The sequence below is a fragment of the Mytilus galloprovincialis genome, chromosome 11 (genome assembly GCF_965363235.1).
Source record: "Mytilus galloprovincialis chromosome 11, xbMytGall1.hap1.1, whole genome shotgun sequence".
In the NCBI taxonomy this organism is placed as follows: domain Eukaryota; kingdom Metazoa; phylum Mollusca; class Bivalvia; order Mytilida; family Mytilidae; genus Mytilus; species Mytilus galloprovincialis.
In genome coordinates, this window is record NC_134848.1 from 69,353,811 (window position 1) to 69,410,215 (window position 56,405).

At 32.8% G+C, this 56,405-nt stretch overlaps 4 protein-coding genes across 4 annotated transcripts; 2 read left to right on the forward strand and 2 right to left on the reverse strand.

Moving 5' to 3' along the window:
• Positions 1-2,615: 2,615 nt before the first annotated feature.
• Positions 2,616-11,351, reverse strand: LOC143052705 (microfibril-associated glycoprotein 4-like). Its single transcript, XM_076225791.1, has 8 exons — positions 11,200-11,351; positions 10,335-10,426; positions 9,068-9,139; positions 8,460-8,589; positions 7,073-7,209; positions 6,165-6,261; positions 4,251-4,415; positions 2,616-2,902 (listed from the first exon to the last, which is right to left on the reverse strand). The coding sequence occupies exons 1-8, from the start codon at positions 11,270-11,272 to the stop codon at positions 2,649-2,651; spliced, it is 1,020 nt and encodes a 339-aa protein (XP_076081906.1). The 5' UTR covers positions 11,273-11,351; the 3' UTR covers positions 2,616-2,648.
• A 1,969-nt stretch (positions 11,352-13,320) lies between these two features.
• Positions 13,321-15,610, forward strand: LOC143050878 (uncharacterized). The gene is made up of 4 exons (XM_076223983.1): positions 13,321-13,693; positions 13,970-14,176; positions 14,772-14,903; positions 15,294-15,610. The coding sequence occupies exons 1-4, from the start codon at positions 13,462-13,464 to the stop codon at positions 15,608-15,610; spliced, it is 888 nt and encodes a 295-aa protein (XP_076080098.1). The 5' UTR covers positions 13,321-13,461.
• Positions 15,611-17,011: 1,401 nt separating this feature from the next.
• On the reverse strand, positions 17,012-18,697 carry LOC143050879 (uncharacterized). The gene has a single exon (XM_076223984.1). The coding sequence runs from the start codon at positions 18,695-18,697 to the stop codon at positions 17,012-17,014; it is 1,686 nt and encodes a 561-aa protein (XP_076080099.1).
• A 6,185-nt stretch (positions 18,698-24,882) lies between these two features.
• Positions 24,883-42,836, forward strand: LOC143050880 (E3 ubiquitin-protein ligase HECTD3-like; the record flags this gene model as incomplete). Its single annotated transcript, XM_076223985.1, is given in 9 exon segments — positions 24,883-25,055; positions 25,783-25,951; positions 28,062-28,184; positions 29,169-29,258; positions 29,638-29,841; positions 34,243-34,372; positions 38,143-38,296; positions 40,079-40,147; positions 42,698-42,836. Coding segments are annotated over 9 exon segments (1,215 nt in total), but the record flags the coding sequence as incomplete, so codon positions are not given.
• Between the last annotated feature and the right edge of the window lie 13,569 nt (positions 42,837-56,405).

Sequence of the window (56,405 nt, forward strand, 5' to 3'; positions counted from 1 at the left end):
AAAATTCACTGGTAGAAATGAATAGGCTGTTTGGTCTTTAACTCACAAACTGAATAAAAGTACTAAGAACTTTTATGTTAAGTTTGTGAGTAAATATTCTGTAGTTTATTTGGTTAAACTCGAACGGAAGCCGGTTTGAAAAGTTAATAACACCGGTTTAGGTATTTTTTTTAATGTGATATTACATATATGTTTAATCTCAAAAGTATTCTTGACAAAGGCAAATAACTCTTATCAATAGAAACAGGTTGAAACTTCAACTATATACTTATATCAGCCAGGTTAAACAAAAATTATCGGGATATTTATTAAATATCGTATCTTTTTTATAATGAATGATTGAGATGGTTTATATTATAAGTTACGTGGTGTGTTAGTGACCTAATACGATATATATGGGGTCAGTCAATTCCGTATGGGGTGAGAGCGAATATTATCTTACCACCTACAGATTTAGATTTTAGAGATATGATAGGACTACACGTAATGTCTATGTATATTTGATATAGAGTGTCCTAAAAATATAGGGTTAGTTACCATACATGGTTAGTTACCATATGGGGTTAGTAAGGAGTTACTTTCCTTTCAAAACAAAAATGATGCCTCAACCCTTTATAAAAACAACAGGGTGTTGAGGAAAAATCTGAAAGGATTCAACAGACGAAGAAATTGATGATGAAAGGTTGAAATAAGTTCATTAAACATAAAGTTAACAAGTTGCTATTGTTGTTATTGTTGGAATAACGCAGTTACTTCCCTTTCGAAAAAAAGAAAAAAGATATCTGAACGGATTCAACAAACAAAGAAATTGTAATGTAATGAACGATTGAAAAACAATAATAAAACTTAAAAGTTGTTATTGTTGGCATTTGTTTTTTTTATATAGACAAATAGAAGTAGAATCTTAATACAAAGTATTTTAAAGATTTGATCAATTTGATAGGCCGCTAGTCAAAATACCATATTTGAAGTTAGTCGGTAAGATAAATTCATTTCACGTACTTTTATGGTATGCTACTGACCTAATACTTTATATATGGGGTCAGTAACACACCATATAACTAATTATATAATACATATACATGTATTATACTTTCCCAGTTTCTAGAAATTTCATATTTGTAGGGAATTTTTATTCAAATCTCAAAGAATATTTTACTAAATTTATGCAAATGTAACTGGTGACTGCTAAATGTATCGTGAATATGATGTAAATCAATTAGAATAATGTTAAGATCTGAGTAAATAGTGTTATATGATATTACGTGGATTAAAGGTAAAATAAGGATATCTCGATATCCGATATTAGAAATGATAAGCCTTGATACATATTTTACTAGTGACATATTACTCACGATTTATATTTTAAGAAACCACTCATTTGAATGACAGTCGCTAAAAATCCTTAATATTTACAACGATGAATTATAAAACAAATAGACATATATATGTATAAGAGACAGAAAAAGGGGATACAGCAGTCAACATTGTGTTATCTTAATCATTTTAAAAATAAACAAATATGTCAACATAGCACTCTTGCTCAAAGAAACGGGTTCTGAACCTAAGAAAAGGTCGACAAAAAAAGGTATTTATGAATGAGTTACACCGGTTGGTCTTTCACTAGGGTCAACCGATGGAGGTCGGGTAAACTGTCGATTCCTACTATTACCTAATAATATAATCATTGGGACATAGGAAATTTACTAAAAAGTGAATTAACTCTTAAGTCGTCTCTATATAATAGGAACACATCAAGCGGATGGAAAGCAATTGCCACATCAATGAGGACAACATAAGATGTAAAATTGCAATTTTCATCAGTTTGAGGATCCGTTGGTGATTGTTTTTCATGTTAACAACTTCCAATTGTAAATGTGTTAGTACTAACAAATCTCAAAACGCATTGAAATTGGCCAACAAATATATATCCAGTCAAAATAGGCTTATGATACCAAATGGACATTCACACTCATAAGTCGAAAATAAACCTACAACAACATTGCAAATGAGGAAGAAGACAAAAGGACAAACAACCGTACATAAGATACAACATAGAAAACTAAAGACTTTATATGTTCCATTGATATGATTTCTTAGTTTAACATGATTGATTTATGCTTCTTTTTTTTTTTTAGCATAAACTGATTGATTCATGCTTTTCCTTAGATAGTTGGTTTGGTACATCCTAAAAATGCATGGTATGATTTGACCTGATTTATCGTAGTAGAAATGTTTTCCCAAATCGCGTACAATTATGATTCTATTGAAAGTATGACGTATACGAGGTCCATTCAAACTCGTCCTCGAAAGTAAAATAGAAAAAACAATTATTTTATAGCGATATTGAAAACTTCAATATATGTTCACATTCTCTTCGTGTGGTTTTTGATGGACAGATGCCTTTTTTGCAGTCATACTAAATATTCTTACTGTTTAATTCAATATATTTTTTATCCAGGAAGGTGTAAAAAAAGTAAAATAACAAAAATACCGAACTCTGAGGACAATCCTTAACAAAAAGTTTCTAAGCAATGGCAAAATCAAAAGCCCAAACACATCAATCGAATGTATAACAACTGTCATTGTCTTGACTTGGTACATACAATAACTAATTTTCATGGTTTATTTTTATTTATGAATGGATCTCAAATCCTTCGTATCATCATCGTTGTTGATTTGAGACAATAGTAATAGCTGCTGTGAAATGTGTACCAAATAATGCCTGTACCATATGGACAGTCAGATGTAAGGGAATACTTCCCGTTTAGGTTTGAGTCATGACATGCCTCATACCACCAAGCTCCATGGTAATGCGTGGCACAATTCCATCCCCCATAAGGGTCATTATCTCTGTCATCTGTTGTGAATTTTTGTCCGTTATGTCTGGTTAGAGAATCACCTGCAATAGGTAATCAATATCATTCTATTCTTTTAACCAGTAAGGTCATGATTATTGTCACTTTATTGTGTTAATCTCTGGCTGAATATCTGGGGGATTAATTTCAATTTTTGAACAAACCATATGTTATCTGTTTCAATGTGTAAGTTTTGAACCATTGAAAGTTAATCTACAAAAGTGTACCGAACGAACCAGCAGCTGTTGCTTAATGCCACTTTAAACACTATTTGTTATATTCGGTGTTTTTTTTTTTATTGTAGGAGGGACCCCAGAGTGCCAGCAGAGAGAACCACTGACCATCTGCTGGAAAACTTAAAATCACAGCCAAAACGGTAGTAGTCGAATGCATATGTTACGTGCGGGATTTAAACCCAACCGTACCGTTACAGAATAATGATACAGTAGATGAAGTACTTAGACAACTTATCTTGGGCACGTTGACCCATTTTGACAATATTACAAAGATGTGCCCTGCATGAACGTATACCTAATGTACATCATTTAGTCGTGATATATACTAAACTTGCATCTAACATGTTTAACCCCGCCACATTATTTTTGTATGTGCCTGTCCCAAGTCAGGAGCCTGTAATTCAGTGGTTGTCTTTTGTATTTGTGTTACATATTTGTTTTTCTTTCATTTTTTTATTTAAATAAGGCCGTTTGTTTTCTCGTTTGAATTGTTTTACATTGTCATATCGGGGCCTTTTGTAGCTGACTATGCGGTATGGGCTTTGCTCATTGTTGAAGGCTGTACGGGAACCTATAGTTGTTGTTGTCTGTGTCATTTTGGTCTCTTGTAGACAGTTGTCTCATTGGCAATCATACCACATCTTCTTTTTTATATTGCAATTAGATAAAAAAAAAAGTGTACTATCATCGACAATTCCAGCATTTCAATATTTTAAACAAGATGAATATTTGTAAACACAACAGTTGTGACATGCAATACCTTCTACAATTTAGACGCTTTATAAATGACCTTTCGTCATTTTCAACTTATATTTCTATGAAAGCATATAAAAACACTGAAAGGGAATATACGCCCATAACACATGTGCAATCCCGAACTACATATGAACTGCACCGTATAGAGATCGACCAATTGAATAGCAATACATTCAACGTATTTATAAAAAAAATACGAAAAGTCTCTACCTGTATGAAAATGTAGCTTATATTGGAAACTTCACAAAACAGACCAATCTTCATCTTTTATTTCGAATTTGAATGTTCTAAACCAATCAAAGTCAATGTTTTTATGTATGCGTGCACTTGCATACTGTCGATTTCTATCCGACGTATCTCATATCATATCTTAAAATCAAATATCAGATGTCTAAGGTACCTGCATCTCCACTGTAACCTCCTAGAGAAAGTTGATAGCCATTTGTCTCATTCGACACACTGAACCTGTCATAGTTTGCATGTTTCGTAACGCTTGAAAAATCTGTCATGATAATCTGTAGTTTGTGGTTCCCATTTGATGTTATCTGATGTATTATATCATTTCCTAAAAAAAACCAATTCTTTTAAAGCATTTATATAACCCACATTGCTTGTGTTAAAATAGTTTACAAGAATAAAGCATGAAATTCAATAGCCTTTTTTTTTTTTTTTAAATAAACGATATTATTAAAAAAAAGCAGATAGTTACCACTGCTCTTAAGAATGCACAATTTAATTAAACGTAGGTCTAAACAAATGTTGAAAAAACACGTATTTTTCTAAATATTCTTGAGACCAAGCTGCTCCAATTTGAAATTTCATTCGATTCCTGCTGGTTATTTTTTTTATTGCTGATAATTAGATGTATGGTGGTCAATGACGATGCATGTAAACGTACTAATAACGCGTACAAAAGGTATAGTCCTTTCATGCATTCTTTCTTTAAAAAGGGACGAAAGATACCAAAGGGAGAGTCAAACTCATAAAATGACGATAAACTGACAAAGCCATGGCTAAAAATGAAAAAAAAACAGACAAACAGACAAAAATTGGTACAGAAGACACAACATAGAAAACTAAAGACTTAGCAACACGAGCCCCATCAAAAACTTAAGGTGATCTCAGGTTCGTCGGAAGGGTAAGCAGATCCTGCACCACATTTGGCACCCGTCGTGTTGCTTATGTTATTACAAATACGGTAAATAGTCTAATTCGGTAAGTCATATTCGTGAAGAGGGAAGAGTATTGTATTTACGACATAAGGAACATATCCGATATCATCTATGAAACGATTATTCCATAACGATCAACCGACTCGTGATGGTGTCCGTAAAATTTACGAAGGGATGATTCCAACTTCACCATTTGGAACTCTTTGTTTAATACCTTCCTTGTGAGTAGCAATCCTCTATCAAGGAAATCATGATAGGAAATACAAGCCCGGGAATATCGTAGCAATTTGGAGATTTATACTCCGTATGCAGGCGCTGCTGAAATATTGCTACATAGAAATGGAAAGTTCACAATTGGAAAGCTGAAATCATCTCTTTTGTTGTAAAGTTTTGTTTAAAAGTTAGTCCATTGAAACTGTGTAAAACGAATTATCACAATCAAATAGAAAGTATACAACTTGTTATCTAACAAAACTAATAATTTTCGTATGTGCCTTTTAACAATTAAAGGTTGTACTCCGCCTCTCATTGAATATTTGTCAATGAAACGTTATATAAAGAGTTTTTACAATGAAAATAAGAATGAAAATAAAGAATGAGTCAAAGAGACAACGACCAGACCAAAAAGCGGAAAACTGTCGAAGACCACCTATGGGTCTTCAATACAGCGAGAAAAAACCGCACCCGGCGGTGTGCATCAGCTGGCTCCTTAACAGAAATATTTACTATTTCAGTGATAATGAACGTCACATTAAACTCCGAAATATATATATAAAAAAGTCAAGAGGCTTATGACTCAACACTCCCCATACCTCTAGCCAACGTAGAAATAAAGCAAACACAAACCAATACGCACAGTAAAACTCAGTTTAAAAGAAGTCCGAGGCCGATGTCAGAATAGGTACAAACAGAAACTATTAAACAAAATGACAATGATACATAATCAACAAAGGTTTACTAGCAGATATTGACATGCCAACGCCAGACCTTAACAAACTGATTAAAAGATTATATCTTTATCGTAAGAATACAACACAACTTAAACACCGAGATAAGTGGAAATATGTCAGTTACGTAAATTTTATTTTAATGCTTGTTCTGATAAATATTGGTTCTTATGTAGAGCTTTCGGAAATACAAACCAATCCAATATTCGCCTTGTGCTATACCAAAACCATTTTTGTAGTCAGTCCAGTTTCTAAAGAAATCAACAGTACCATTGATTCTCCTCTGTATATCCTTGTAATGGACGGTTATATTAACATTACACATATATACACTGTATTATAAAGTAATAGAAACAATATACATGCAATGACTATAATGGTAGACTGTCAGCGTTTATTGCATTGACCAAAGAGTTGAATTATAGTAATGACTAACTCGCCATTGCTATTCAGATATAGAACATCAAAAAATAATTTTGTGCATACGAAAGCGATATTTTGAATTTTCAAGAATACTGACACATTTGAAAATAAAAGGATGAATATATACCTAAAACCGTGAGGAGCTATAAAACCAAAAGTAAAGCATAATCATTTACTGTAAACTTTGTGTTTTGAGATATAAGTTTCTGAATTATTTCTGAATTCAGCGATTGCCATAACATGCAGAAGGTATACAAATGTGTTTAAAAAAATCGATAAAAATTCCATGCGCACGAAGCGCTGTTCTTGATTGACCTTCATTAGGAAAATAAAACAATACCAACAGTTACTGTAAAAAAATCTTATAGGCAATAAAACGTACAATATTGCAAGGAGTTTTGCAAAAAATGATAACGTTGAAATACATGCAAAAATATTAAGTTTCGCATGGCGGCAAAATCTTTTAAATGTTGAAAAAAACTAAATTAAAAACAATGGTTTATTTTTCAAGTAAAATTGCATGTATTCAAATTTGGAACGAAAAATAACACTGTTTTTAACAAATATCAGATTATTTTGGTAGCACACAATCTCAAAATCTTGTAATTTTATACTAGTAATACAGTATTATAAGTATTAGCTATTTTAAAGTATTCTTGTGAATATAATATACAACTCACCGTCCAAACATTTCCATTCCCATCTACTTCACAGAAGACAGATATTAATGGGGTTGATTTTCCAAATGGATAAATTGTATACACGCCACTTTTTAAGATACCTTTTATGTCCGAGCATTCTCTTGGAAATGATGAATCTAAATACAAATAAAAGAAATTAAACTATGATCATACAAGTTATTTTTCAAACTGATCGACAAACAGATACAACGTACAACGTAAATGAAGACAACAGTGGTATTCCGTTGTTCAAAAGTCATAAATCGATTGAGGAAAAACAAATCCGGGTTACAAACAAAAACAAGGTAAACACACAAACTGTAAGGGGAAAACGAAAACACAACAACAAACGCCATCTTACATAGAAACGAAACTATTTGATAATAACTGCCATATTCCTGACTTGGTACAGCAAATTTTAAGAGATAACGGTTGAACCTGGTTTTATGGCTAGCCATACCTCCAACTTACATGGTAATGTTAACAGATATTGATAAAATGACAACACTACGTGACAGAGATACAGCACAAACAAACGCAAGAACAGTATTTACAAAGAGACGCACAACTAAATAGTATACCGGTACTAGTAAAAGTCGTTACAACATATATATATATAAACCGCTGAATAACAGAAGCTAATTAGACAGACCTCAAGATGTATCAGCAACGAAACATTACGTTTGATCATTGCAATTCATAAATAAACTGTGTTGTATATAATGTTTCGATGACCAATCTTATCATTATTTGATAAAATATCAAATGGAAATGGGGAATGTGTCAAAGAGACATCAACCCGACCAAAGAACAAACATGGATGAACTTTTTGTTTTGAAACTCAAGTGATATGTTTACAGATACGTCATATGATTGCCAGTGAGACAACTGTCCGCCAATGCTCAAACGACCTCTATAAGACCACACATAGGTGACCTTATAGACGTCAACATTAAGAACATGTTCCAATATTCTTTGTTCTTCGATGATAAGAGACTCTATAATAGATATAGGAAGATGTGGTGTGAGTGCCAATGAGACAACTCTCCATCCAAATAACAATTAATAAAAGTAAACCATTATAGGTCAATGTACGGCCTTCAACACAGAGCCTTGGCTCACACCGAACAACAAGCTATAAAGGGTCCCAAAATTACTAGTGTAAAACCATTTAAACGGGAAAACCAACGATCTAAGCTATATAAAAAACGAGAAACGAGAAACACGTATAAACTACATAAACAAATGACAACTACTGTACATCAGATTCCTGACTTAGGACAGGTGCAAACATTTGCAGCGGGATGATAAGAGACTCTATAAGCACGATAATATAATTGATTTATATAAGTTAGAAAGCATTAGGGCATTATCAAAATAAACGTACTTTGAGAACCATTCTGATTACATGTAAGATTACGGTTACATGAGATTGTGTCATTACAACATACGACACATTTTACGTGATGGCCTTCTGATCGTTTTCCAAAGATAGGACCAATGCCTTGTAGACAGGTCTGAAAAGGCAAAAACAAGTTAGACTACATTCTTGTACAAATATGCAGTGTTCACAATAAATCAGACAGATTGCAAGAATAGTACTGAAATAAGTTTTAAGTTTTAAATAATTATGTTGGTAAAAACAAATGAGGATGAAATCTGATCTTGTATTAAATGTTTCGACATTTCAGTTGTCTTTGTAGAATTAAAAGCATTACTTTGAAAATATCCTCTGTTGTATCAATGCGAGAAAGTACAAGGCAGGAAACGATAAAAATGTGTCAGGAGTAAACTAGTATTTTGAGACGACAATCACCCCTTTTAATGAAAGGTGCAGTACAATATATAAAAAGAATATGTCAAGCGTAAATATTTAATCCGAAATAAATCATTAATTCTGACTTTGTAATCTACAGCATTATCATCAAATTAATTGTAAAGCAATCTTTTTTTTGAAATGACGCTTGCAATTTTAAAGTACATATAATATAATACCTGTGGAACAGCACATCCATAATCAAACAGGGACTTTCCCGATTCTGTGACGTAATAATGCATGGAGCACACCTTTTATAAATGTAAGCTTATCTTGAACATTGTTATCTTATATATTTTCCTGATAATCAATAATGAGGATTGTAATTGGGGTACCTTGATGACAAAAAATCTTGTGAAATGACGGTGACCTATAGTTGTTAATTTCTGTGTCATTTTGGTCTCTTGTGGAGAGTTGATTCATTGGCAATCATACCACGTCTTCTTTTTTTCTATATTAACGGTAATTTTTGGTGCAAGACGATAAAATGTAAACTCTTTCTTTCAAATAATCGGAAAATGTTAACGAATTACGCTAATAAATACGTTGAAGCGGAAAATGACTGTAGGTCTGACGATAAAGGGCATTCCTACCCTAATATATATGTGTGTGTCAATTAGAATGATTGTTATATCGTCTGTGTGCATGACAGTAACAGTCAAATATATGCTCGCATATGTGAAAAGCATATTATGTTAAATAAAATATATAAATAATTACAGACATGGTTTAAAGTTCGCATAATTATATGATTTGTTAAGTGACTTTACTTGATTAAGGTGAGCATGGTTAAACGATGCATTTTTAAACATATCTAAGAAACAATAAATTAGTAATAACCTCATTGTGATTACATCTAGTAGTGTGTTCACATTCATTAAAGCTTATCTTAAACATTGTTACCTTTTTTATTTTCTTGATTATCAATAAATGACGGTCGTAATGGGGGTATCTTGATGACGCAAAAAGATAAAAAAAATCTTGTTAAATGACGTTAATGGTAATTGTGGGTGCATGACGACAAATGTACACTTTCTTTAAAACGATATAAAAAAATCGTGTAAATTTAACGAATCACGCTAATTTTGTTCTCCAAAAACAACAGCAGCGAAGATATGTGAGACCGCTGATAAAAACGATAAAGATATTTTGACGAGTCATAATAAAACTTTGACCAATATGACGCTAACGGTAGCCGAAAATGACCGTTTGACTGCTGACGATAAAGGGCATTCCTACCATCATATATATATAACTAGATTGATTGTTATCATATCGTCTTTGTGCATGACAACTACCGTCAAATATATGCTCGCATATATAAAAAGCATATTACGTTACATGGTTTTTAAAGTTCGAATGAATAACATGTTAAACTACTTTATTTGTTTAAGGTGAAACGAGTCATTCATAAAAATATCTAAGACACAATAAATTGGAACTAACCTCATTGTGGTCACATCTAGTATTGTGTTCACATTCATTAGAGGTTTCTACTCCTGAACATGAAGCACATGTCTGTCCATACCTTTCATCATCTGAATAAATAAACCAATGTAAACTATACTTAATAACCGGGATTAGAGTAAAATGAAGTGCAAACCAATTCTCTAGGAAAGCGTCATATGGAGTTTACATTTTGACAAAAGAAGTGTTTAGAACTGAAAGTTGGTAACAATATAATGACCTCCACATGCCCATTAACACTTTACGTCGTTTAGTTGTTGTCTCATTGGTGCATAAATATAACCATGCCTCAATTTGTCTGATTTATAGATGTCAGAAGAAACTTGTCTACTTATTCTAGCATTCAAAAAGATTGTACTCCTGTGACATGTGTGAGTACACGGTAACAAATGAAAGTGTCATTTCTATTAATGCACTCTTCTCACAATACAAAAACGCTTGTGGCTTTGTTTGAAATTATAATATATCGAGAATACACAAACACCAATTCCCACATTTACATTCTCACCATACACAGAAGGACACACGCACATGAATTTTTAGCTTATGTTTAGATTTCTATGAATATTATAATGTACTTTAATAAATTTCGTTATGCTTCAATTTCTAATGTTCTTCTTATAAAGATACAAGAAAATGTGGTATGAGTGTCAATGAGACAACTCTTTATCCTAGTCATTTGTAAAAGTAAACCATTATAGAACAAACTTATGTTGCTTTTATTAATGATTATATTTTAAACATACCTGTTTGAAATAATCATACAACAAAAACACACCAGTGCCAACGCATATTGACTCTCAAACTGATATTGTTTCATTACAAATCAACCCAGTAAGCTTACCCATAAAGATCGGTTCTGCCAAAAAGCCTTTGATGACAATAAAAACTGTAATACAAATAATCAGGCGATTCATTTTTTTCTCGATTGGTCTGTGTTGTAGAAATTCTCTGTTTTATCTTATCTAGTGAACTTTCTCGTTACGCAATATGTCAGAGATAAAAGATTAATCTCAGCAGATTCAAACATACGTGAATGTTCTGCCTTATATTACAATTATATTATAAAAGTACATACTTTAAAGTTATGCCAATGGGAAAAATAATAAACTCATCATATATACAAATATTAAAAATATGTCTACACCATACGCGCATTTCATTTACAAAAGATTAAGCATTGAGAAAACAAATGGTGCCTTGATTTAAATAAAATTACTTGTTTTTTTACTTCTTAAGATATCGTTTCGAAGATATAACAAGTATTTAAAACAATAAGTGGTTTAAGTTTTAAACTTTCTAAGAGTAGCTAAGGGCCCTTTGGGGTAAAAGGTTAATACATAATGATAAATCAAAAGATTTAATAACTGCAGGAACATCTGACAAAAATCCCTAAATCCGTATATTGTTCTATACGCCATTATATTTTGAGCTGATTATGTGAGACTACCATCATGTTTGTGTCGACTTGTGTTATTGAAATTTCAGATTTTCGTAAGCGAGACGTAGCGATCAAACTTCATCGAACTTAATGAAACTTTGAAGTTATTTTTTCATGCTTAAATAAATAATGTCTGGTGCAAAATTTTGAAAATAGATTTTTTTCGTTCATTTTTTAGTTTTATAAGTGTAGTTGACAAATTAAACGGACTTATCTTTTTATTGCACCTGAACAACTCTAAAAAATAATTATTTCGTGTCCATTTACGAAATTTGCACATAAAAAGTGTTTTAGTTGATTTGGTGGTTCAGTCGTAATGCTTAACCTTAAGTTTTACGGCATTGTCATGTAAAATTGCATTCGGACTTGTAAAATTCTTCTCTTCAAGCCACCAGAATCCAACTAAAATTTTCCAGAAATTGAGTTTCGGGCTTGTGGACTCAAAAGTTAACTGTGAAGACACCCCCCCCCCCTTTATGTAGAAAAAAATGTAGTTGCTTATATGAGGAATCACTGAAGCATGACTGGAGCGGGTGCCTCTTAGGTCAGTAAAATTGTCAGAACTTCGATGTCAAATTAAGCGAATTCAGATTTCATACATGTATGTATATTGCTTGCATCTGAAGGCATATGATATTTATGAGACTTGTTAATTTTGTTTTTATTTCCCCCGTGCTATTAGCTAGTTTCCCTTTTTTATATATATATTTGTTCTCCTTCACGATCGCCTGCAGTCGCGTTGTATGACATTTTTGTTTACAGTTTTCGGATTACCTAGATATGAATCCTCTATCAACAAGTAATAGCTTTTCTAAAAAGGTTCTATCAACAAGTATATAGATGTAGGAAGATGTGGTGTGAGTGCCAATGAGACAACTCTCCATCCAAATAACAATTTAAAAAAAAGTAAACCATTATAGGTCAATGTACGGCCTTCAACACGGAAGGCCGTACATTGACCTATAATGGTTTACTTTTTTTAAATTGTTATTTGGATGGAGAGTTGTCTCATAGACACTCACACCACATCTTCCTACATCTATATACATGTTGATAGAAATATTGAAAGATGTCATATGCCTCAGTTAGCTTGTCTGTATATGTAGTATTCTTATGTATTATATGTTTACAGGAAGTGAATAACTACAGGATCGCCTAGCAGGACTGGTACCAAGACCTCAAGGGTTTCACAAAAGATGTATAGTCTTACAGGTATAAGAAATAATAAATGTCATTCCTTGGTTTGGAATAACTTTTCATTACAAATACAATTTCTAGCAAATATTTGAAAAAAAAGATTTACAGGTGCACAGATTTTAATAAATAAACGAAATATCAAATTAATGCCATTTAAACAACTACAGTAGTAAATGATTTCACCAAAATTAAATTTCAAATTACATCCTAGTATCATTAACTTTGAAATTTCTATGTTTGTTTCATGAACTTGTTTTATATATATATATATGTTTTTTTTTAATCTAGGATTCCATGAATGAGTTTTACAATGGAAAGAGTGCGGCAGAAAAGGGAACCTTGTTCCAAATTAAGAACAAGTTTGGGCATCGTAATGTCAAATTAAAAGTTTCTGATTGTGTTAACAGTTGTGTAGATTTTTGGAATTTTGTCACTGAAGGCTATGTATGCCTATTAGCTTGCAAATTGATGAACATATCATCTACAGATCAATGTCCTGAAGATCTTATTACACAAAATGTAGATGATTATGTTTTATCAATGAGCAGAGAAATTGTAAAGAAAATTTGGCCATTTGTACAAACCACAAGTGATGACCTCAATCAAACAACATCCTACATTGATGAATGTGCTGATGACACCTTTGCCTATGAAGAACAATTTGAATCTAGCATTCAATCTTCCGATGATGAACAATCAGGTAAATATTTGTACCGGTCTCTTATATTTAAATTTTGTTCCAATTGAATTGATTTTTCCCTTCATCATCAGATTTTCCTTTTTTAGAATTACACTTTGTGTTTTTACATTGAAAACATTTTGCAAAAATTAAACCTTGATAATAAAAAAAATGTAAAGTTAATTAATCATAGAAATAGAAACCCAACAACACAAATATTATAAAAAAAAACCAACAGCATAGATATATGCCATTTGACCTCCTTAAAATTCTAATGATGTTAATGATGTTTTTCAGAAGTATTTGACACTGGAGATGAAGATGACCACAAGTACCAATATAGTTGTGCTGTGGCATGGAATGGCCTTAAAATGATGGTTGAGAGAGATGCAGAAAGGGAAAATGATGGACTTGCAATCCTTTTCCATTGGAGGATAGACATGATTCAATTTTTTAACAACAACCACAATAAGTACCTAATTTTAGGACACAGACTACTCTCAGGTTAGATATTTAAGTAACAGTTTATTATAGTGATACACAATCTGACAAAATGATACAGAATTTTCTAAATAAAAACAAAATTCATGATATCATCTTGTATTGTAAAGCTGAAACAAAAAGACAAATCAAATAGACAAGTAATGAAGTTGTAGGAAAATACCATTTAAGTTGGTATGACAGTCTTAATTAAAAATGATAGTATATATAGATATATATGTTTAAAACTATAATAAACTGATAGGACACTGCTGACACAGGAAAAACATCATTGTGTGATTTAAGGAACTAAACTCAATGATAGAACTGTTTAATAAAATACAAGAAAAATGCTTAGAGAATTTCAAAAGAAAAGAAAGTATGTTTTTTTCAGGCTTAAATACAAATATGATAATTCATTGTAGATTACTTTAGAAAATGCACAATTTCAGAGTTATCTCCTCCTAAAATTCTAATTTAAAAACATTTAAAATCAAGCAAAAATAATCTACACTTGAAAAAATATTAATATTTATAAGTTACAATCTTATAATTGGTTCTTTTAAATGCAGAGTCATTTACCTGTCATATATTTTAAAATTAGTACATTATTTTGCAGCTGTAAATGGTTGGCTTCCAAGCAGATTGATAGAAGATCTGATTTGGAACAGTACAGCTAACTTGACAGGCCTACCTGGAAACAATCTTGCCCTTGATTTAGTAAATGAGTTTTTGAATAATGAATTTAAAAGTAAGTGCCAGAAGAAGTGGACACTATTAATCACACAAAAGGGCTATTCCATAAAAAATTGCCTGAAATTTGATCATATCTGCTTTTTCAAAAATGCATTAAATCATTGAACTAGGTTAGAAAATAATAAAGTGGATCTTGTTGAACCCGCCTATGTATCAATGTTTGGACAACTGCAATTAACTGCAATGAATTATGTATTAAGTATAATGTTCTTACAGATTAAAATTTAAATTGAATCTAGGAAAATTTCAGTTCAAGAGTAGAGTGTAGTTAGATATTTATAGTATTTGAAAATTTGTTCATTTTTATGACAAGAACATCATTTCCTAAAATCCTTTACCTAAATATGAAAGACTTAAAATCTGAATTAATTATTTTTTATTACAGCCAACCTGAAAAACTTCCACGGCCAGTATTCAGACTCTCAAATTTCAAGGTGCAGTAAAATTGCAGGAAGCCTTGGTAAAGGTATAGAAGAAGTGTTCCAGACAGCCATAATTGACAAATATGTACATAAATCAAAAAGCAATAGCTACAATAATTCAAAGGGTATTGCCAAATTTGTCAACACATACATGAAGGAAGACCTGTTTCAAAAAATTAAACACCGTAGACACACGGGATATGAAAATTTCAAAAAAATTATCAATGTAAAAAACATGAATGCATTGCATAAACGGTTGATTAAGGATGTACTTAGGTGAGATTTTGGAATTTGTGTCAAATTTTCGGACTCCTTGGTGTTTTTCCATACAATTCAATGTAAAATATTTTGCCCCATAACACCCATTTATTTTTTCATATAAGACTTAATAGCTCATGATATGTAATTTATCAAAATTTTAAAAGATTCTAGATTTTCTTTCTTATATTTTGCGACCCAAATAGTACCAATGCAAATATAAGGTAAAAGTCCGATTCAGCCTTTTCCCGCCATATTCTAAATCTCAAATATCTTGAAAAGGAGGTCCATGACCTATCAATATTTTTAGCTTATCTTTATCCTTAATTGGTGCTCTACCTGCTTATAGTGTCAATTTTAATTTCTTAATTTCTTAATTTTTACCTAATCTCACCTAAGTACATCCTTAAGTATTCTATTGAATTAGACAAGGAAACCTTTGTGTGTGAAAGTTAAATGAATTTGTTAAAGGGGCACTAGCTACGAAATATATAAAAATCTAATATTTAATTTTTTTTTTGCTCAATCATAAATGAAATGCAAATAGTGGCTTTTAGCAGTATTGTAAAAATAAGCTATTTCAAACTTTTAATAGTTTGGATGAATGTTTTACATTGTTATAAATGAGGGTTGTAATGGGGGTACATGTACCTTCATGACAAAAAAAAGTAAAAATTCTTGCCAAATGACGTTAATGGTAATTTTTGATGCATGACGATAAAATTTACTTAGACGCTAAAAAATCGATTAGTTTTAACGAAACGCATTAAATTTTTCAAAAAAATTACGATAAAGATAAATATTTGAGACCTCTGACGAATAAGGATATTTTGTCAAATCACGGTAAAATTTTAACCCATTTGACGCTAAAGAATAATTATACTGCTTGATTGAAGGTTTCCCTTATTATCACGATTATTCTTGTAAAAATCATTTAATTGTAAATATTAGTTTTCAAGAAAATGTTAACAAATTTGACAGTGTCTAAAATTGAAACATGTGAATAAATATTTGCATCAATATTGCAAATTCTACAGCTTTGGGCAATATAATACCATTTTTACAGAAACATTATGGACAAGATAAGAGCAAAAAAAGATGTTGGAAGAATTATAGTTAGAAAAAATGTCAGACTAGCTATACAATTGATCACAACATAGAGGATGCTTTAATTAAATTAAATCCCAACACATTTTGTACTCTTTATCAACTGAGGCTATCTGGACAGTATGATGTTTAGTAAATTACTGTTTATATCTTAATTTTGATATTAGTATTTTTTCAGGGTGTTGATGGTTGACACGGTCTGATATATTGTCCAGTTTATTGGGTGATTTCTTAATTTGTATTACTAAATGTATAGATATAGTTGGTTGTTAAGATTCAGAGAAAAGAAATATTGTACGATTCCTCAGTGTATATTTTATCTAACAACTAAATTGAATTTTGCCAAGTATAAGCCATAATAATCACAAATATAACCTGATGACTCATTATGTTTGAAACAAATACACCGAGGACTCTTCAGTCCATTCTCTTTACTAATCAGTACTTTACTCTCCTGTCCATCTTTTGATATTACTATTATTCTATTAGATAAATGTTCTGCTACAATAATGTTACCATAACTATCTGTACAAAGTCCTTCAGGTCTTGATAAATCCTCTTTATATTGCCAGATCTGTTTTCTTGATTCATCATAACAGTATACTGCTTTACCTTGACAGTCACTATAGATTACTCTGTCATTACAGTAAACAAGGTTCTCCAGGGCTGATTTACTCTCAACCTGTATTGACTTCAGTGTATTTCCTTCCAAGTCTATAATACGGATCTCATCATCCTCAATCAAACTTACAGCCAGGGAATTATTGAAGAATGACAAACCCCCACATTCCCCGTCTAATTTGATAACTTTGGTAACGGTTTTATTCTCCATATTGAAGATCTTAATGGCTTTCTCCTCAGGATAAGTTATGGCTATAGTGTTCTGATTGATATGTGTGACACTGAAGGCATCACCAGGTATAGGTAACTGTTTCTGTAGTTTACCATCAGAAGTCAGTAGGTTAACTTTACCATCCTGTTCCACTACTATAACTCTTCCATCCATCAGACAAATCATGTCACTAATCTCCTTCTTAATGTTGATCTCTATCTGTGTCTCAATATTCATGGTCATGTTGTTTATGTTGGATTGTACTCTTGACTGTACTTGTGCCTTCCTTCTCACACTTGTTTCTCTATTCAAGGCTGTTTCTGTTTTAACAACCGTTACATCTCCTATGGATTCTAATGATCCTAACTGCTGTAGTATGTTTTTTATCTCACTTTTTTGGGTCATTTTGATACAAAATTCTTTAGCCCGGTCATTGTTTTCTAGATCTTCGACATATTGTTGACATTGATGTACTTGTTGTTCAATCTGATGTAAACCAAGAAATGATTGGAGTTTTGAACTTTGTGTTGTTACACTAAGTAAATGCTCTTGCATTTTCTGTAGGTTTGTCTTTTTCTTTTCAATTTCAGTTATAAAATCTCTTGCTGTTGATGTTTCCTGATCCCAGAGGTTGTCTGTTTCTTGACATAACTTTTTCTCAAGGTGATCTAAATGTTTAATCATTTTCTCCCTAATTTTGTGGAATGATTTCTTTATGTTTTCACATTGTTTTTCTCCAGTTTGAATGTTTATTGATTTATTATTTACCATTTTATCCAATACATGTAAGATGGAGTAGATTTCTTTCTCTACAGATTCTTTGGATTTATCAATTTTTGTTTTCTCCACAACACCAGCTAAACTTTTTATTCCAGTACATTTCGAATGACTAGTGGAAATGCATTCATCACAGCAAGGCATTAAATGACTGGGACAGTACAGTTTTAGTTGTTGACCATGTTTGTCACATTCTGTTTTGATGGCTCTGATGGAGGGTTTATAACTTTTGATATCAATAGTTTTGTGATCACTTGTTCCTCTGAAACTTTTATGATGACCAGAACATGCTGAACACAATCCTTCGTCACAGTTGTAACACCAGATGTCAGCTTTAGTGTTGACTGTTCCTTCTTGACAAGGTCCACATGGTATAGGTTTACTGGACGCCATGACCTAAACATATATACAATATACAAGATCTTTAGAATGATGAATAATTTTTTATGCCCCACCTACGATAGTTGAGGGGCATTATGTTTTCTGGTCTGTGCGTCCATTCGTCCGTCTGTTTGTCTGTCTGTCTGTCTGTCTGTCTGTCTGTCTGTCTGTTCGTCCGTCTGTTCCGCTTCAGGTTAAAGTTTTTGGTCAAGGTAGTTTTTGATGAAGTTGATGTCCAATCAACTTGAAAGTTTGTACACATGTTCCATATGATATGATCTTTCTAATTTTAAAGCCAAATTAAACTTTTGAACCCAATTTTATGGTCCACTGAACATAGAAAATGACAGTGCATGTTTCAGGTTAAAGTTTTTGGTCAAGGTAGTTTTTAATGAAGTTGAAGTCCAATCAACTTGAAACTTAGTACACATGTTCTCTATGATATTATCTTTCTAATTTAAATGCCTAATTATATTTTTTTATCCAATTTCATGGTCCAGTGAACATGGAAAATAATAGTGCGAGTGGGGCATCCGTGTACTTTGGACACATTCTTGTTTGCTTCTGGCTAATGATTAAATTTAGGTACACAAAATCTTTCAAGATTTTAGCACAATTTTATGATCAATTTAATACAGGACAAGTTTAATAATGATGTCTTCAATAGTTACGCCCCTTAATTTGTTTTCTTTAAAGATGATCGAGGCTCTAGGTTCCAAAAATTTCAGAAAAAATTTTTAAAAAAATGTTTTGCATTATTAATTTTCTTTATTACACTTTTAATTGTTACTATGTGATATGGTACCCAAATCAACCAAAAGTTGATTGGTTTTGGCCCTTGATGACTTTTAAAATGTTTATATCATTGAAAATCTCCAAATTATCTCCCTTTGGTACAAAAATGCCATTTTTTGGGCATTAAAATTGAAATATCTTTTTTAACTCATCAGTGACCTATATTTTTTTTATTATTATTTTCAGATAAGCTGTACTTAAACTTAACAATAGGCGATTTCTGTAATTTAGTTCTTTTTTTATTACGATATATTACCTATGCTCTACTTTTAGTTCAACAGAAAAAAAGTACCTTAACAAAAATGCATGCTTCTTTTGAAGGCAGATTGTGAGCTTAATGAATGGTGACCCTATTTTTTATTTCATTTTTCTCTTAAGTATATGATAAAGTTCTTTTATAGAAAAAATAGCAAAATCCTATATATATATAAAATTTCGATTTATACCCATGAGCAGCCTTAAGGTCAAGTCCCACTTTTAACAAAAGGTTGATTCCTCTGATCATGCATTGTTAGTGCACTGTCATGCACATTAAGATAATGTGTTATTGTAACTTGCACATGTAAATCAACTGTGTTGGAAATAATAGATTTGTGTTTTTTCTTCTGAAACAATGTGTTCTGTGTTAAACGTACCTGTTTAATGATATTTTATGAGAATATTTTAAGTTAAAATATCAAGTTAAAAAAATAACATGGGTTAATACTGTCTATGAATTTTCAATTCCACTCCAAAATCTAAAACAGTCTCAATTTAAATATAATACAAACACTTATGATGAGGTAAATATGATTAGGTAACACTGAATGGAACCCAAGCTTCAAATCAGTCCATTGTTATTTGGTCAAATTCGTGATTTCAATTAGGGTTCAGATTTTTAATAAGCAATGTAGACATTTTCCATAAATATTTGACTTTGCCGCAACTAAAAAATAAATAAGTACAAAAATACCATATATATAGGCTGCTCTTTCAGGTACAAGTAAGAATAATCAGTAAACTTTTACAGTCAAACTATAAATATGTAGCTCAAAAAAACATCTAATCTCTGTGGAAATTACTTTCTGTATGTAACAACCAGGAAGCAAATTGGAATTGTTAAAACATGATTACGGTTGTCAGTAAACACATAAATTACATGGCCCAGATAACAGAATAGTATATGATCTATTGATTGTATTTGACTTTGTAAGGGGTTTAAATCTTTTGTTTGTTGAAATATAGTTATTTTTATTGATATTGATCCTACATGACCCAAATAAATAAAATGTATGATATATTGATGGTAATTGACCTTGTTAGGGGGTTTAAATATTTTGTTTGAAGAAATATACTAGAATTTATCATTTGTTAAATAAGTACAGGAACATTTAGTTTGGAAAAATTTAGATGCGTTTTTTTTGTTCTTTTATTTATTTTGTGTGTGTAGGAAAGGTATTTACTTATTTGTTATGATTTCATGATGGATTTAGATATGCTTGTTGGTTGTTTTCTTTTTATAATATAATTTATACTACATTTATTTTAGGGAGAAATTATATTATTTTTTGGAAAGTTTGCTACAGCTTGCTATTGCTACTTTCCATAGGCGTCGGCCTCAAACTTATGTTGACAGATTATCGCATTTTAGCCGCTCCGAGATAATTTAGTACTACTACTAGTGTTTGAATTCTGGTTCTTGGAAGATTCTTTTAAAATTTTGAGTAACTACTCTTTTGACTGAAAATATTACAGCTTGAATAAAAAAGAAATGAATGTTCACCGATGATTCAGATGAATTTAACTTAATTTTGAAAATGAGTATCAAAACACTACTTCGCGGATGATCTGCCATGCGCTGAAGAGAAAATCACAAGAAATCTACGCGAGATAGCGTTTTCATTCATGAAAATGTCATGAATGAACATTTTCCGCTCTACTTTTACCTGTTTACTATATGTACGTATGTAAAAGTGGTAAAAGCCTGAGTGTATCGAAAGTATTGGGAATGACTGATTAAAATGTCATACTGCTGTTGTTATGCTCCCACCGTATTGAGTTTTATCCTTGTTCTTCTGTAAGTATGTACGTTCTTCCTTTACTTATACGTACCTCCATATATCCCAAAATTTGTTTCTGTTCTCTTACTTTAGTTTGCCTGAACCAAATTGTATGAAACTTATACGCAATGCTTATAACCACAATTCACAAGTCAAGTTTGAATTTTAGTTGCGTCACTTTTACCATTCTAGCGTTTTATGCTACTTTACAAATAGAAAAGTTGCTGGAAATTTTAGTTTCTGTTCTCCAACTTTAGTTTGTTTTAACCAAATGTTATGAAACTTATACACAATTCTCATTACCACAAACACTGATCAAGTTTGAATTTTGGTGGCGATAGTAATACCGTTTTAGAGTTATGACCTTCACATATGTAAAAATTTGCTGAATATTTTCGTTTCAGTTATCTAACTTTAGTTCGCTCAACCAAATGTTATGAAACTTGTACACAATACTTTTAACCATAAAACCAAGATCAAGTTTAAATTTTGGTGGAGTCTTTTTTACTGCTCTAGGGTTATGCCTTGCTACAAATGGAACCAGATGCTCTGCAGGGCACAGCTTTATACGACCGCAGAGGTCGAAACCCTGAACAGTTAGGACAAATATGGACACAACATTCAATCTTGATACAGCTCTGAATTTGGATTGCGATAAAAATTTTTGACATAAACATATAGGTTTCTGACACAAAACAAATGTACATATCTTTTGTACAATACTGTGAAATTAGAATGTATACACATTACACAATGCTTATTGATATATATTTATACTTATATGATAAACATAAAAAAAAAGTGATTTTTGATAATAACTGCATGAAGAGACAGTGAAATATGGCCATTGTTATATTGTTGTTTGTTTCTGTGTGTGTTACATTTTAACGTTGCGTCGTTTGTTTTCTCTTATTTTTGAGTATAAATTCACATTGCGATATTCATGGTACTTATCTATCCCAAATTCATGTATTTGATTTTGATGTTATATTTGTTTTTCTCGCGGGATTTTGTCTGATGCTTGGTTCGTTTCTGTGTGAGTTACATTTTAGTGTTGTGTCGTTGTTCTCCTCTTATATTTAGTGTGTTTCCCTCGGTTTTAGTGTGTTACCCCGATTTTGTTTTTTTGTCCATGGATTTATGAGTTTGAACAGCGGTATACTACTGTTGCCTTTATTTATTCGTTTAAAACATCAAAGCTGTGCCGAAATACATTTACATATTTGAAATAATACACGTCTAAAGCTTTTTGGAATAATACACAGCTACAGTTGCAAACTTTCCAGAGGTGCTATCCAACACTTTGATTATGCCCTACCTAGAGGGGCATTATGTTTTCTGGTCTTTGGCTCCATTCGTCCATCCGTTCGTTGGTTCATCTGTCTGTCCTTTGTATGCGTTTTGTGAAGACATGTTTAGTTTCCGGACAATAACTTTTGTTTAAGGGAATGGATCTCTATAAATTTTAACCAGAAGGTTCAATACCAATAAAGGAAGGTTGGGATTGATTTTGGGGGCTATGTTCCCAATAGTTTTGAAATAAGGGCCCAAAATAAGAGGTCTTGTAGTTTTCAAACAATAACTTGTGTTTAAGTGTACCACAAGTTTCCATACCATGATGGGATGGTTAGTATTGAATTTTTAGCAGTTATTGCTCAAGATGGTTTTGAATTAGGGGCAAAAGGTCCAGAAAAGGGAATAACTAGGTTTTTCTGGTCAATTAAGACAATTTAAAAGCAGTGTAACTGTAAGGGAGGAAATTCAAAATTTAACATACAATGTTGGGTATGTTGATTCTATGTTCAGACAAAACTAATTAAAAACAACAAGTTTAATAATTTCTTGCATCCGCAGATCAGATCTGCATCCCTTACACTTCTTGTAAATTATGTATACAGAAATGTCAGGTTTCGAACTAATTGAAAAAAAAGGGTGGTGGTACGTGTATATAGTAGTTTTCATTTTTTTCTTCAAATTTCTCAAATTTCAAATTTTTGAAAAATTGCGCTGAGCACCTGGTTCATCTTGAATTGATTCTGTTTAAGTGTTTGGATTTCAGCATTTTGTTACACAATTATTTCTAAAAAAACAACCCATGGACTTACTGCATAAAGTGTAAATTCCTTTGCATCAAATTTATTTCAAAAGTCAGTCTTTTCACATGTTTCATAAATTTTAAAATAAAAAGTATGTCAATCTTTAAATACTCTAAATACCTTACCTCACAGATATACAGTAAGTTAATGAATCTTGGTATGTAGTTGTATTTGTATTAGCACATCTGGTTTCCATTGAGAACAAATTGCCCACTCAGTGACTGGAATTATAGAATAGAGAATGCATTCTGACCAAATGGCAAATAACAGCCCAAGGCCCCCAATTTGTCTTATATGAAGGAAGGAAATCCCACACACTTAGACAAGCTTCAGCTTGCCCAACACCACATTAAACTCAGAAGCATCCAAATAAACCAAAACCTTTAAAACATATAAGACTAAGAAGGAGTTCCCTGACTTGTAACATGAGAGCAGAAATACAGCAGGGTTAAACATATTTGTTTAGATCTGAACCCTCCACTATACTTTGCATAGTTTACATGTTCAAGGACATAAAATCAGTTACTTTTGAAGTTCTACAATACAATACTTAAAGGTCATGTCTACATTAGAATGTCTTAGTGTACTTTCTAGGTTAATCATACAACTCCATGTAAAAGTATAATCATTGGCCATTGAAGATCATTGAAGAATATATTATCAATCAAACTAATCAGAGTTTTATGCCCGATGGGCATTATGTTTTTCAGTCTGTGGTCCGTTAGTTCATTTGTCAGTCCGCTGGTATGTCTGTCACGCTTCAGGTGTAAATCTTTGGTCAAGGTATTTTTTATAAAGTACAAGTCCAATCAACTTGAAACTTAGTACACATGTTCCCTATGATATACCCTTATTAATTTTAATGCCAAATTTGAGTTTATATCCCAATTTTACGGTCCACTGAACATAGAAAATGATAGTGCAAGTGGGGCACCTATGTTCTTGTTAATAACGTTTATTTTAGACTAAGTAACATGAAAGAGCCTTGCTTTATTAATAATTTATTCATTTTCAGTAAGAAAAAAAGGGAAAGATCAAACATATCTTTTTTCTAAAGATAAAGAAAAAATGTGATGTATGATCAAGAGTTTTGTTGATTTCTTTACTACTAGTATTAAATAAAAGATATGTTGATTGGCTCTGTGAAGGCCCCTTAAAGGAGTTTATCTGTTACTGATGAAAATAATGTATAGTTTGTAAGTACCAGGTGAGCTATACAGATGGCTTGGAGCCTCTATTTATCTATAAAGAATTATTATAATGTATAATTATATTTTTCAGAAGACCATCAGATACACCTAAGCTGTATATAAATAGAAGAGCTGCAATGGAACATCGGTGTGAACCAGGGAATGATCCAGATTTTAAAAATTCTATTTTCTCACAGATTTATGAAGGATTAAAACCAAGAGATAGAAATAGTAAATGTTTAGACTATAGGTATGGACATGATTCACAATGGTTATGGCTTTATTAAATAATATGTAATGTCATGTAAATGTATTAAGGAATAATGGTAAAGTAGGAGATTTAAATAGCTATAAATTATTACCAGGTTTAACCCACTATTTTCTTCTCAAAATGCTTCATCAAAATCAGGAATATGACAACTGTTGTTCATTTGTTCTTTAAATTTTCATTTTGATTTTCTATCTAAAGCTAAATATGACAGAATAAAAGATGTAGGCTGAATAGCCTCCAATTTAATGATCTGCATTCCGAATATTCTATTTCAAAATTCAAATAGTCTCTAATAACAAATTTTATGTAAATGGAAAAAGTAGTTTTATGTTTTTATGTCCCATTTATGGGCATTATGTTTTCTGGTCTGTGTGTTCGTTCGTTTGTCCGTTAGTCCCTCTGTTCATTCTTTCGTCTGTCCCCTTCAGGTTAAAGTTTTTGGCTGAGGTAGTTTTTGATGAAGTTGAAGTTGAAACTTAGTTTACATGTTCCCTATGATATGATCTTTCAAATTTTAAAGCCAAATTAGTGTTTTTACCCCATTTTTAAGGTCCCCTTAACATAAAAAATGATAGTGCGAATGGGGCATCCGTGTACTATGGACATATTCTGGTTTATGTTTTAATGCAAAACTCCAGTATTACATATTTTTTTTATAAAATCAATATATTGCAGTCATGTTTACTCTAAAAATTTCTATTTGCAGATGGTCATCACGCTTTGACCAATGGTGGGAGTGTAAGTTTATGTCAGAAGGTGTAATTGATCAGGGAGGAGGTTTCAGGGATAGTTTATCTGATCTTTCTGAGGAACTCTGTCCTGTAACCAGTGATGCAGCTTTACCTCTACCATTCTTCATCAGATCTCCTAACCAGGTACTAATCAATATAAAAAGGGGGGGGGGGTGGGTAACAAGGGAGGGGGATTCAGGGATAGTTTATCTGATCTTTCTGGGGAACTCTGTCCAGTAACCAGTGATGCAGCTTTACCTCTACCATTCTTCATCAGATCTCCTAACCAGGTATTAATCAATATAAAAAAAGGGGGGGGGGTAACAAGGAAGGGGGATTCAGAGATAGTTTGTCAGTACTTTCTGAAGAACTCTATCCAGTAACCAGTGATGCAGCTTTACCTCTACCATTCTTCATCAGGTCTCTTAACAAGGTATTAATAAATATAAAAGGGGATTAACAAGGGACGGGGTTTCAGGGATAGTTTATCTGATTTTTCTGAGGACCTCTGTCAAGTAACCAGTGATGCAGCTCTCCCTCTATCATTCTTCATCAGATCTCCTAACCAGGTATTAATGAAAATAAAAGGATGTTAACAAGGGAGGGGGATTCATGGATAGTTTATCTGATTTTTCTGAGGACCTCTGTCAAGTAACCAGTGATGCAGCTCTCCCTCTATCATTCTTCATCAGATCTCCTAACCAGGTATTAATGAAAATAAAAGGATGTTAACAAGGGAGGGGGATTCATGGATAGTTTATCTGATTTTTCTGAGGACCTCTGTCAAGTAACCAGTGATGCAGCTCTCCCTCTATCATTCTTCATCAGATCTCCTAACCAGGTATTAATGAAAATAAAAGGATGTTAACAAGGGAGGGGGATTCATGGATAGTTTATCTGATTTTTCTGAGGACCTCTGTCAAGTAACCAGTGATGCAGCTCTCCCTCTATCATTCTTCATCAGATCTCCTAACCAGGTATTAATGAAAATAAAAGGATGTTAACAAGGGAGGGGGATTCATGGATAGTTTATCTGATTTTTTCTGAGGACCTCTGTCAAGTAACCAGTGATGCAGCTCTCCCTCTATCATTCTTCATCAGATCTCCTAACCAGGTATTAATGAAAATAAAAGGATGTTAACAAGGGAGGGGGATTCATGGATAGTTTATCTGATTTTTCTGAGGACCTCTGTCAAGTAACCAGTGATGCAGCTCTCCCTCTATCATTCTTCATCAGATCTCCTAACCAGGTATTAATGAAAATAAAAGGATGTTAACAAGGGAGGGGGATTCAGGGATAGTTTATCTGATCTTTCTGAGGAACTCTGTCCAGTTACCAGTGATGCAGCTTTACCTCTACCATTCTTTATCAGATCTCTTAACCAGGTATTTTAAATATAAAAAGGGGGAGGTAATCCAAGGAAGGAGAATCTTTCTGAGGAACTCTGTCCTATAACAATGATTCAGCGTTACCTCTAGATAGCATTCTTCACCAGGTCTCCTAACCAGGTTTTAATAAATATAATTTAAATGTTATTCTTTGTTGTATATGGTATTAATGATTATGTTCATAATTGAGCTTTCTTTAATAAAATATTTCAGAATACTAGGTTGGAAATACCAACTAAAAAAATGAAAATCTAAAGACAAACTGACATCAACTGTTCTCTTAACACTTAATCACAGATTATTCTTTATAACAAATGAAGTATTTTCATATGTTTAATTTGTCTGATTTTTCACCTAGCTATACCTCAACATGGAAGTATTTGTGGATATCCATTTTGCTTTGCATTGAAATTAGAATAGGAAACAGTGTTAGACATTTATATTATACTTTTATTGATTTGGTCATACTTTCTCTCTTAAATAAATTCACATTTTCTAAGTTTGTCATAAGTTTTTTGGAATTTTGAGTCCTTAATGCTCTTCAAGTTTGTACTTGTTTGGCCTTTTAACTATTTTGATCTGAGTGTCACTGATGAGTCTTATGTAGACGACATGTATTAAATTATAACCCTGGTACCTTTGATAAGTATTGGGCTTTTTAAAGCATGATATTAAATTGTATTTTATTTGATGTCTACAAGAACAATTCATCTATTTAGTGGTATTGTTGAATGTTTAAGTGATATTTCATTCCAAATAAAATATTGAGAAATTTAAAATAAACAAAAAAAAAAATCTTTTTATGGACTTTTATAAGATGATGTGAGTATTATGATATAGATTTTCTATGTTTTTATGTTTTTAGGTTGGAGATGATTCTAACATTCATAGGGATGTTTACATATTAAATCATCAATGTCGAGATTTTACTAAATATGAGTGGATAGGACAACTTATGGGAGCTTGTCTTCGTGGCAAGGAAAATCTGGTAGGTAAAAAAAGCTTGTATTCTTGGCAAGAAATTCTAGTAAGTTATTGACATTTGTCTTTGTGGCAAGTGATATATGGTGGGTTATTGGAGCTATTCTTTTTTCAAGAAAAATATCTTCGGTTATTGGAGCTTTTCTTTGTTGCAATGACAATCTGGTAGTTATTGAAGATAGTAGTCATCATGTCAATAAAATTCTTGTAGGTCAAGGGAACTTATCTTTGTGGCAAGGACAACCTCAGAGGTTCTGAGAGCTTGTCTTTGTGGAAGGGGAAATCTGGTAAGTTATAATGAGTCATTTTTAAGGATCCACTTAACATGCTTAAACATTTTTCAAAGATTGTTTACCTAAATAAGTTACAGCATCACTTTTTAAGCCTGCTTAGCCAAACCTATTACAAAGACTAAAAGTTATGCCAAACAAGCATGCCAAATAAGCCCCATTTTTTTTTATATTCTAAACACAATGCAGTATTTTAAGTGTGAATTGAAAGCAGTCTCAACCCCTCAGTACCTCAGTACTTACAGACACTGATAAACAGGAGGTTTGGCCAACCATCAAACATAATTCAACCTACCATATTTTCTTAAAATGTCCCATACCAAGTCAGGAATTTGGCAGTTGTTATCATCAAATAGTCCTTTACTATGTATGTTGGCATTTGTTTTTGTTGCACTTCAATGTTTCTGTTGTTCTGTTATTTTCCTCCTACAGTTGATGTGTCACCCTCAGTTTTAGTTTGTAACCTCCTCCTATAGTTGATGTGTCACCCTCAGTTTTAGTTTGTAACCTTGACCTTGTTTTCTTTCAACTTATTAATGACTTTTGAACAGCGGTATAATGCTGTTGCCTTTATTTATAATGTTCAAATATGATCCTGTTGATCTGGTCACCACCTATTCTGAAAAAAAATTGATATGCTGTTAGATTTTGTTGTTTTCAGTAGAAAAAACAGGCCTTATTTCTATTTGTGTATATTTTAGGTGCTATCTTTTCCCCCATTGATCTGGAAGATGATATGTGGAGAGAGGGTGACCTGGACAAGAGACTATCATACTGTTGATGCTGCTGAGGTATGGGTCATCTTGATGTAAGATTATATATGGCAGTATTTGTGTGTAGAGCCTGAAAATCTTATCAGATCATATAGATGATCTTTAAATAAATTTATTTATCAGAGCTGATGTTAAACCATCTAAATCTAGAACTTTATAGCACTTGTATAACTCATTTACTGTTCTTATCAGGAAATTATCTTTTTCTGAATTAAACGTTTTAGATTATAAAATATATACCAAAAATTGTTGGCTATTGGGAGGAAACAAATTGATATATTTGCCTGGTAGCTTAATTATACTCATTCCTATTGAGAACATTTAAGGTATATAAAATTAATGAAATTCAGAACTTACAATTATTTAATTATTTATATTGTAAGAATTTTGTTTATAGGTAAAGTAAATAGATCAGCTAGAAACAATGGATAAAGAGACGTTCTCAGGAGCAGGTAGAATCTGGAGTACAACAATGACTGATGGTACACCTGTAGAACTGAAGGTAGACGGTGAGGGAAACCCCCTTCCTTTAGACTATGATGACAGACAGGAATATTGTTATAAAGTCAGACAAATCAGAATGTCAGAGTTTGATCAGCAGGTACTTACAAATTTTATCAAGACCAGAGCATTACATAATTATGTATTATATGATTTTTAGTGAAGAAATAAATAAGTTTGGTAAGCAGTACAATGATAGTAATAACAATGCTTCTGTAACAAATAAGATGAAATGATTGCAGATTGATAACTCTTTATTTGGTCAACAAATGGCCTTCATCAGTGTCAATCTTTTTCAGAAATGAAATAAAACAATTTGAAAATCCTTTGTGTGTTCTAGTACTTATATCATGAGACAGCAAGGATCAAGAGGTCATTCTGACAAACTGTTTAAAGTCGATTCTTTTTCTGCAATGTTCATATAATTTTTTTTTTAAAGGCAATGCTTTAAGGCCTGACTTTCAAGTCATGAGGTTCATCTTTTCATACGCAATCTATGCAGGGGGTCATTTGGCCAGAAATAGATCCGGAAATGTTCGAATTTCTCCTCTTCTTTTTATGGTATGATATGGTTTTTGTTTCTTTCATTTACATTGGGGACTAAAGAAACGATCAGTGTGTATTGTTCGTTTTATAGAACTTGTTATTAATGTGTATTTTGCATTATAAGCAGTCAACCCGACTACAAACTATCATTATTTGTATTCCGTGTGGAAAGAGGTCGGGTCAATTTCGAGTGTTATCTGACATCTAAAGATTTTTTAATTAGTTCAGACGTTGATATAACAATGAAAAGTCGACTGAACATGATTAATATTGCATCTTCTATAATTCAAAGCGGAATTCGGTTTATAAACGAGAAACCGTAAAGCGTTTTCAATTTCGGTATTAGTTATGTATGTTGTCTACGTATTATCCTGGTTCCAGGTACTACGTTCCGGGTATTAGCTATTTGATATATCTGATGTGTAACATTACGATCAGGTACCAGCCAATCTACGTGTGTATGTGTACATGATTTCCCGCCAAAATGACCGACTTACAGCTATGGAAAAATAGTCCATAAACGTTCCGTATAATGATATGCAAATTCATAATTAATCGTAACTTTTTTTATCTTTATATAATAAATATAACAAAATGGATTCCACAAAATTGAAAATAGCATTATTTTACGAGGATTTCTAATATTTTGTTCACTTCCGGGCGCAGTAATACGTATGTTTTGAAGAAGCTCGAAGAAATTGACAAGGTGAATTGAGAAGGAAACGGATAGATATACGTCCTTGCTATCAGGTAAAACAATTTAAATGTACAGAAAAAACACATTTACTTCACACAAATAGTACAGGCTTAAGCATTTTATTGTCTTATACACGACTGTAGTCTAGTGTTTAAACGACGCCGGTGACCTACAAGGTACGGGTCATACTGGGTCAAGTCTAAATATGTAAACATATCCACATGCTATTAGGTAGAAAGCATCGTAATGCAATATCTACAATTTTTTCCTCCTTTATTCATCGTTTAACCAGATATATTCTCTTTCAAATACACTTAAACACGGGTTGTATGTACGTATCTTTTCTAGTGTTTTCTTGTCCTTATTAAAGTTCATTTGTTGATGTTTAAATATTTTTAAACGACTGAACACAGGAGTGAATGAATGCAACAATTATATATACTGAAGACTTGGGCTGTACAATGATAGTGTACGTATATCATACTGATAATTATTCTAGCAGTAATTATGTTAATTTAGGATGTAATGACAGGAATTCATGAGCTATGCCTCAGGCTTTCTGAAAAAAATATCAATGACAATGTAAACAGGAATAAAACATTGACACGAATGATGCTCTCTTCTATGTTATAGTTATCTAGGTATGTGTGTTGCACAAGTTTCAAAAAAACTTAAGTTATAAAACTTTTTTTCAGGGCACAAACCCACTTTAAAGAGACTTGTCTACTGCCATACCCATCCATTTTCATGCACCATTTGCAAGCAAGAGACTGAATGGTTTGCAAAATTAAAAATCAGGACGGTGTCCAATTAAACCAAAAGAACTAAACTGGATGAATATTGTAGGAGAAATCTAGAGGAAAGTTTTGATTTGTGAAATTGGTTTTCCTGAAAAGTCATTCATCCTAGCCTGCAGAAAGGAACTATAACTGTCCACCACCAACTGACGAGCTAATGTTGAGCTTCACATATGGAATTACTCAAATACCATCAATGTCTATGTTTTCAGCACAGATTTCACAAGTTATTACACAGCTGTGCTTTTTTTTAATACCTTTTAAAGAGTTGTATACTAAATTTTATTTTTTTATCAATAAATATATCTTGTGTCATTTAAGAACTTGTATTTTGCCAAAAGATGCATACTAGTGAATGAAAGTGGTGCAGTTCATTTTGCTTTGGTATATAGAATTGAATTACAATTGTTCATGTTATTGGAATGCATATAAAAATAAGGAGATGTGGTACAATGTATATACATGATATTTAGTGAGTTTATCAAGCAAAAGTGAATAAGAAATAGGTATAAGCAGTTACAGGTACTACTGTACAATCTCAAACAATGAGAAAAACTCATACCGTAAAGAGAATTTCATATTTACAAGTAAGTTTTGTTTTTGCGTTGAATAATTTTCTTCTATTGTTTTAATTGCAAATATGGGAAGTGGTTAAAATGCTAATGAGACAGCTGTTATGGCCACAGAGCCTTAATTAAAAACTTCTTTTTTATTCATACCGGTAGATTTTGCCTGGAGTTAGAAACATATCTGCCAACTTTTCAAAATGCACATGGGGGTTTTACGTGAAAGATGGTTCATATAGTCATACAAAACCTTCAAGGGGGCCTTCAAATGGAAGCAGGACAAGTCGCCCCACTGGCTAATCGCCCACTTTTAAAAAAACCGCCACAAACTGATTTATCAAATCGCCCCACATGTGAAATTGGTTAAATCATGTTAAATATTACTCCTGCCAACCCGCCCTACTTATAAAAAACCGGTAATATTTAGATTAATATATATATATATAATTAAAAATAAAAACTCGCACCACTTTAATGAAAACTAATCTACACAGAATACAAACAAACCGAAAATTTATTTAATTACTATTATTGATATACTGAAATTATAATTCTAAAAAAAAATGTATTGTTGAAGAATAACTAAGTTTTGAAGCTTAGTTATTTGCATAATAATTGAAAAGAAACCTGTTAATTGTATCATAATGCAATATAAGGAATTTAACTTATATTCAACGGGATAACATCTTTTTCCATAAGTGGGGAGAGTTGGCATTACTAAATTCATCCTGGTTAATAATATATTTATCTAGATTTCACCGATTTCCATTAGGTGGGACCAGTTAGCAGGAGTAATATTAACGGAATTTAACTTATATACAACGGGATAACATCTTTTTACATGAGTGGGGCGAGTTGGCATTAGTAAATTCTTCCTGGTTAATAATATATTTATCTAGATATTATCGTTTTCTATTAGGTGGGGCAAGTTGGCAGGAGTAATATTAAGGGATATAACACATTTCACAAGTGGGGCGATTTGGTTATCTAGGTTGGGGCAGTTTTTTTTAAAGTGGGGCGAGTTAGTGAAAAAGTGGGGTGATTTGTCATGGATTCCCTTCAGATATATTCTAATGTGGTTTTTGGCTTCTTCGTGCATAAACAAGCTCATTGCCATTGTTGAATTAATTGTTTTCTTTAAAATAGTCGACAAAATTGCTCTTACAAAATTTCCATTTGGGAGCCTCGAGCTCGATGGTGGAAATACTCTGCAAATACTGACAGTTGGCAGGTATGGTCATCAAAAAAGTTGATGTGTTACTATGTACATTTACCATTATGTTACTTGATGTTCTTGCTATACATACAGTACAGAGACTAGTCAATCTTTGTGAACTATTTTTTATGGGAGTCATAGAATATGCGTATACAATCAATAATTAAAAATAGTCTATTTATATTGAAAAGGAAAAGTTCTTATATGTCTAAAGAAGAGGGACGAAAGACACCAAAGGGACAGTCAAACTCATAAATTTAAAGCAAACTGACAAGGTCATGGCTAAAAATGCATTTCATGGCGAGGCACAGAAAATATACTGTAAACAGTAGACTATAGATATAGGTGAACTAGGTACAAAAGAACTCTAAATCTTAAATTCTACAAACCACCTCTGTTCTATGGAAGATAATGATATAACTGGACTAGAAATACACACAACCTGTAATTAACTGCCTTTAAAGCGCTTTCGCGCTTTGATTAGTTTAATGTTTTGGCCAAAAAAATAGCAGTTGTACAGTCTTTTGTTCTAAACACCTTCTCACATATTTAGCTGATTTTGAAGTAAATATATTGCATATTACAGGTTTTATGTTACTTTCCTTAAATACTTGCACCATCAAGTAAAGCTCAGTAGCTAAAATTGAACTTGTATAATAAATGTGTAACTATATTGTAGATTTCTGCCTTCAGAAAAGGTTTGCTGAAGACAGTACCCCAAGCTGTATTTGACCTACTTACATGGCAAGAACTGGAACACAGCATTAGTGGCAACCCAGATATTACAATAGAGGCTTTAAAACGTTCTGGTAGGTGTATGTTATTAATCAAATTTATAAATGTTACCCATTAGAAAGAAATAATTTTTATGTTCCTATTAAAAATGACTTGTTTAAGGTGGTACCCAACACTTTCACTAATATTAATTTGGCTCGTTTAATTTTCATAAAATTTTGACAAAGTATTTACGTTGACCCTTTAACAAAAAAAACCAAAAAAAAAACATTTTGAACCAACTGTCAGTAAAAATACACTGGTTATATAGCAATTTGACAAACACCAATTTTGATCATTGAGAAGCTTTATATTCCCTTTACAATACAGCGTATTATTAAAATGTTCAGCTGATTTTACAGAGTTATCTCCCTGTAGTGTTAGGTACCACCTTAAGACCCATTCATATTTGAATTGATTTAAACTAGATTGGTTCACTTAAGATGGATTAAAGGTCTAATGTGTACAATTTGAATCGGACTTTAATCTGTCTCAACTAAAACAACATAAGAGGTAGTTTAAGTTAAATTGATCTAAAGTGAACAGATCTATTTTAAATGTGTACACATAGATTGGTTTAAGCTAGTTAGATTGAAAGGAAAATAATATAGAGGCAAAACTAACATAACACCCCTGTATATATATCAGTGATACTTTGTTTAGTCCATATTTCTCTGTTAACGAACCTTTGCGTACTAGAAAGTAAAAAACAAAAAGGAAAAAATGGTGTCTTCTGTTCTTCTGTTGTTTTTACTTTTCAGAAACTGCAGTATTTTTTATGCCCCACCTACAATAGTAGATGGGGCATTATGTTTTCTGGTCTGTGCCTCAGTTCGTCCGTTCGTTCGTTCGTCCGTTCGTTCGTCCCGCTTCAGGTTAAAGTTTTTGGTCAAGGTAGTTTTTGATGAAGCTGAAGTCCAATCAACTTGAAACTTAGTACACTGGTTGCTTATGACATGATCTTTCTAATTTTAAAGCCAAATTAGACTTTTGACACCAACTTCACGGTCCACTGAACATAGAAATGAAAGTGCGAGTTTCAGGTTAAAGTTTTTGGTCAATGTAGTTTTTGATGAAGCTGAAGTCCGATCAACTTGAAACTTCGTACACTTGTTGCTTATAATATGATCTTTCTAATCTTTATGCCAAATTAGACTTTTGACCCCAATTTCATGGTCTACTGAACATAGAAAATGAAAGTGAGAGTTTCGGGTTAAAGTTTTTGGTCAAGGTAGTTTTTGATGAAGTTGAAGACCAAACAACTTGAAACTTAGTACACATGTTCCATATGGTATGATCTTTCTATATTTATTGCAAATTTAGATTTTTTATCCAATTTCACGGTCCATTGGACATGGAAATTGATAGTGCGAGTGGGGCATCCGTGTATTTAGGACACATTCTTGTTATGTTGTACATTGTAACTTCCTTGTTGCATTTTTTGTTTGTTCCAAAATTAATGACAGTGCAAAAACACCAGTAGAAAAATTTGAACTTCAAGAGAAGCAATCACTTCATCCATTTTTTTTCCAGTGTGTGTATCAGTGTATTAACTCATATAGAATTTGATAAATTATTTTCTATTTATACACAATGTTTACAGTTTTACAGGTTATTTGGTCAGAATGATTGCATTTTTTCTTGAAGTGTGGACCCAGTGGTTCAGCTTAGACCGATATATATAAAAAAGAAGATGTGGTATAATGGCCAATGAGATAACTCTTCACAAGAGACCAAAATGACACAGAAATTTACAAATACTGGTTCAGAGGGCCTTCTACAATGAGCAAACCCCATACCGCAAAGTCAGCTAAAAGGAGGCCTCGAAATGATAAATGTAAAGCAATTCAAACAAGAAAACTAACTAGCTAATTTATTAACAAAAAAATGAACAAAAAACAAATATGTAACACATCAACAAACATCAACCACTGAATTACAGCCTCCAGATTTGACGGGCACAAATATCAGAATGTGGTGGGTTACCACTGAATTACAGGCTCCAGATTTGACGGGCACAAATATCAGAATGTGGTGGGTTACCACTGAATTAAAGGCTCCTGATTTGACAGGCACAAATATCAGAATGTGGTGGGTTACCACTGAATTACAGGCTCCAGATTTGACAGGCACAAATATCAGAATGTGGTGGGTTACCACTGAATTACAGGCTCCTGGTTTGACAGGCACAAATATCAGAATGTGGTGGGTTACCACTGAATTACAGGCTCCTGATTTGACAGGCACAAATATCAGAATGTGGTGGGTTACCACTGAATTACAGGCTCCTGATTTGACAGGCACAAATATCAGAATGTGGTGGGTTACACCTCCAGATTTGACAGGCACAAATTTTAATACATTATGCTAGTAAAGAAATTTTTTCACAATGTACTGAAAAGATTACATTATGTTACAATGTACTGAAAAGATTACATTATGTTACAATGTACTGAAAAGATTACATTATGTTACTCTGACTGAAAAGATTACATTATGTTACACTGACTGAAAAGATAACATTATATTACATTGTATTGAAAATAGTATTATTATATAAAAAAAAACATTTTATGAATTGCTAATAGTCTAGTCAATCTAAGATTTAATCTCAAACTAATTGCAACAGAAAATGTTTTAGTTCTAATCTATAGCATTATGCCCTTTATATACACAGAAAAAAGTCCCATAAAATCTAACTTGAGGAAAACTGAAAATCAACATTTTTAATTTCCTATGGAAATTAACATTGGACGGGGAGACAACTCTTGCAAAAATGAGTCTTTTTTGGTCAGTTTGTGATTGTTTTTCTTGAAATTTATGTAAAGTATGATACTTTGATGGGGTTATAAGTTTGTATTTGACTAAATTATATAATCTTCTGCTCATGAAATGTACAAAACCGAAGTGTTATGGGTAGATTTATTTTTTTTGTGCATTTTTCATTAAAGAAATTGCAAATTTGAAGCTTTGTGAAAGTGCATTTTTCATTAAAGAAATTGCAAATTTGAAGCTTTGTGAAAATTTAGAAAAAATAATGTCAAAATTTGGTATTGTTTATATCTGTATATTATATTTTTTCAGCAACTTACTTATCTAAAGAAACTTTAAACCACAAAAAGAAGAATACATGCTTAATTATTTTGATTAAATTTGAGATTCTTTACCTTGACATGTTGAAAAATTCTATAAATGGTCAAATAATGAATTACGAAATCTAGATTATAGCTTGATAAAATATATGAAAACATCTTCAGAGTTGTTTGTTATACTCTAAAGACCGCTAAAAAATCAAGAATGAATACATTCTGTTGAATAGAAGCCGTAAAGTAATAATTTTGTATTAATTTTTATTGATATTTCTGCCTTTTTTGCAAGAGTTATCTCCCTTTTCAATGCAAATCTCCATAGGAATTTTAAATTGTGATTTTTTTAGTCTTCCTCAAGTTAGATTTTATGGGACTTTTTTCTGTGTATATTTGGGGTATAATGCTAAAGATTAAAACTTAAAAATCTTTTGTTGCAATTACTTTCGGGTTAGGGTCAAATTTATGCTAGATTGACTGGACTATAATGAATTGTAATGTATGTGGTGTATATGCTGGTATTTTTTTTCTTATTTTTGTTCATGCTTTTCTAAGATCTCAATATTTGCTATTGTTATGATTACATACAGCCATACAATAGAATATATTGGTTATATATTTTTTTAAACATTTTGTGTTATTAATATACATGTAGATAAATAATCAAGCATTTGTATTATATTGATTTGACTTTTCGTAATAGTAATTTATCTTTACAGTACATTATGACGACATTGAGGAGGATTGTTCTACTGTTAAATACATGTGGCAAGCATTGGAAAAGTTCTCTACAGAAGACAGGAGTAGATTTCTCCGATTTGTGACTGGTCGTAAACGATTACCAGCTTCAATTTATGTTTCTTCTGGTAAAACGTAAGTTTACATAGGATCATATTTATTATATGCTAGAGGTGCTCTCTTCATTCATGTCACTGAGGACAGATTCCACATTTTATACTTTTGGAACAACCTTTAACCTCTTTTGTGAATTGTCTAACCAATCAGAAAACCTTGTACTTTTTCATCCTTTGTACCATTATTACCCGAAAATGTATTTTAATTAGAATGTTGAATATAATGGTACTTCCTGATTTTACAAAATCCAAACTGAGAAAAAAGTACATTTTAAATAACTCAAAATTTAGTCTTGGCTTTAATATTTTTTCTCTAATTTTCAGAATTAAATGTTAAATGATAAAATATAAATCTGTGTACTTTAAAAAAGTATTGAGGTTTTAGTTTAGAATATTTTCCATTGATTGGTAATTTAGCTCAATAAAGACAGGAAATTCTTAAAAATGAAAAAATTGACAAATATTGTAACAATTTATAAATATTTTGATATAAGCGTCACTGATGAGTCTTATGTAGTCGAAACGCGCGTCTGGCGTACTAAATTATAATCCTGGTACCTTTGATAACTATTTAATTCACAGATGAAAATAAATAATGTAGAACACAAGTCCTGTCTACAAATGAAATGGACATTGAAACTGTATATCTTCTTGCTGACATAAAATACTTTTGGGGAATGTTTGTGCTTCTTCTTATTTTGTCGTTTTGATATGTTATTTCAGAAGAAAAAAAACTGGACACAGATTTTAATGTGTAATTACAAGTGAAGTTTGTATAAAAATAAAGACTAAAATTTTACATTGCTTGTGAATAAATTTATTTTATAATTATGTTGCATCTATGTTTGTTAAACTTGTTAAAAAAGGATTTGATAACAAAACTGCACTCAACATGTATCAAAACCTGTATTAAGATAAAATAGTGTCTGTGAATGTTTATTGTGTAATTAGGTGATAACTGTATTGTAATTTAAGCTTGGCCTGCGTAAAACGTAGATTTGACTGTCGGGAATTGAGTTTACCTAGCGACACGTTGCAGAGCTAGGTAAATGGATATTTGTGACAGTAAAATCAAGTTTTATGAAGGCCAATCTTAAAATACAATATAGCTATCTCCATTCTAATGCAGCAGTTTAAAAACAATACCATTTAACAAATATTTTGGTGAAAAATGGCATGATAGGTAAAAAAGACTGTGAAACTGTTGCATTGTCTTTAGCAATTACACAATGTGGCGTCATATGTATACTCAAACATTAAGCTCTAGATAAAATTGAGAATGGAAATGGGGAATGTGCCAAAGAGACAACAACCCGACCATAGAAAAAAAAAAACAGCAGAAGATCACCAACAGGTCTTCAATGTAGCGAGAAATTCCCGCACCCGGAGGCGTCCTTCAACTGGCCCCTAAACAAATATATACTAGTTCAGTGATAATGAACACCATACTAATTTCCAAATTGTACACAAGAAACTAAAATTAAAATAATACAAGACTAACAAAGGCCAGAGGCTCCTGACTTGGGACAGGCGCAAAAATGCGGCGGGGTTAAACATGTTTGTGAGATCTCAACCCTCCACCTATACCTCTAGCCAATGTAGAAAAGTAAACGCATAACAATACGCACATTAAAATTCAGTTCAAGAGAAGTCCGAGTCGAGATGTATTAATACATTTCGTACACTTCAGAATGGTTTCAATGTTGACAAAAATATCCTTTTGAAAATATTTGTAAACGTCCAATGAAAATTATCATTACAAACAAATTGCTTTAGAAAGTATTTTTTTTTCTTTCCACAGAGATGCTATAGATTGTTTACCAGAATCCTCAACTTGTGCTAATATGCTGTACATTCCTAAATATACAAGGTAATATACTCTTTAACTAAACCTATACAATCTACTCCTATAAATTATTATGCTCATTTCAAATACTTATTTTGGGATCTCAGTAGCAAAAACCTAATTTTGGGGGGAGGGGGGTATAGTGGAGGATGCCTGGGGTTTCCTCTTTTCTTGGAAAAATTTGGATAATTAATTACTAGTAAGGAATTACTGAAGGTCCTTATGCAGTTATTGGGTTCACCTTAGGAAAATATCTGGTTCTCCACTGAAGTTGCTTGATTAGTTCATCTGCAGTGAGCCCTAGTCTGTCGACACTAGGGTGTGTATTTAGATCCTGCTCATGACAAGGTGCTGTCGTCCCTCATAAAAATTGACTACAATTTCAAGTTTTCCTGTTAAAGGATGGCAATTCTCCATAAGTACTCCAGTTTCTTTTTATGCTTAGGGGCATTATTTTTTTTCTGTCTGTGGTTCTGAGCGTTTGTTGGTGTGTTCGCCAATCCACCACTGTCAGTCCCGCTAATGGTTAAAGTCAAGGTATTTTTTGAAGAAGTTGAAGTCCAATCAACTTGAAACTTAATAAACATGTTCCCTATGATATGATCTTTCTATTTTTAAATTCCAAAATAGAGTTCACATCTGCTGAACATAGAAAATGATAGTGTGGTTTGGGCGTCCATGTATTATGGACACATTCATGTTAAATTTTTCTGAAAGCAGCATTAAACATCAATCATCAATCAATCATTACATGTAATAATTGGCCTCTATCAAACATGATCACCACCTCTGATACAAATTTCTGTTTTTTTGTCTTTCTCCTTTGAAATACCATACCTGTAGCCAGGGGGGTTTCTGGTCAGAACCCCCCCCCCCCTTGAAAACAAATAAGCACTGTTAAAGTCAACGTTCTGTTCGAAGTTTGACTGTTGAAGTCGATTTTGTGAGTCCATATACCCCCCCCCCCCCCCATGGCAATTCCTGGCTATGGGCCTGGAAATACCTTTGTATTCATGTAGTTTTAATCCTAAATCTTGTTCTGATTCATGTACATATCATTTTTTATTTTTATTTCATAATTGATATGAAATCAACAAAACAGAAGCTTTTGAAACATTATATCCTGTATTCCTGAAGCCAAATTTTTTATCCAAGCACTGATAACTATAGTCGTCGTCACATAAAATTGGCACCATGTTTTTTGTCAAAATTTTCTTAAATATCGACCGCGTTTACTAAAGATCATGTTTTTCAATTAGTGGAAGAAATATCCTGTCCAAATATCCACAACTGTCCTACCTTTTAATGTGTTTGCACTGTATAATCCTGACCTTCACATAATCCAAGATTATTTTGTATGGTGGAATCCGACATTGTTATTACTGGAAGTGTTGCCGTGGAGTTCCACGTGCTCTCCATTTTCTTGTGTCTCTCTGAGCTTTTCGTCATCTTTACGTGAAAAAGTGCGGGAAATTGTATCATCAATGACAATGATATTACCTGAGAGTAACGAATTTATAGAATAAGGGATCCTCATAGAAACCAAGATGGCGGTTTTACAATGTAAATAATCTTGAAAAATGTGAAGGTCAGGATTATACAGTGCAAACACAATAAAAGGTAGGACAGTAGTGGATATTTGAACAAGATTTTTCAGTCGCTAAATGAAAAACATCATCTTGAGTAAATGTGGCTGATATTTAATTTTTTTTGACAAAAAACATGGTGCCAATTTTCCGTGACGGCGACTATAGATAGTCTTGCACCAAACTCTGACATTCATGTTCTGTTTAATCAAGTGTTCATTATTACCATGTCTTGATACAAGCTCTGATAATTACGATGTCTTGATACAAGCTCTGATAATAACGATGTCTTGGTACAAGCTCTGATAATTACCATGTCTTGGTACAAGCTCTGATAATTACCATGTCTTGATACAAGCTCTGATAATCACCATGTCTTGATACAAGCTCTGATAATTACGATATCTTGGTACAAGCTCTGATAATAACAATGTCTTGATACAAGCTCTGATAATTACCATGTCTTGATACAAGCTCTGATAAATACGATGTCTTGATACAAGCTCTGATAATTACGATGTCTTGATACAAGCTCTGATAATTACGATGTCTTGATACAAGCTCTGATAATTACGATGTCTTGGTACAAGCTCTGATAATTACGATGTTTTGATACAAGCTCTGATAATTATGATGTCTTGGTACAAGCTCTGATAATTACCATGTCTTGATACAAGCTATGATAATTACGATGTCTTGGTACAAGCTCTGATAATTACGATGTCTAGGTACAAGCTCTGATAATTACCATGTCTTGATACAAGCTCTGATAATTACGATGTCTTGGTACAAGCTCTGATAATTAGGATGTCTAGGTACAAGCTCTGATAAGCTTGTACTCTTGATTCAAGCTATGTGAATTCACTGACTTGTATTGTCTTGAACCAAAATCTGACAAACATTTAGTCTTGATCTAAGCTCTATGAATCCTATTGTCCAAATTTTTGCTTTATTGTGAATATTTTATGAATATTTAATATTAATTCAGTTCAAAGGTCGCTGAAGAGAAGTTACGATACGCTGTATATAATTGTACAGATATGGATGCCGACACGTTATACTTGAGTGATACAGATCTTGATATATTTTAAGTATGCTGATTTCTTTTCTGCATGTGTGTACTAGTTTTCCCCCCAGACTTTTTTGTTCTGACATTTTTTAGTTAAGACATTATATTTGAATGAATGTCTGAATTTTAACAAAAAGATGATGTATACAACGAAATGTAATTGCTAGAATAATCATAGAGACAGATAAATAAATATTTTAGGATCAATTTGTTGAAGGAGAATTTAGTTTGATATAAAAAAAATCACAATTCTTATTATAAATATTCCACAAAAAAGGTTCTGTGTACTGATTGTCATGCTTATAAACATATATTTTATTTAATGAAATAAGCATGCTTTGTTTGAAAATTAGTTACTGCTTTGCTCCATTTATTTACCTTTATTTAAGGTGAGATGTACGTAAATGAACGCCTCTAGCGGAAAACGGGAAAATAGGCGTTTGTTGCTATGGGAGGTATCTCCCGTACACCATAAAAACTATTTTCAAGATGTCGGAATATATTCCGCTTCGTCGGAATAATGGTCAATTTGCAGGAAGAGTTTTGAATGCATCTCATCAAAAATATAGCTAAAATTAAATAATGTAAAATGAAATATCTTGTAACAGTTAAACAGTGCTTTCCTCCCATGAAAATGAAAGAAACTTGGCATGTCATGATGGTCGAAGAGCGACTGAGTTAGGTTTACATGGTTTACTCATACGCTGACCAAATTAAAGCTTGCATATAACTTATGTTTCTGCAAAACTGTTTAAAGTACAAAGAATGGGTCTCGGAAGTATTTTGTTTATACCTTGGGGTAACTGTCCATACATGAACTTACTATACGCCGGTAATCGGCAAAGATCAGAGACTTAAAAAATCGGGAATGTTGATATGTGACGTAAAAACGAAATGTAGTATATAGATACATGTGATAAGAATATGATAAACACGTACATGCACTACACACGTAAACTCCCACAATAACAAATTAAAGCTTACACTATATATTGTCATTTTATTTATTGAAATTCCAAAGCAAACTTTGTCACGGACTTACATTCAGTCATTTGCATTCAAAGAAATAAATTTTCCCAAAACAACTGTCTACGTGAGTGAAAACGGCTAGGACATATTCAATCCTAGACACAAAAAAAAGAGGTTAATACAAATATTTTTTAATTTGATATTCCTGTTATGACTGTTATATAACCATTTTCTCATATAAATATAAACATATATTTCATTACAGTGCTTTCTTTCACGTCCGCGATATGGTCTATAAATAGAATTTGAAAATGAAAGTACTAGTGCTATTAAAAACAAATAATTCATATTAAGTAAAAATAAATATTGAAAAGCAAAAGAGTTTAATTGCTTTCTGTGTGACATGAAATTTGTAAAATATAAAATTTCAGACAGGTAAGCAAGAGAAAGTGACAATAAACTTGAACGAGAATCGTAATGACTAATGGTGATAGGACCTTCCGCATGAACAAATGGGAAACCCGAAGTAAAACTGTCTTTCAAAATGAACGAAAATTTAAAAGAAATGAATACACGTTGCTTTTCAGTCAATTTGAATTGAATGGAACATTGTGAATTACAAGCTTCCAACATGAAAAAGCGGCAAGGGAAAAAATATAGATCCGCTGATTGCTGTAAACTTGCATATTCGTGGATATTAGATTTCGTGGTTTTGCCAATCTCTGTAAACAAAGTTTTTTAAAAATATATAATTCGTTGATCATTTGAATTCGTGGTTCACCTTTACCCACGAAATCCACGAAAATTGGTATCCAACGAATAATAATGAATCCACAGTAATTAATTATCCAAATTTTTCCAAGAAAAGAAAAAAACAAATACAAAGCCTCCATGGTGGAACATAGAAGTCAGTCAGGCAAAAAAGGATCTAAACTATAGACAAAAGCAGTACAAAAAAAGAAACATCACTCAACATAAGATAGCTCTTGAAAATGCAGAAGATAGATTCGAGCTCCAGAAAGAAAAGGCAATGGAGGAGTGGAACTCTAAGCTCATTGAAAGATTCAACTCTTCAAGAAATTCAAGAGAAATATGGACAACTTATAAAAAGATGACCAAAAAGAAGGACTGCAACACAATACTCCCACTGATTGCTGAAGGTAACGCACCAGCCTTTTCTGAGGAGGAAAAATGTACTATTTTACAAGACACTTTTTTTAAAGGCGGACACCTGAGGACAAATGAATATGACGATGCATTCTATAAAGAAACAATGGAAGAGTATGAAAACATATGCAATATGGAAGATAAAATACAAACAACAAAACACAAGTTGGACTATGAAATTACATCTGATGAAGTAGAAGATGCCATCTTTGCACTTGAAATAGGCAAATCACCTGGAGCAGACGACCACTTCCCAGAATTATTTAAATTTGCTGGACCAAATTTCATAGAAGCAATGAGAGTTATGATCAACCTGTCATGGAACAATGGGAAACTCCCTACAGAATGGAAAACTGCCAATGTCAAATTCCTTCGCAAACAAGGAAAGACCAACTACTATTCCCCGTCATCTTATAGACCAATCAGCCTCACGTCATGTGTAAAATAACAGAGAGGATAATCCTAAACCGACTTGCAGCTTTTATAGAGGGAATGCAAATTATTGATATAAATCAAGAAGGCTTTAGGAAAAACCACTCTACCTCCAACTGTCTACTGCGATTTATCCAAAACGTCATAGAGAAATACAACAAGGGTGAAATTACTTTGGCATGTCTAATTGACCTGGAAAAAGCATATGACTCAATCTGGAGAGAAGGACTAATGGTAAAGCTACATAAACTAGGAATCCAAGGAAAAACATGGAAATGGATTAAAAACTTTCTGAACAACAGAATGGCAAAATGTATATTTGATGGGTTCATAGGAACTGAATTTGAAACAAATATAGGACTACCACAGGGCTCTGTGCTAGCTCCTACTCTGTTCAACATCTATATAAACGATTTTCTGAATGACATCAAAGGTGAGAACACAAAATTTGCAGATGACGGTACAATGTGGCAATCCAGAAAGCCAGAGGAAATAGATGAACTGAAAGAGGAAATGGCACAAGACATCGGAAAAGCAATAGAATGGACCAGAAAATGGAGAGTTAACATCAGCATTGAAAAGACAGAAGTATGCATGTTCACAAAAAGAAAATCAGTAAAGAGGATAAAACAATCCAATTAAATGGAAAAGAGCTAAATTATAACCCAAACCTAAAGTTACTCGGAGTCATATTGGACGAGAAGATGACGTTTGGGAAACACCTAGAAACCCTGGAAAAAAGAGCAAGCAGAAATCTGACCATATTACGAGAAGTAAGACAAATCAGTAAGATGAATACCAAAAAACTATTACAATTGTACTTTTGTCTAATAAGATCTGTGCTGGAATATAGCTGCCCAGCTTGGCAGGTTGCTGAACAAAAAGACCTCCAAAAACTGGATAGGCTACAGAGGAAAGCGCTCACTCTGTTCCTAGATATGCCATCAACATCAGGCAGAGCAGCTTTAGAAATTGTGGCTGGGGTTTTACCAATAGACCCGAGAATCGAAGAGATTGCTAAAAGAGAAATTGCAAAAATCCAATCAAAGTCCATAAAAGAACCTATTAAACAACAATTAATAAATTACCAAGAAGAAATAGGCCATGACATCCATATAAAACCAATGGGCAAAGCGCTATGTCAATCATTTGAAATGGAAAAAGAAACTGGCATTAACATCAATTTAATAGAGCCAGAATTTACCTATAGACTTGGAGAAACATCAAGGACAAAAACAACACCATCATACTGGAACAGACTCGGCAGCTCGAAATCAAAAACATCAGAACAAAAGAAATTATGCATAACAGTCATGACAGAATTAATAGGTAACAGCAAATGACCAAGCAACTGCATACACTGATGGATCATGCATGGGAAACCCTGGACCATGTGGAGCTGGTGCAATCATATACACAGAAGACTCAAGACCAGCCATACGACTACACAGACCTGTCGCTCAAAGAGGATCCATCTTACTAGCAGAGCTTGTAGCAATTGTAATGGTACTGGAATTTTGTATACTGGAAAGACTACACAACACCATCACCACACTTAAGATCTTCTCTGACAGTCAAAGTGCAGTAGGACTCCTCACACTAAATTGGGCACCCAAATCCTATATTGATGTGAATCGAGACATCAAAGAACATATCGAAGACCTAAGAACTAAAGGGATGGAAATTTGCATCCTATGGACACCAGGACATGCAAATATTCAAGGGAACGATGAAGAGGACTTATTGGAGAAGAAATGTACCACAAAATTACAAAGGAAATTGGAATACGCAAGATCAACACATGCACCCTGCTAGTAAGACTAGACCACGAAAACACAGAAGAATATAAACGGAAGTTAGAAATCATTTCGGCCTTTATCTCAAAAACAGGACGTTTCGACTAACCCGAACATCCGCAACCTCAATCGTAACAGCAATAACAAAATTTAGGTACATGGAGGAAAATACATGGGGGAAGATACACATAGGGCGTAATATGCACCGATGAGAAGAGTTGTGCCATAAGGCCATAAGATTGAGGATTGAGGATTCCATAGGGGGGACAGAATATTTCTGGAATAGGCCATTTCAGGTTTCATTTGTAAATTTACGCTTATTAATTCACTAAACAATGCGATTGTGAACATAAACAAACAATAATTAACGTTTTAATCTTATTGTAACACTTACCGATATATAAAACTCCTTAATAAGCCACACAGGTTAGAAAAAAGTTATTATTTTGCACCTCATTTGTAAACAATGGCTGATCGTCCTTCTTGTCTAATCAGACCGCGTGCGCGCGCATCCCGTGGACATCGTGTAAATACGATTTGACTGGCCAGTACAGAGAGTGACCAATCTCTGTGTTATAGTAGTCTCAGTTGTGATACAGCAACTGGATATTCCATGTTCTTGAGTTTGTGCACACTGGTCGAACATCAAACTCTTTAACGGTGAAAACACCAGTGCTGTACTCCTTTTCTGAGAAATTTCCTCACGGATTAGAGGGAGCAACTGAAAAATTATACTTTTTCCATATCCTGTTGGAAAAATTCCAACCAAATTTTTTCCTTGTAAAACATGACTTATCAGTTTAATTTGCCTGTCTCTCTATCATTAAAAATTTTCTGCACATCCATTACCTTGCAAATTTATGAAATAATCATGTTAATATAAAAAATAACTGCACACATGAACGATCAGTCCCACATCGGTAAAACGTAAACAAACCAACAGTTCAGTTTTAGTTTCTTGTATATTCCTCCATTAATTGTGGAGCACTACCCAAAGGGTATAGTTTTAGCAACTATGTACACCTTAAAACATAAGGAAACAAATAATTATATACAGATGACTGAGTTTGGTTATAATAATCACTAAATGATAAATATCATAATTAATTCAATGGATTGTCATCATAAAGTTTTAAAAGATATATAATAATTCATATGTGCTGGGTTGTAAGAAAATTTTAAGAGACAACTGCATATATTTACAAATAAGAATTAAAATGGTCTCAAATTAAAATTACTATTTTATAAGACTTATGTAAAATGGTAGGGGTTTGGAAAAATTTGAGCTAATATATATACATAAATTTTCTTCACAGTTTATTTTACTATATGGGGATCTTGTCATTATTCTTTAAATTATAACTGATATCTTACAATTTTAAAAAGAGAAGATTTATTTTAAATACATGTACTTATAAGTCATAAAATAGTAAGATGATATACTATTAGTAATGAACTGTTTTATTTTAAAAAGTTTGCTTATACTGTACTTGTGATCAAGTTTTTTATCCTTTTTGTGCGCAGCAAGTGCATCTCATAACACATATTTCTAGCCAGAGTTTCAATGCTTTCATACACAGTTGAGTAACAGTTAATGTCTTTGCTAGTACAGTCCATTATGAGCTGCAGTAAATTCCCTTGTTGTATGATCTTCTTGTATGTTGAGGTATCAATTTCATCCATTGTCAGTTCAATTTTTGAGCAGTATTTAGATCTTATTTGCTCTAATTCTTTGCAGTGTAGAATAAAATGTTCTAGATCTTCATTTCCCTGTTCACAGATTGTACACATCGGGTTAACTTTCGGATCGAACTTAGCTCTTTTGGCTTGGAATATGTACGTTTGAGTACTTATTCTTGCTTTTATTTCTCCTGCCTTTACATCTTTACTATTGTTTTTTACACTTTTCCATATATTGTGAGCTTCATTTAATGGATTGTTCTGTATCTCTATGTATTTAAGTGATGTTTTTTCCATTTTTTCATTATGACATTCATTTTTCCAGTATTCCTTGATCTTTATTCCTACTAGTCTTTTCCATTCGATTTTATTCAGTGGATTTTCTATGTAGTAGCTGCTAGATTTCAAATTGTATTTTAATAGAGTTTTTTCTACTCTGTTGATAAAGTCTTTTCCTCTTAGGTCTGAAAATGCTATTTGTCGGCGCAGAATTTCACATTCTATGGTTCCTGAATTTCGAACAATATTCATGAAGAAGGTAAGTACATTTTTGTCTAATGTGATGGCAATAGGTTCTGCTCCTACCAGGGTATAGACAGCCATATTTGCTGTATTATTTGGAAGCCCTTGAATTTGTCGGAGGATTTTTCTCTCTGCCAGTTCTAGCATATCCTTTTCTTTTGCAAGTAGGTTCATCACCTCAAGTCCGTATATGCTTCTTGGTACTGCATATGTTCTCCATAGCTTGTATGCGACCATTGGTGAGAATCCCCTTCTGACATGTAACCCAGCTCCAAGAAGGCTGTATATTGTTCCCCTACCGGTTCTTATTCTTTCTGAGATATTTGCACGGTTTTGCTCGTTTCTTTTGATACCTAGATGTTTGGTTTCATTGGTTATATTGATGTCATTGTCTTTAAATTGCAATGTTGATATGTTTGAGCCTTTTGCATTGTATAGAACAGCTTCAGATTTAGTTGGATTGATTTTGACTAGATCTCTGCTTGTATGGTGTTGCACTATGTCTAATATTCCTTGTGCATCTGCAGTACTATTTGCCAGAACAGCAATGTCATCGGCACATGTTGGCGCAGGGACTTGTATATCACCAATACATGCTCCAAGTCCACTTTTTAATATGCTATCTAGTATGACGTTGTTGTAGCATTTATATAGCGTTGTAGATAGTTTTGCACCTTGTTGAATTCCTTGTAGCACCATTACATCTTCTGTACATTGCCCTTCCCATTTAACCTTAATGCTCATTCCTTTATACAAGTTTCTCAGTAATATCCAGAGTTTTCCTTTTATTCCATAATGGTACAGTTTGTTGAATAGTATTTCATGGTTTAGCTTGTCAAATGCCTTTTCTGCATCAAGAGTTATTAAGATCAGCAGTATCTTTAATTTCTTACTTTCTTCGATTGCTTCTGATGTGAGGAATGCTGCACATAGTGATGATACTCCTTCTGTAAAGCCTCTTTGCAGGGAGTTTTGTATGTTGTTAAATACAGAGTCAACTCTATCCTTCAATATACTTTGTAATATTTTTGCAAAGGTTTTAGTTACAGTTATTCCTCTGTAGCTAGATGGTAATGTTTTGTCTTTTTCTTTCTTTAGGATTGGTGTTAGAATCCCTGTCTTTAGGAAGATTGGTACATCCAAATATGTTAAGATTAAATTTAGCAGATGTACTATAAAGGGAGTTAACTCTTCCATCCCATGTTTGTAGTGTTCTGCCGAAATTCCATCTTCATCGGGTGCTTTTCCAGCTTTAAGTTTTTCTATAGCTTTATTTACTTCCTTTACATTAACAAGTTCTATGCCTTGACCTTTTTCCCTTTCTATGGATTCTATTATATTGTTTTGTATTTCTACTAGCTCTAATTTGTCAGTGTCAAAATTTTCCCCTATTGTTGGTGTAGCTAGTTGTTGGAAATGTTCTTGCCAGATGTTCATTATGCTTGGTCTATCTTCTGCAGTCTTTTCATTTAGTTTCAGTATCTTGGTATTAGTAAGTGGTGTTTTTCTTTGCATGTTGATAAGCTTGTAAAAAAGTTTTGTATCTGCACTTGAAGCTTTCATAATTTTTCCCGCTGTTGATTCTCTCTGCGAGGCATAGGCTTGTCTTTGTGCTTTTCGAAGTATTCTCTTTGCAGCTGTCATTTTGATTTTGAGCTCATTACTTCTTTCTTGAGGTGCTCCATGTTGCCTCCATACTTTATATGCATTTTTTGATTGCTTTGATGCCTTATCTATTTGTTCGTTCCATATCGCCTTTCCTATTTGATTTGATTTTGATTTTTCTTCTATACTTTGGGATTGCTGCTTCTCCGGCTTTATGTAGCAATTTTTCTAGATTTCTTATATCTTGCTCAATGATTCCTTTTGATTTTTGCATGAGTTTTGGTAGATCTTTATTGATGACTTCCTTATAAATTTGATGGTCGCAGTCAGTCCATTTAGGTTTTGCTATGATAGTTGTTGCTTTTTCCCTGACTTTTTTCAGTTGACTATTCAGTGTCAAGATAACAGGTACATGGTCCGAGGTATTCTCTGGGTCAGTATCAAGGACATCAATTTGTCTGATTTTGTTAATGATTTCTGAGTTACTTTTGAAGAGGAAGTAATCAATTTGTCCTTTCGACATACCATTCTGGTGATAAAATGTCTCTTTTACTGGGCATTTCGCAGTATTTCCTATACATTTTTCCTTGCAGAATGTCTTTAGGATTTTATCATGAGGTGTCGAGCTTCTATCAAGTGACCCGTTCATGTCTCCACATACTATAATTTCGTGTGTGTCTTTATATTTCTCTATCATTTCATCAATTTGAGCCAATGTGTCTTTGTATTCGATGTCTGCATTTTTGCTATCTGATGGCATATATACATTTATAAGACATATTGGTTTGTCTCCTTGTTGAATATGTATGGCTTGTATTCTATTTCCACCGTCTATCAGTTCCTTTATATTTTCATTAATTTCTTTTTTCCAGATTATGGCTACTCCACCATATCCCCTTTTCATTGATACGTTGAAATCTGGGTCGTCATTATCATCAACACTTTTAGCTATGTATCCGCTATTTTCAGTAATTTCAGCTATGATTTTCTTTTCCGCATTAAAAAGCCAGTGTTCTTGAATGCATAACACATGTACATCCCTTAACAAGTTTTTGATATAGAGGGCGTTTGATTTCACATTTTGTACATTGAGTGTACCTATAATGATATCCTCCCTTTTATCTTGTTTGATCGGCCGCTGCCTAAAAAATGATTTGGTTTCTTTCTATTCCCATCTTCTTTTGCTTCTAGATTGTCAGCCTGAACTAGTCCCTGTAGATGCTTAGGACCACCAACATTGGCCCCCCTTTGAGAGGGGAACTTCTGATGGCAGACCGCTTCCAGCGGGGCGTCCCCACTAGAAGCCGTTGTTATAAGACCAGTTCTGGGCGTGACATCTACTTGATGGCTTACTTCTGTATGTGCTTTGACTTCATCATTTTTTGCGGCAGCTGAATTTGTCAGATTGATGGTCAGTCTAGCTTCTTCTGTTGGTTCTATGTCTTTTTGGTTAATCTTATCAGCCTGATTTGTTAGCTGTTGCAATTGTTTTTGTCTTTCAATTTCTTCTGCATGACTTTGTTTAGCTATAACTGGCATGCTTGTTCTTTGGTCATAAAAACTTTTATTGATGTTTCTTTGACTTTGTTCCTTTCTGCTTGTCTGTTGTTGACTATATCCTTGGTGGTGATTTATATTTTGTGGTATAGGTTGTGCAGTCATCCTATATTGTTGTCTGTATAAATGTGCATTTTGTATCTTGTTAGTGTTGATACTGCCAGTTGGTACATGTATACTTCTATAGCCAGGGTAATGGTGGCTACTTTGACTATTTACAGGTATAGCCTGTATTCTGCTATTGTGGTACATTGGCGCTTGAATATGGCCAGGATTTATTCTGCTCTGCTCTGTTGGTATTTGGCTATAGTGTGGAGGTGCCATAGGTGTCATGAATGGTGGATTGGCTTGGTTAGGAATCCTGGATTGCTGGTTTATAAGCTGTACACCAGTATGCTGATCACTCATTTGGTGTTGGTTTGAGTTCCTAGTATTGTCCATATTCTGATTATAAGGATAATATTCATGACTTACTGGTCTTTGCCACATTCTTACTTCTTTCTGTAATTCCATTATTTGCAGTTTGTGTCTTAATTCATTCATCATATTTGATGTTTTATTCTTAGGTCTCTATTTTCCATTTCTAGTCGGAAGTTGTTCAGCATCATATCGACTTTGTTTATAGTCTGTTCCTGCGAATTGTTGCTACAGCCACAATTTAGCTGGTAGGTTTTTAAGTTACTTTTGTCAATAGTGCTTTCTTCTGATTGCATCCTAAGTAGATTGATTGTATTTCTATAGTCTCTATTGGTATCTTCCATTATGACTAGTCTTGCTCTGCATTGTGCTAATTGATCTTCAAGCTGTTGAGTAGTTTCATTTATATTTTTGCACTTATATTGCCTTTTCGGTTTTGCCTTGATGTTTTTTGGCTCATCTACATTTTCTATTTGTACATTCCTGCTGTTCTGTACCATTTGGTTATGCTGTTTGTATGAAGCCGTTTTGTTCATTTCTAGCATGTCTAGTACTTCTGTGTTAGAATTTCCTGTTTCTTCTTCCGTGATCTGTGTTCTAGTTGGACTGTCTTTAGATGTATTGTCTGGCATATTTTTAACTATATGGCCTATTTCGCTATAATCCTCTGTCGAGTCTTGTTCTTCTAGAAGTACTTTTGGTATTGTTTCTTCTGTATCTATAATTGAGTTATTGCTTCTCATTGATATATTTACCACGTCCATGTCCATAATAGAGCAACTCCTACATGAATATTGTTCTTCTTCAGTTTGGCTTATCCTTACAGGATCAATGTTTTCACATGTATAATGAAACAGTTGACTGCATGCAATACAATCTATGGATGTTTCTGGTTGTGCTGTCTGATTACATATGGCGCAGTAGTTATGTATAGTAGACATGTTGACTGCACTTGTGTCCTGACTGGGTGTTGGTTCATCTTCTGACCATTCAATGGCTCTATTCCAGTTACTTAATAATTCTTTGTCTGTATTTTGTATACATTCTGCCCCTTTGAATACTAGTATTCTATTTATGTGGTTGGCTTTAGGTTGATTATTTGTTGCAAGTGATTCATCCTGTTTTCCACTTATTTCTATATCAGCTTCATTTCTCTTGATTATGTTTATCTGTTCCTCTATCTGTTTGTTGTAAATCTTATAGTTTCCTCTTGATTTCATTCTTTCTTTTATATCTTCAATGTGTGTCAGGAAGAGTTCCATACCTTGGCCATTAACCTCTACCTTTGATGTAGTATGGAATAGATTGATACGATAGAGTTGTCTGTTATTACTTCTATTTCTGACCGAATGTGAAGTTCTGATGCATAGCCCTTGATTATCATGCTGGTGTTTGGGCAAGAGCTTGTAAGTAGAGTGTTGTTCAAAGTATATGTCTATTTCCCCTTTTAAAACTTCATAAGCAGCTGCTGATAGCTCTAGGATGTAGTTTTGATGTTTCTGCTCAATTTTTATGTCCATTGCTCTATTACATGCTTCTAGTTTTTTGTCCAAGGCCCTGGTTTTATTGATACTAAAGTTTTCATATTTAGCTGGTGTATAGGACTGAGGTTTGCTCTTGGTTCTTGCTGATGTTCTAGTCTGGATACTCATTTTTTCACTTTAGATATTGTTGTTTTCTTTTAGCAAGGAAGTTCTATGTAGGCTAATGTGCAATCAGCGGGGCGTCCCCACTGAAAGCTAGCTTTGATTAGAATTTTCCAGTTAACTTTTATATCTTCCGATATCAGGGTTTAATGAGTAATGAGTAATGCAGGTTATACAATATAGACTAATGTTATATAAAAGCTGCTAATATTTCTATATATGAATGTTATTGTATATGGAATGGATAAATATGGTTGGTATAAAGTTTATATATATATAGTATACTATTCTACTCAATACATCTATAACATTGATGGAGAATTTTGGTTGCTATTCTTCTCATCCAGAGCTTTGCTAGTAATAAATTTGGATGTACGCCGTCAGTTCTGTATAGATTAAAGTTGTAGTATTCGTCAGTACCGCCTTTTCTTTTAGATGTTTTTCGAATGTCAAGATCAAATTTTGGTGATTTTTCTGCTGATTGATTTATTTCTTGGATGAAGGTATTTAAAAGGTATAACTGGTTTTGAAGTGTTTGGTCGTCTTCACTGAAAATGTCCGGGTTTTTGTGGCCTTGAGATCTGTTCCAACGCTGAATAGAGTATGGCGGTATTTCTAAGAAGATGATTTTTGATTTTGGTTTTATTTTAGTGATGAGTTCCTTAAGTTCGATGAATTTTCTTCTTAGATATCTGACGTTTGAGTCGTTTTGGTTCACAAGAGAGATGTATCTGGTAGTTCTGTTAAGTTCAGTTGAATTACAAGTTCCTAGCCAAATATAAAATGTGATGTTTTTGTGTTGATGACAGATTGATTGTAATTCTTTTTCGGCCCAATCAATAGCTTGCTGTACTTTTTGTCCTTTTTTGGTGATGAATTTTATGTTTAGGGAATCTTCAGTTGTTATAGCTCTCTTTATGTAGTTTCCTTTACTATCAGATATAATAATGGGTTGGCTTTGGGTTGTTTTATCCTGAATATCTCTCTTATTTACTCTGAAGTATCTGCTTGACTTTATAATTTTATTCTCAGACATGTATCAATCTTTTGAGGAACAGAATACTAGGTTTTCTATCAGTCCAACACAGGATATTAGTTGAAAACACAAGTACAGTGTGTTTAAAGGTTAAATTTAACTATTTATCTATGCAGTAAAAAATTTATTTGGAAAATAAAAGGGGAAGGGGTCTAAACAAAAGACTATATATGGTCAAATATTTTAAAGTCAACTATTGGTATAGAAAAATGTATTTAGTTGATCAAAATTATTAACCAAAAGTATGAATTTATTTATTCTAATTATTTATAAGTCACAGAAATACTTAGACTTACTGTATGAAAAATAAAAATTATTTATCAAAATTTTAGAATTCAAAAATGGCGCTGAAAATTTTGATGGCCGTCCGGCAAGGCCAGCAAAATAGATTGGTTCAAAACACCGTGCAATATACAAAAATGCCTGAAATAATTATCTAAACAAGGTATAGTGACCTATAAGATTAAATTGTGAGGAAACAAGTGCAAATAAAGACTTATAAATTCTCCGTATTTGGATCTGTGATCTGTGCAAAAACTTCGTGCTGCTATACAACGTCCATTCGAAACAGCCGGAAGTTCAAAAATTGACCAACACGTGCTTTTCGGTCAGAGTTATCTATTCCTGAATGTTTAATAAGTCACGTGATTAAATACGAGACTAACACCGATTCAAAATGGCAGAACAAAATAGGCGGGGATATACACAAAAGGAAATATGTAGATGATTGTGTCTAGAAAATGAATATTCAAATGTAATTAGGTACGTAATGTTATAGAATTATATCTAACAAAACGAAA

Coding starts and splice junctions, on each gene's coding strand:
- LOC143050879 (XM_076223984.1), bottom strand. CDS start 18,697: ATGGCGTCCAGTAAACCTATACCATGTGGACCTTGTCAAGAAGGAACA.
- LOC143050878 (XM_076223983.1), top strand. CDS start 13,462: ATGAACATATCATCTACAGATCAATGTCCTGAAGATCTTATTACACAA. Junction 14,177..14,771: donor AGGACACAGACTACTCTCAG/GTTAGATATTTA, acceptor ATTATTTTGCAG/CTGTAAATGGTTGGCTTCCA. Junction 14,904..15,293: donor TTTGAATAATGAATTTAAAA/GTAAGTGCCAGA, acceptor TTTTTATTACAG/CCAACCTGAAAAACTTCCAC.
- LOC143052705 (XM_076225791.1), bottom strand. CDS start 11,272: ATGAATCGCCTGATTATTTGTATTACAGTTTTTATTGTCATCAAAGGC. Junction 8,590..9,067: donor ATGGATGTGCTGTTCCACAG/GTATTATATTAT, acceptor TTGCCTTTTCAG/ACCTGTCTACAAGGCATTGG. Junction 6,262..7,072: donor GGAATGGAAATGTTTGGACG/GTGAGTTGTATA, acceptor GTCCATTACAAG/GATATACAGAGGAGAATCAA.